Consider the following 72,089-nt stretch of genomic DNA (forward strand, 5'->3'; position numbering starts at 1 on the left):
TTTACCCTGTGCATTTCTCATTTAATTTCAATTTATGATCTGCGATTACAACTATAAATGAAGTATTTGTTGTCATTTATCGACGGGGATCAGCTGGACATGGCTCCCATGCATGTTCACCATCTGCTCCCTCCTGGAGTTAAAATGGCCCTGGAGGAAAGGTTGCTTTACAACAACAGGGGTATTGTGTCAGGTCACATGCAATGTATTATCAAAAGTACTGGTTCATGGTGACTGAACAAGACATTGTGTTTTTGTTACATACAGCCAGGAATTTGTATTAATGTCGAGGGATCAAATTCCATGAATTTTAAGTTGTCCACAAAAGTTTAAAACTGATGTAAGTGATCATTAATATAGGCTCCTTTGTGTTTTTGGAAAGAAAGACATGGATTTAGATGGTGCCTTTTATGAATTAAGAATATCCCAAAGGGCTTTGCAGTCAACAATTTTTTTTTCAAGTGTTGTGGTTGAATTATGCATCATAAGATTAGATTAGATTCCCTACAGCATGGAAACAGGCCCTTCGGCCCAACCAGTCTACACCGATCCTCTGAAGAATAACCCACCCAGACCCATTTCCCTCTGACTAATGCACCTAATACTATGGGCAATTTAGCATGGCCAATCCACCTGGCTTGCATATCTTTTGGACTGTGGGAGGAAACCCACACAGACAATGTGCAAACTCCACACAGTCAGTCACCTGAGGCGAGAATCAAACTGGGACCCTGGTGCTGTGAGGCAGCAATGCTAACCACTGAGCCACCTTGTCACCCTAGTGGAGATCATTCAGCCCATTTTGTCTTTGCCACCTTTTAGATACAGCTGTTAATTGAACCAGTTCCCTTGCTTTCCCACCCAATCCCCCCATAGCAAATGTAGTCCATGTTGTAGAGTAGGAACCCTGTATTTTGTCTGTTTCTCAATCATCCAGAGGACACAACATGATAGTAAGTGACATGTAGAATCATACAATACCAACAGTGGGGATACAGGCTATTTGACCCAACAAGTCCACACCGATGTAAATCTGTGCTCTGCATCAGCCAGTGAATTACACAATGCAGTCATGAGACAGGGTTGCAATGGGTAGCCCATGAGTATGCCAGTATAATTGACTATGTGGTGTTCTGGTTAACTAACCTATCCTTCCCAGCATCAACAATCTACAGCTTTTGTGGAGTGTCCAAGGTCATCCTTGCATTGTGGAGCAATATCTTCTCCATTAGAACTAATCCAATTCAACCAGATGCAGCTGTCTCAGTGTGTGCATTGGTTCACTGGGTCTCAGCTCTGCCATGTTGTCCAGTTGGACAGTTGTGTTAGCCAAGCTAGCAAGCTCTTTGATAATGATGGGAGCACAGCTAATTACAGCAGTTCTGTCTTGACAGACACTTGGATAGAAATCCACCTTGGGCATTTATTGCTCAGACTACTCTTCAATCAATACGTGATTTGACTTTGATCAAACTGAATATGGGCAAAGTGTACATCGAACAGTTGCCATGATGTCCTATTTCGCACAGCCCCACAATTCTCTTGCTCACATTTATCACCAACAATTAGTTGATATAATGGGTAGCAGTTGGCACCACTGATTGACTAGCAAGGTTAGATCTCATGGAATACAGGGAGAACTAGCCATTTGGATACAGAACTGGCTCAAAGGTAGAAGCCAGAGGGTGGTGGCGGAGAGTTGTTTTTCAGACTGGAGGCCTGTGACCAGTGGAGTGCCACAAGGATCGGTGCTGGGCCCACTACTTTCTATCATGTACATAAATGATTTGGATGCGAGCATAAGAGGTACAGTTAGTAAGTTTGCAGATGACACCAAAATTGGAGGTGTAGTAGACAGCGAAGAGGGTTACCTCAGATTACAACAGGATCTGGACCAGATGGGCCAATGGGCTGAGAAGTGTCAGATGGAGTCTAATTCTGATAAATGCAAGGTGCTGCATTTTGGGAAAGCAAATCTTAGCAGGATTTATACACTTAATGGTAAGGTCCTAGGGAGTGTTGCTGAAGAGAGACCTTGGAGTGCAGGTTCATAGCTCCTTGAGAGTGGAGTCACAGGTAGATAGGATAGTGAAGGTGGCGTTTGGTATGCTTTTCTTTATTGGTCAGAGTATTGAGTACAGGACATTGGTTAGGCCACTGTTGGAATATTGCGAGTAATTCTGGTCTCCCTATCGGAAAGGTGTTGTGAAACTTGAAAGGGTTCAGAAATGATTTACAAGGATGTTGCCAGGGTTGGAGGATCTGAGCTACAGGGAGAGGCTGAACAGGCTGGGGCTGTTTTCCCTGGAGCGTCGGAGGCTGAGGGGTGACCTTATAGAGGTTTGCAAAATTATGAGGGGCATGGGGGCATAAATAGACAAAGTCTTTTCCCTGGGGTCGGGGAGTCCAGAACTAGAGGGCATAGGTTTAGGGTGAGAGAGGAAAGATGTAAAAGAGACCTAAGGGGCAACTTTTTCACGCAGAGGATGGTACGTATATGGAATGAGCTGCCAGAGGATGTGATGGAGGCTGGCACAACTGCAACATTTAAGAGGCATTTGGATGAGTATATGAATAGGAAGGGTTTGGAGGGATATAGACCGGGTGCTGGCAGGTGGGACTAGATTGGGTTGGGATATCTGGTCGGCATGGACGGGTTGGACCGAAGGGTCTGTTTCGATGCTGTACATCTCTATGACTCTTTGATTCTATGACATGCCCTGCATCCCATTTCCCTGACAACATATTGCCAGTTCCAGTTGTGCAAAGGACAGAACAGAGTGAGGATGCTGTGGACACACTCTGTCCTGACTGTACACCTACACCACCCTCCCCAACTAAAACAGGGCCAAGAAGTGGAATCACATCTTAAACAGTTCGATACTCAGCTGCATTGATGGCTCTGGTCAAGGCATGGGCAGCGCTGTATCCGTACTTCACATCAGTCAGGGCACAGCGCAATAGTAGAGAAAGTGAGGACTGCAGATGCTGGAGATCAGACTCAGAAAGTGTGCTGGAAAAGCACAGCAGTTAGGCAGCATCCAAGGAGCAGGAGAGTCGATGTTTCGAGCATAAGCTCTTCATCAGGAATGTGCAATGGTGTCATGAGCCATGGACTCAGTGGGAACCCTTGTCCCCCAGTAACCAGCCTTGCAAGCCATCCTCAAATGCACCAGGTACATAAGAGTTCTCCAGTATGTCGGAATCCTGGACATATACCTCAGGAGGTAAGGACAACGTTCACATGATGTGAACAAACATCAAATGGGACTTTTTGCTGCTGATGAATTCCACATTATTGAGATCCAGCACTTTCAGTACAGTCAATGACACCCTGCATCTGGGAAATCCAGCTACGTCTCTGAATTTGACTGCACAGGCTATGGCACTGTCCTGGGGTCATTGGGAAAGAAAATGAACCACTCTGATTTCGCACAGATTCATCGGTCATAGCTGTGGGTGTACGACTGAGAGATCCCACACAGCTCACTGGTTGAACCCTGAAAGGAATCAGTAGCACAGAAGCTCAGAGTGACAGTCACTTTCACAGCCTGTGGAAGAGGGTGGTCTCGTACTGCTACAGTGCTCAGTTCCCACTCCAGCATCTGGCACAGTTCCATTATTATGCCCTGGAACATCTGAAGCCCATGTCGACACTGTGCCTCACTCATCCCTGGAAACAGAGTGGGAGTGAAAAATCTCTATTGCTCTTGCAGACTCACACATCTTGAGAGACCTTGCAACAGTAACCTCTGCCTGAGCTGGCCATGGTTCACCTGGATCTGCCTTCAACTTCATTAGTGACTCATGCCCCACCAGTGGGCAGGGAGCAGAACTCTCAGTGGAAATGAAACTACTTTGGAGTAGAAGGACATCTGAGAAGAGTCAATGGTATAATATCCTGCAGAAGAGGGCTGGTCATGATTTTCCCTACCTTCTGATAATACATCTCCATCATCCATCCAGTTCCAGGCTTAGCCTGTATAGCAACTTGGTGAAGATGCCACACTTTTTGAGTGAGCACCCAATATCATTGGAGAGGGAGCTCTGATATTGCTATCTATCCCAGACCGACATCCAACATTGAACTTTTCACTATTCAGTACAGAACATTTTTACGCTTACATGACAGATGATGAAGAAATATTTTGTATGTTTTTCCCCTTCAAACAGCTTTGGCATTTTGCAATGCCATTATTGCTGTCCTACCTTGCCTTCCAATGCTGTTCCACATCTCCCCCACCATTCACCTCATGTTATTCCCCATCAGCATCCTCATCCACACCACCGTAAGTGTCTTTGCTTTCCCCTGCTAGCCTTGACTCTCCCACTCCTTTTGGCAGTGAGTCCTTCCCTTCACCCACAGAGCCCCCTTAGACCCTCCTGAAGCATCAACGAATGATGCCGTGGGCTTCATTTGCTCCAGACATCTGGCCAACTTTAACTAGCAGCTCCGAGATGTCACTGACCAGGCTCCTGAGTGCAGTCCTTATAGCTCTCTGAATGACAGTGCCTGACAGCTCATGATGGTCCTACAGGACTGACTGCTGCCCACTCCCCGAAATGTACTGCGACAGATTCCAAGACTACGAATGTCCTGAGCCCCTGGAGTGTGTGCGGATTGTGCCCCTGACTGATTGACTGACTGGCCAATAGTGACCCCATCCTTGACTGAACTGAGAATCTTTTGGTTGAATAAATGGATCACATGTATACCAAGTAGACAGCTGGCAAAAACTATGGCTGTTGTGGTTTGCCATACATCAAGATGCCCCCAACCCCCTGCCTCCCCAGACAGTTTCCTACTTATAAGCATGACAAACTGTCTCTGTGCGTGTGTGTGTGCTCAAGAGTACCTCAATAGGGCAGTCCTGACAGCCTTTGGTCCAGGCTGACCACCCAGCAGTCTAACAGTAATGAAAATGACAAGGTACAGCAAGGGATGATGGTGCAAGCATGCAGGTAGGTGCTAAGTGATGGGATTTAATAAGAGCGAGCAAGCAGTCCTGAGATGCAGCCTGGTCCAACTGTTGAGCTGTATGCCTGCAAACGTTTCCTTGCTGCAGACATGCAAGGCTAGTTTCCAGTCTACCCTACAATGGAAGTGTGTGCCAGCTAGTGTCTCAGAGGGAGTTGCACTAATGGCTGTGGGTAGTAGGTAAGTGGTCATGGGTGAAGTTTGGGTGTGGATGATGCCTGTGAATCATGCCCTGAGATGCAGATTGGCTGTAACAGGTCTAGACAGGTTACATGCAGGGTGGAATTAGGGTGTTGAGCTCAATGATCAGCTATGATCATGTTAAATAAGGGAGCAGGTCGCCATGGTCAAATGACCTCCTACTTTTTATGCTCCTACATCAGCAACCTGGAGGCCCTTTGGAGCAAACAGGGATTAAAATCCACCAGGTACCCGCTCTGATTTCCATGTCATGTTTTCTCAATGTCTCGATTGTATGGTGCATTAGAGAAGATAGAAAGTTGAATATTAATGAGATGTCAGCAAGCAGTTCCACAAACAAGAATTTCCCTTCAATATGCAACTTTTTTTCATGAGGTTTTTCCCTCTAGACAGTCACGCCGAATGGTCTGTTTCAGTGCTGCTCAGAAAAATGTTGTGTATGTTGTCACTCATATAGGAAAGTGTGTGAAAGTTAACATGTTTGAACAATTTGTACCAGTCTGGAGTGAAAACTGAGAACAATGTTAATTATATAATCTGCAAAAAGTTGGGGGTTAGGGTTTTCTAAAATGGGCTGCATAGGTTTTTGAAGAGTTTTGCGTGATTATCTTCCTCCAGACTATTTTCCTGATGTAACACATATACAAAATGTAAATAAAATAAAGTGACCGAGTGAGAATGACCAGCTCATTGATGAGCTTTTTGATATGAAGGATTAAACAGTGCAGACTGCACAAAGGTTGTGGGTTCTCTGAGAGGGACCTTTTGTTCCAGGCGGAACTCGGATCGTGGGACCCAGCAACCCGGAAGCAGGCGGCGGCACAAGATGGCGGAGGTAGGAGGAGGCGGCGGATCGGAGGAAAGGCTTCTCGGGCTCTGCGACTGAGGGGGTTTGGGAGCTGGGGGCTGGCGATAGCGGTTCTGGGCGAGGCCGAGAAAGGGAGTGGGGAGGTGGCCGCGACCTGGTGCCCGCTCGGATGCCGGCGGCTCCCGTGGTTCCCCCGGGAAACCTGTCCGCCTTCACTGCCCCCCCACCACCACCCTTCACCCTTCCAGGAGGCGATTTGTTTATTTGTGTTTTGTCTGCCTGTCATAGGACAGGGCTGCTTACTTCACTCACCGATATATTCCGAGGGTTTTCTGGGAAAGGGACGGGGTGCTGGGGTTTGGGGGGAAGGGGAGGGGAGGGGACAGGAGAGACAGACAAAGGGCGAGGGAGGGGAAGAGGGTTTGGCGGAACAGAAAGGATCAGGTTGGGTGTGGAAGAAAGGGGGAAATGTCTGGTGGGGGGGACGAAAGTTTGGACATTGGGTGAGGTCGCAGAAGGGAGGGGCTGTGTGTTTCCAATCACATCCGTCATCACAACTTGAGCATTGAACTCTCTTCACCTACCCCCCCCCCCAAGCCTTTTGGCTGAGATATAAAACAGAGGCTGCCCCTTTCCAGTGGATATCCCAGATTCCATGGTCACATGTTCAAGAAGTGGAGAGCCCTGAACCCAGAAAGCCGGACAACAGTTGTCTCTCAGCTAGAATTCCTTGAAAGTAAACGTAGCTGTTTGTTACTTTTTTGCTTGTCCTTGGAAGCTTGCTGTGTGTAAATTGGCTGGTATCATTTTAAGAATTATCGAAATAACTTCACTTTGAAAGTGCTTCATTGACTGTGAAGTTGCACGAGTGGCTCAAGTTTGTGGAACGCACTCTTTTCCTTTTTGTTACGTAATTCTTTTATTACTATGGGCAAGGCCAGTATTCGTTGTCAGACCCTAATTGCTCTTGAGCTGAATGGCTTGCTGGGCCATTCAGTGGGCAGCTAAGAAAGAACTACATTGCTGTAGGTATGGGATCACCAGGCCAGATTGAGTGAGATTCGTCGATTTCCTTTTTTAAAGGACATTGATGAATGAGGTGCATTTTGACAACACTTCATGTTTATATTTGTTATCAGTCTGAAGATGAGCTTTCAATGGCAGATCTTTATTTTTTAAATTGAAGGTGAATTCCTCCGGTTGCCACTCTGTCTTCACTTGGAGCCTGGATTACTCATCTACTAACATTTGCGCTCTGCCAACCTTTTTCCCCCTTATTAATAACTTCCTTGTTTTGTATGCATTTATAAGGATGGAACATGTGTGAGGTCACTGAGTGTCATATCACAAGATTTTAGTTTTAAAAATAGGAGCACCAGAAGGAAAAGTAGACAAAAAGTTTTCCTCATGTTAATCAGCTTTATGAGGTTACAGTTGTTTCAACAGTCACTGGCAGCAGTGGATTCCAGATGCTGACATTTAATTCAGAGCTTTTTTAGGGAAAAAGCTTTACTTACATTTTGTTCCTGTTTTATATCCATGATATTTCTGGTCAAAAAATTGTTTTGTGCTGAAGATGCTGTACTTCATGTCAGAAAATGTGTTTATTAGATGTATTTATTTCTTTGAATTATTGAGACTCATTCAATCTTAACCCAAGTGGATTCCTGACTTTCTCTTTGGTTTTAGAGATGGATTCAGATGCCACTTGAACACTGACTGTTGGTCCAATGCATCCTCTTCTGAAGAGTGTTGCATTTCGCAACTGAATCAGATGTTATAATCTGCTCAAAGGGTGTGCAATTGTAATTGTCCAGTCCCTTCTGCATTTCTACATTTCCCCCCTCTCCCTCATTCCCAGCAGAATTCTGACCTTTTAACTGCCAGACGCACCAAACACTCAAGGCTGAGATTTGTTGGGCATTTGCATTCATTTGCTGGCCGCATGCCATCCTTCATATCTAGTCAGCAGTCATGGTATTGTTGCCTTCAGACATGACAGTTTTTGTAATGTGTTCATAGCACCATTCTTCATAGGTCCTCCTGTACTGTGAATACCAGCAATCATAGATTTAAAGTAACTCACCTAAAGATTACTTGGAACCTTGTGAAATATTTGGCCATAGCTCTGTAAGATTTTACAGTCTGCAACCACCAAGTCATGTTTTGGTGTTGATACCTTTGAGTGCATTCTATATTCACAGGAAATGGTCTGAACTCTTACTGTAGACTTAACTTTGTTGTTTGCTTAATTCTGTAATGTGATCATCTGTCCTTCTAAGCTGTCTGCACTCTTAGAGTGCTGCCATCCTGCACATTGCGTGTTTGGCACTTCAGTGATGGCACTTGGAATACCTGAGGCTGTCTGTTCTGCAATTCACTTCTATTCCTCTCCACCTACTTAAATCCCCTTCGTTGAAAACAACTCCTGAAACCTACCTCCTCAACAAAGCTTTTGGTTGTCAGTATTAATATCTCCATATGTGGATCAGTGCTAAATTTGATCGGACATTTCTGTGAAGCATCACAGGATATTTTGATGTGCTAAAACCTAAAGCTACTGGCTATTGTTAATTACCTGGGTAAGCTCTGTTACCTCTCCTTCAGTAGAACATAAAAATCTGGTGTCACTTTAAACCACCTGATTCCATATTTGACTCAACTTGGATTAATCAGAGAATTTCAAAAGAAAATATGATCTCCCTTTTCAAGTTCTGTTTTAATAATTCAATTGAATAAGTGGGGAACCTTGTTTTAAAGTCACGTGTGTCCTTTAAATCATTCTGATAACTTCTAATTTTTTTCCCTCCCTCTTTTGATGATATCTTGACTCGCTGTCAATCCTTACCTGCATTGTATGTTGCATTTGATGTCCGGTATCTTTTTCCCTCCAAGAAAGTAAAAGGACCTGTGGGCAAGCTGAGAATAGAGGGAGGGTATCAGGTCTATAACATCATCTATCTCTTCTTAGCTACAGTTCCTTTCATGGATGCCGCAGCTGAAGTGTGAGAGGGATCTGGTATCAAGCATGGTATTGAGTCGTCAGCAGGAAGTGAATCAGTCTCGTGTGTTTGTCAAACATTAAGAAATTGTTGAAGTTCCACTTTTGAAGGTTGTGATGTCACCTTGGTTGAGCTCCTGGCTTCTATCCACTGTTGACACTCGCTTGTTCAAATCAAACATGGTGTTGAGAAAATGGATAGCACCTGCTAATTTTCAGGAGTTCAAATTGTCACGCATGATAATTTTGAACGTACTTGAGTAGTCAAACCATTTTTATTGCAAACAAAAGTAGAAATCGCTGTAAAATATCAGCGGGACTGGCAACATCTGTGGAGAGAAATCAGCGTTAATGTTTCAGGTCCACTGACCCATCCTTAGAACAGTTCGGAGGAACATTGAGGAAGGTTCTATGGACCTGAAACGTTAACTCTGTTTCTCTCCACAGATGCTGCCAGATGTGCTGAGCTTTTCCAACAATTTCTGGTTTTGTTTCTGATGTCTAGCTCCACAGTTCTTTTGGATTTTAGTCCACTTTTATTGCAGTTTGAGGCAGTATTTTGTAGAGATGTTTTGTGCATTGTATGATAGAAACATAGTCATAGAGTCATAGAGATGTACAGCATGGAAACAGACCCTTCGGTCCAACTTGTCCGTGCCAATCAGATATCCAAACCCGATCTAGTCCCACCTGCCAGCACCTGGCCCATATCCCTCCAAACCCTTCCTATTCATATATCCATCCAGATGCATTTTTAAATGTTGCAATTGTACTAGCCTCCACCACTTCCTCTGGCAGCTCATTCCATTCACGTACCAAATGGCAAGTGAAAAAGTTGCCTTTTTAAATCTTTCCCCTCTCATCATAAACCTATGCCGTCTAGTTCTGGACTCCCCCCACCCCAGGGAAAAGACTTTGTCTATTTATCCTATCCATGCTCCTCATGATACTGTCACCCCTCAGCCTCCAACCCTCCAGGGAAAACAGCCCTAGCCTATTCCTATAGCTCAAATCCTCCAACCCTGGCAACATCCTTGTAAATCTTTTCTGAACCCTTTCAAGTTTCACAACATTGTTCCGATAGGAAGGACACCAGAATTGCACGCAATATTCCAACAGTGGTCTAACTAACGTCCTGTACAGCCGCAACATGACCTCCCAACTCATGTACTCAATACTCTGAACAATAAAGGAAAGTATACCAAACACTTTCACTATCCTATCTACCTGCAACTCTACTTTCAAGGAGCTATGAACCTGTACTCCAAGGTCTCTTTGTTCAGCAACACTGCCTGGGACCTTACCTTGACAGATCTCAAAATACTTCTCAAAAACGAGTACTTTGATAGTTGCTACTTTTCCAGTAAATGCAGCAGCCAGTTTATATTACTCCACAGTCCGAAGAAAAAGTAATTTTATGTTGCAGTTGAGGGATAGATAATGCCATGACGCAGTGAGTATTGTTTGGATTTTCTTGGAATAGTATTGAAGGATTTTTGTTTGGTTTACTGAACAAATTGGCAAAATGGAAAATGAAGTGCAAGACTGTTAATTCTGTTGTGAAGATGTCGGTGAACTATCCCTTTTAAGAAAGTTAAAAGCTAGCAGTGACCACAACAAGTGTTCTCAATAAGACACAATATAATGTGCTGTACTGACTGGAGTAGCTGGTTGCCTGGAAATGACAAAAAAAAAAATGCCCTGAAAAAATACCAATTTCCAATCAAGTTTGAACAGAGAATATTGACAATCATCATAAAAGCCGATGACATAATTCGATGCCATGGGGTATAAGACCGTGGAAAAATTGAACAGTTGGGAGGAGAACTGCTAAGTCTCAGCGGGTAAAAAACTGCCTGAAAAATAGCTCCTTTAAAAAGTACTTTTCAGTCACTAACCTGTGAAGCAGAATCCCTAAGAAGAAAAGAAGACACAGGAAGATCCAAATAGAACTGAAAGCTGTCTGGTTTTGAGATGTCTTGTTTTGTAAATCTTAATTGGGAGTTTTATCGGATTAATATTACAGAAAGAAAGGTAAAAGATAGGTTAGAGTAAGGACTTGTGTGTAGTTGCTAGTTGATTATTCTTTGTTATACTTTAAGAAATAAAGTTGCTAATTTTTACTTTAAATAGTTCTTGACCACTTGAATTTTTACACATTACTGCACGGGATAAATCTTTTCTGTGTTGCTGGTTTTAAATTAAGCAGCAGAGTTTACCTCATGTTGTAACAATTTCAATCGTGTCAAATTCACTTCATATTGCACTGGAGTGTTAGTTTTAGTTTATATGCTGAAGGTTGGTCATGGGGTTTGAGCCTGCAGCCTCTGGCTCAGACAGTAGTGTACTTTAATTGTTTTGGTATTCGTGAAACAGCATTTTGATCTTTTTCCCACTTTATAATGTGGTGTTCTCACTGAGGTACCTACACAATAGAAACGTCATCTCCGACAAGATAGCAGCTGCTGGCAGAAGCAAAGTTACAGGTTGTCTCACCTTTTAGACAGGGTGGCCAGGAGGAAATGAAATTGGTTCAAATTTGTAGGAATGGAAGCAATGAGAAATGGTTTAAACATATTCACAAAGATGAACTAGTTGTGATCAAGTTCGGAGGAGGATTCCGTCGCTTGTGTTAACCACTGCTTTAAACTGCAACATGTCATCTCTTTCAGAGATGATAACTTATAGAAGCTGCCCGTTTGCACTTCCACACGGTTTTGGATGTTCAGGATGTTCCTGAAAGTGTTTTTTTTACGAGGTTTCTTCACTTCCTTGCAATGTGATCAGCCTGGTTGCATTCATGAAAAGAAAATACCATGATTTCCCCCACTGAGGTATTGCAACAGATACAAGGTAATGTGCAAATGTAAGCAGATCATTCCTTCCCTGTTTAGCATTTCGTGGGAGCTGTTCCTTCTGCAGCACCCTAATCTATTCCTTAATTGCACCCAATACTTGTATTGTGAGCCTTCAGTGCAGCCGTACAGAAATGCAGATGAATTACTATCACCTGTAAGAACAGTTTAGGTCCCTGGATGATGGCAGGGTAGAGGTCACAATGGTGGGCGTTGTATTTCTAGTGCACACATGCGAAGCTACCATCCGAGGATAGGTTCTTTCCTCCGTGTTCAGAAGGTGAAATGCAGATCGTGTGAATACATTGCCATTCACCTCAGTTCAGTCTGCTGGTATGACCTTGAACTTCTGGTTACTCGCAATTTTAATTAGCCACCCAACACACTTCCTCCTTCTATGTTCCTTGTTTAAACCAAACTTGATGTATTCTTGAGCGAGACTTCATCTCATTATGGAACACTTGAAAATTGCAAATTCATTTTACAGTTCAAGTTACAGCTTGTAACCTCTGTTTTCGGGTTTCTATGAATTGCAGCTGTGTATGATTCAGCTATGCCTGTTTACATTTCCCAGACCCATCTTTTGTTTCTTTACTCGTCCCATAATCAAATCCCTTTGTGTTGAAACCTCAGCCCTGTTGTCACGTAATGTTCCTGGCATCAATCATGGACGTTTGCTTTATTGCTTTGAACCTCAACTCCTTTGCCTGGCTCTGAAATTTCTGAAAAAACATCAGTTCCTTTTTGCATAGATGCTGCCTGATCCCCTGTATATTCAATTGTTCTGTGGCTGTTCCAGAATTGTGCACCTCTGCCACTATGATATGAAACTGTCAAATGAGAAATCTTTTATGATGGTAGGCCTTCCTTCCAGTGTTGAGAGCAGAAAGTACTGCTACTGGGCCTAAATGTTCTATCTTTTGAAAATAACATCTAGGAAAGAAATATTTGCCTTGGCTTGGGCTCTTGGGATGTTGAATTTGGCAAAAGCAACATGTGGTGAAGCTGTGCAGATGAGAAGACCCCAGGCTTGATTCTTATCTGAACTCAATCAGAGGCAACAAATGGGATGGGATAGTCAGGAGTTGAAAGTACGCCAAGGATGTGATTCCTGATCACTAGCCAGTGACCATGCTGAAAAAGCCAGGGGTGGGGAGCCATCATCTGTGAGCTGTCTTCCTCCCTCCCCCCTCAATCTCTTCATGTTCCAATAGCTAGCTAACACATTGCTTTTGTTACCAGAGGCCACATCTGGGATTGGACCCCATCATCCTTGGGTGTGTTATTGGCAAGAAGAAAAAGGAATTGACTGGAAGGCTTCTAGTTTTGGTCTGTTGTTCTCATGCTAACTTTGTGCAACTGTGATAATGTGAATGTTTCATCAGAACATATTTTGTAATAACTTTCTTGTAACTGCACCCAACAATCCTGTCAAAACTGCGTCGTTGTTTAATTGGCTGCACAAGCCAGAATGAGGTCACTTTAAGCCTGCTTTCTTCCATGAATTCTTTTAGCCTTTTAGAGTGGTAATTTATCTGGCCAAACGTCTTCTCAGTTTTATATTTCCGAGAGGAGGTGATGGTCACGCAACTATTAATCCAGAGATCCAGGTCATGTTCTGGGAATGTGGGTTCAAATCCTGCGTCGGCAAATGTTGGAATTTCTGTAATTGAGAGTCTCACGATGACCACGAAACTGTTGGCGATTGTTGAAAATGTCCATCTGGTTCTTTGTCCTTTAAGGAAGGACATCTGCTGTTCTTAATTGGTCTGGCCGATGCATCACTCCAATATGGTTGATTCTGAACTGTCCTCTGGGGAATTAGGATTCGGCAATAAATGGTTGCCCACATCCCATGGATGATTAAAAATAAAGTCTGAAATGTAGGCAACCAATTGTCCTGTTTTTAAAAAAAAAATCATGAGTCCATGTACATTGACAATAGAATGTTTTACTTTACCTATCTGGTCAAATTGGGTTACCAATAGTATTTTTCCATGAGTCACCATGTACCTCATTCCCTTCATAGCTCTGCTGTGGAGTGTTCTCTCTTCCTGTGCCTACATTCCAGGCAGCTCTCTGGGGTGGTATTTTAACCAAATGGCCAAAGGTCAAATACCAAGTGTTGGAGAGGCTTAACAATTGCTTGTCAGTTATCAGTTAATCTGATAATGTTAAGCTTAGCAGCAAAATCTGATTAACATGTGTTTTCTCTTTGTTTTTCGATTGGCCGCCAGTCGGATTGGTTAGATGCCTGGGAGTGTCTGTGGCACCAAGCCAAAGATTGTGGCTCCAAGGTACCAGGCTTGATGTCTGGAAGATTGCAAGGGTCACTTTGGTGGGAAATCTGTAACTTGGTGTGTCGTCATTTTGTTCTGGAGTTGGGGCATGGGAAGGATAGGGAGCATAGCAGGTCACTAATTCACCTGCCAAAGGGAGAATTCTCCATTTGGAATCATCACTTTCCTTCGCTTAGGCAAGTGGTCTACTAATTCATGTCATGACAGAATTGCTCTGAATCTGACTTCTGTTACAACTCAAAGTGTGAGGTTAGGGTTGAATTTAAAATCTAAGGATTTTTGAAATCTCACTTGACCCGAAATTACCTGTGCTTTCTGCTCTTCCACCCTCAAATGTCAGCAACTGATTGCATTGTAGTTCTTCCTGGTGAGATAAGTGTTCTGTGCATTTGGCAGTGTAAGAAATGGGCCAAAGAAAGAAGCCTACATCATACCTTTTGAATATGTTTTGTTTAATCTTCATGCATATGTTTGGTGTTCATTTATTGCTGAAGGGTTAGGTATGAGTAGACAATATGTGACTTAATAGTTTTTCACTGATATCTGAATTGTCATTAAATGGGGTGATTTTGTTGCATTCAGATGATTATGTTGGTTTGGGAATCGTCTGCTTTAGATATACTTAGCTCCAGTTTGCCAATGTCTTGTGGCGACCATCTTATAATGTCCACATGATATTCTTTTGAAATTATTTGTCCTTTGATTTGAAGATAGTCAACATTATGTTCTGAACCCATGTGACGCAACAGTCGTCTTGTTAACAATTCATTTGCAACTGCATGATCAAACTGTATTCAACTGTGCATTATCTGCTGTACTTTTGATCTGTGTCTGAGAGATTCGTGTTGGATTGTGGTCCCAAGAATGTATGAATCCAGTGACACTTGGTTAAATGAATTGTTTGTGTCCCTAACTCTTGGAAATATTGATTTCCATGAAATCTTAATCACAGAAGTTTCTACTACTTCAGTTTTGTACTTTCTCTTTTACTTTGTTCAGAGATTCATACTTTTAATTGATACCTTTCTAAATTATTGCTTTGAAGAAGATGAGGAACTTTTTGAATAGCTGAGATTCCTGAAGCTTCATATTCCATTCTTTCAGAAAACATTCTAATTTGAGTAAATTTCACGTACAACACTTTTGCATTCAATGCAGAACTCCCTGTTTAGCCAGCGTGAGGCAAACATTGCTTCTGGAGGTTGAGCTCAATAGCAAGGAGGTAGCCTCCCTGAAGCTTTTAGTATTTCTATACTGTAAGTGGCCCTAGCGGGTCAGGTAAAAGGTCAGGAATTGTGACTGGATCTGTTAGTGTAAATTTCAGTCTCTTGGTTGCACTGACCTACACCTTCGTGAATTTAAAGCAATAACACAGCTGACCTTTGATTTTCTGAAGTGCAAGCGATCTCTGCAGAATTTGGAAGTCGGCTTGTGAAACTAACATGTGCCGCCTCTGGGTTCAGTGAACTTCATGTAACTGATAGAAAAATTATGGGCTGGAAATATCCCTTTGGTTCTGAGAATTGGTTGGTTTGCACCCTGTGTTCCAATTTCAAGTGGATACAAATTTGCCATCGTGAAGGGAATTTAGCACAGAAGTATCGATGTGATCAAATCAGAAATGGTGCAAAAGTGCATTTGCAAAGAATTTGGTTAAGGTGATTTTGGATTAGATTACTTACAGTGTGGAAACAGGCCTTTTGGGCCAACAAGTCCACACCGACCCGCCGAAGCGCAACCCACCCAGATCCATTCCCCTACATTTACCCCTGCACCTAACACTATGGGCAATTTAGCATGGCCAATTCACCTACTTGCACATTTTTGGACTGTGGGAGGAAACCGGAGCACCCGGAGAAAACCCACGCAGACACTGGGAGAATGTGCAAACTCCACACAGTTAGTCGCCTGAGTCAGGAATTGAACCCGGGTCTCTGGCGCTGTGAGGCAGCAGTGCTAACCACTGTGCCACCGTGCCGCCCATAATGATTTTGTGGGGCACTGCAAACTTGTATTCGTCTCTGGCAAGGCCGCAGTTGTGTGTGCCAATTGCCTGTGGGAAAAGGGCGTATTCTGGACTTCATGTGGTATTATCAGCTTGTGGACCACAGGAGTTCAGTTCTCTTGCCCTAAATGTCCATTGACTTCAAGTTCCAGTGGAACCTGCTGATCTTGCGTTGCACTATTATTTTCATAATGTAAGTTGGCAGGACTTGGTCATCATCAAACCCTGGACATAACTGAGTGTTCTGCAAGTAGCAAAGTTTAGATTTAATCTGCGTACAAAATGTACAAGGATGCAAATATTTCTTTGATGCGATGTATGAGTTTGTGGGGTCGGTTGGGCTGCATTTCATAGCAAGTTCAGCCTTCAATGATACCACATCCAAATGCTACAGAGTTCACTCTTGTTGTTAGCCTTTTTCTTGTATGAATTTTGAATAACTCGAGCAACATCAACCAACCTAGCCATTTCCTGTTTTCGTTGCGAGGCTATACATGTTGATTACTGTCGATGAATTGGAGGTGTCGCTGTTGGACCGGGTGTACCAAGTTAAAAATCACCCAACACCAGGTTATAGTTAACAGGTTTATTTGGAAGCACTAGTTTTCGGAGTGCTGCTCCTTCATCAGGTGGATGTGGAGATGAAGGAGCAGCACTCCGAAAACTAGTGCTTCCAAATAAACCTATTGGACTGTAATCTGGTGTTGGGTGATTTTCCAACTGATTACTATTGAGCTAGTCAAAATGTCCAGCTGACAAACTTGAGGATTGCTGGGAATGTGAATGTCTGTGAGACAAGATGTGTTATTTCTTTGTTTGTGTGATACCTAAAGAATGGTACCTGATTTTGTGAAAACACTACATCTCTGTTTTGGGGCTTAGTCATATTTTTGAAATGGCTTATTTTTATGGAGTTTACAGTCCTAATCTGTTGTTCCATAATTCTGTTTGCTGCTTTGTAGACCCACTGCTTGCAAGACCTGAGACAGAACACAGCATTGACATCTAAAGTCTTCATTCAGAGAGACTACTCCAGTGGGACCGTGTGCCAGTTTCAGACTAAATTCCCTTCGGAGTTGGAGAACAGGGTAAGCTGGAACCATAACTTTGTTTCAAGACACATTGATGTTTCACAATAGGTGCGGGCCACAGTAAAGCCCATAGCTTTTATTGTCTTATTTCTTGATCACTACTCTCCCATGAAATTTCTGTTATCTCTTTTGTTTCTATTGTGTTATGTCTTGTACCTTCCTTTTGTTCCTGTCATCTTGTGCTATAAATCTGTTTTAGCTTGGTTTTTGGAGAAAGTTATGCCGAAATAATGTTCTCATTCATGAATCTGTCTTTACTGGAACCCAAAACTTTTTCCATGGTGACTATTTTATATTCATCATGCTCTCTTGATGGTAAGCATTTTTCCCCTCTGCCTACTGTATGCAAAGGCTGTAAACCATTCTACTTGTATTTAGAAGAAAGGTAGTTGAAAGAATGTACTAAAATAGAGGTTGCAAAAACTGTAGGTATTTCAATCTGGGAGATGGTGTGTCCTGTGTGGTGCCAAATATTGTTGTTTTACTCTATAAAGACAATTAAACCAATAGGTTTGGTATGCAGTTGAAATGTGCTGTAGTATGACTTTGACTACTGAATGAAAAACTGGTCATGTATTTTGCAGGAAAAATTAATTTCCTGTGGACTAACCGTGCTGCTTTAATGACAGAACTAAATCATGTCCATGCACTGGAAGAGGGAGGCTAGCAAAACCTGGCAGAGATACATCTATGCTGAAAATGTGTTGCTGGAAAAGCGCAGCAGGTCAGGCAGCATCCAGGGAACAGGAGAATCGACGTTTCAGGCATAAGCCCTTCCTCAGAGATACATCTATGTCACAGCTGAGGATTGTAGTTAGCAGTAGTGTTTGCACTGTCCCACTCATCTCCACAGTTTGTATCTTGGTTAATTGTAAGAATAGAAATTGCTGGAAATACTTAACAGGTTGAGCAGCATCTACTGAGAAAAAAACGATAGCATTTCGGTGTGTGAAGTTTTGTCAGAATTCCTGCTGAGTTTCATGTTTTCAGTTCCAATTTTGTATTTGCCTTTTTCTTCATTCAGATGTTTCACTTGTGTGGAAACAGGAATATTTTTCGTAGCTGCATGAAATACTATTTGGGGAAACTGATCCCTCTCTGGGTAGGATCATTCTTAGCATACCTTGCTTTCTGTTAATAGTAAAACCAAATGGCAATATTTGGTGCTGTTTCCTTCTGCCAGCTCCTAAACATAATAGTTACGCCACAAAGTACAATTTAGACAATTCCAGGCTCTCATATACTCACTCTTTAGTTCCCACAGGCTACAGAGGTGAGTGTGGACACAGTAGGTTCAGGATAGCTCTCAACTCTTAGCACAGTCTCACTATAGCAAACTGAATAGATAATTTAGGAAGTAGTGGGGGGAAAATTTAGAATGAATAGTGCTTGTTCAGGGTCAATATTTTTGGTTCAGGGTCATCAGTGCCTTGGTTCCCTGTGTTTATAATGCTGAATTGATTTTTCTATTCTGCTTTATAAGGTCTGACACTGGATGGTGAAATCTGCTTTGATAATATTGACAGAATGAGCTGGCATATTAGTACCAATTAGTGTGCTAGTGGTGCTTTCTATGGCTGCCTCACTTGGTTCTCTGGTCACAGATGTGGGGCTAGTTGTGAGTCTGCAATGTGAGCTTTTTCCCAAATGCTGGTAATCATGTACTCTTGTAGAAGTGAGAATTACATGCGCGCACACACAATGCTTCCTGTATCATATAAAAAATCGGCTGTACTTGGGTGATTTTTCCTGATTATATTCTTCGTGATAGATTTGGCAATAAGGGTTTTGGTTCTGGTTTTACTTGGGAGGTAAATTCTGAGGGGGAAGCCTGTGAACTCCACTTCATCTGCATCAGTTCCCAGCCTGTTACGGAGCAGAGCTTGAATAAAAGTTGCCTTTATCATATTGCGTGTGATCTTTCATGTAAACACTGTCATCTCCACAGATTGATCGGCAGCAATTTGAAGAAACCATCAGGGTACTAAACAACCTTTATGCAGAGGCTGAGAAGGTTGGCGGACAGTCCTATGTGGAGGGCTGTTTGGCATGCTTGACTGCGTACACCATTTTCTTGTGCATGGAGACACATTACGAGAAGGTGAGTAGATTTTCTGCACAGCTCCACAAAACGATAAGACTGCTTCCAGCAAATTACAGTACTTTATTACTCCAATTTATATGGCACTAATGGAGTTGTAATCCAGAACCTTTTTTTTTACACTCCAGCATCCAATAATGGTTGTAGTACGTACTGGAAATGTCAGTGATCCTTAAAATGTTGGATGCAATGATGGATACTGGAAAGAGAGGCAAACAATCTCAAAGACTTGAATTCTCTCATATTTGATCCAGTTATAAGGTTTGATTTGATGTATTATTGTCGCATGTACGAAGAGATAGTGTAAAGTATTGTTTTGTGTGCTGACCAGACGAGTTGTACTGTACAGGGTTAAACAATAGAATGTGGAATATAGTGTTAACGGCTGCGGAGGAAGTGCAGCGAAAGATGAACTCCAATAGAGGAGAGATCCATTCTTAAGTCTATTAAGTGTGGAAGAGATGTTCAGACTTTTCTATGTTCTGCTCAGTGGAAGAGAGTTTAACTGGTGTACGAGTGGTGTTCTTCTTTACTGAGGCAGTGGAAAGTGTAGACACAGACAGTGGAAGGAAGGTTAGTTTGCATGATGAATTGGGCAGCAAATATAAATCTAATTTCTTGCGAACATGGGCAGAGCAGTTATCATATCAAGCTGCAATGCATCTTGATGGTAAAAAATGGTAAGAGTCCTGGGTCAGGATAGATGGTTTGTGAAATTAACTCATTGGAACTTGAAGCTCTTGACCACCTCCACCTCAACATCATCTATACAGACAGGAGTATGTCCTCCACTCTGCTTCCTGTAGTCGATGACCAGCTCCTTAGTTTTCCTAACATTGAGGTAGAGATTGGTGTCTTGTCAAAATGCTACTAAGCCATCTTTCTCTTTCGTGTACTCTGTCTCATCATTGTTTGAAATATAATTGCATGTGTTCTTGATGTCATGGATTGTGTTTTTAATTTATTCAGTATATTCATCAAAATATTTTAATTCTGCACTTGAAAATATTTAGGTTGCATTGTGCATGTATCAAGTCCACTTGCCACATGGCATTGATTGTAGAGGTTGTAAGGTCAGATGATAAGATATGTATCATGCCTGGAATGCAGAGTGACCAGTATTTTTTAAATGATTGAATAAGCAGCTTATCAAAGCAGTGTTCCTGTCAGAAAACTGCTCTATCAGGTCTACATTTTTTCAAAACCTACTGTTTACACGAGAGGCGGTTGTGTAATATTACCACCTTATCATTAATTGGGTTGACTGAAAACTGGGTCACTTCCAACTTGTGTTTTTCAAAATAAATTTGATAAGGTGTAAGTATATGTTGAATTTATTTGCACTTATGAAAAGAGAACAAAAAATAGAGATTACATTTGGTTGCAGACCAAAACAATAGCTAGTCTGATCGCTGCAGATTCTGCCTAATCTGCTGCAGGTTTTCTCTCCTTGCAATATAGTTCTAGTGTTTGTGTTTTCTACCATCTGTTGTTCACAGACCCTTCTGGTTGTGCTCCAGGACAGTGGCTTGTTTGTTGTGTTAACTTCACATGGTGTGGATCAGCGGTATTAAAATAGCTGGATGGGCAAGCTGTTTAAGAACTTCTGGGCACGCTTTGTTGCATCAGTTTGTTGGATGGTCTGTGACTGTGGTCAGGGCCTTGAACAAAGCCTTTGCATGCAGTTTTCAAGTGCGTTCAGTGGTTGAAATATTCTATTCTTGTATGTGAAACCGGCTCACATTCTAGTGCTCAAAAAAAACCCTCTTGTCCCTCAGTTTACTGGTTATCATGCAAGTTTTTTTTTTCCCCAGAAAATGTAATGTTAGTTACTGAAGAATTTCTTTTTATAATGGGAAATCTATGGAAATTGTGTTTTTCTAAAATTTCTGGTTCATTATATATTTCTGGTTCATCAAATAAGTTTTCCACTGTTGGAAAATTATTGGGAACGCTGCAGCTCTTGACTGATGGTACTCATCTCTATTATGTGAAATGATATGCAGGATCTTAATAGGAGATGCAGATTCCCTTTATCAGCTGGTGAGTGTGTACAGGGCATAATCTTCTAAGAGAATATTGCAAATTGATTTTGAAAAATGGTCCAGCTTCTACCATTTTAAAGGTAGTTCAGTGGTTAGCACTGCTGCTTCATAGCGCCAGGGAGCCAGGTTTGGTTTCACCCTTGGGTGACTGTCTGTGTGAAGTTTGCATTTTCTCCCTGTGTCTGTGTGGATTTCCTTCCACAGTGCAAAGATGTGCAGTTAGGTGGATTGGACATGCTAAATTGTCAATAGTGTCCAGGAATATGCAGGTGAGGTAGATTAGCAATGGGAAGTACAGGGTTACAGGGATGGGTGTGGGTCTGGGTGGGATGCGTATCGGAGGGTTGGTGAGGACATGATGGACCGATTGGCCTGCTTTCACTCCAGGGTTTCTGCAATTTTACTTCACTTTTTTGACTCATCTAGGATATGGAGGAGAGTTGAAAGAAATTGATACTGTTGCTTTTCTATCATTTGCTGTCCATAACTTCGTCATCAGTGAAGAGATAATAAACTTTAAACGTTTGCTGTGAATGCTTGGTCCATTAGCCCCACCTTTGTATCCATCATGTCTAAAATAAATGGGTTAAATTAGTTGATTTGTGTAGTCCTTTATATTTTGTGTTTGATGATTAGAACTGGACCACAAAAGAAAATCATTATTTTTTTTGAGCAAATGACCGGACAGAGAATGTGTGACAGGATTTGTATTAAGCAGTTTTCTTTCTTCCTTCACCTGATGCTGACCTCTGCTGGGAACCCAATTCTAGTTTTTGTATTTTCCCAATCCTGAACAATTTGAGAGAAGATCACTCCTGATTGTTTTAGTCTTTAGTTCCCAATGCTTTTGCTATTGCCTTCTCAAGGGACTTGAAGATGAGCAACAGTTACTATCTTGACAGCGAAACCCACATTTCATGAAAGAATTTAAAAAAATGTAAGTAGTTGCAGTTGTGTTGCATGGTCACTTTTGTTTGGTCATTCATTATGCTTGCAGAGATCTATGTCCAGAATTGATTTATTCACATAGGTCCTGTAATATGTTATCACCACTTTCGATTTTGACTGCAGGTGTTGAAAAAGATTGCCAAATACATCCAGGAACAGAATGAGAAGACTTATGCTCCACGAGGCCTCGTTATAGTCGATCCAATTGAAAGAGGATTGAGAGTTGTATCCTTTTTGCTTTCTCTGGTTTTGCATCTCCTGTTTTTCAATCCATCTTCTTAGCTGCTTTGCATGCTGCCCATCTTCTTCACGTAGCCGTATATGAAGAGACTTCAAGACTTTATAATATTTTTGTGGAGGTGTTGGACTGGAGTGGGCAAAGTTAAAAATCTCCCAACACTAGGTTATAGTTCATCAGGTTTATTTGGAAGTACCAGCTTTTGGAGCGCTGTTCCTTCTTCAGCTAGCTGTGGAACAGAATGATAAGACAGAATTTAAAGCAAAAGATCAGTGTCACGCAACGGATATGATATATTGAACAAACCTAGATTGCTGCTAAGTCTCCCATCTTTAGAATGGGTTCCAGGTTTCAGTTCATTATTATGTAAATCCCAGAACTACTTTTAAGTCATATTCTCAAGATAACTTAAGGTTTTATAAAAAATAAAAGTGACCTCTCAGCTCAGACAATGCATCAAAGACATGAGGTTAGGGTCTGTCTGTATCTCAATGTTGAGTCGGACTGGTTCTATTTCTAAAGTAGGAATTTATAAAATGTTACATGGATAGACTGACTGTGTGGAGTTTGCACGTTCTCTCCGTGTCTGCGTGGGTTTCCTCCGGGTGCTCCGGTTTCCTCCCACAGTCCAAAGATGTGCAGGTCAGGTGAACGGGCAATTTAGCATGGCCCATAGTGTTAGGTAAGGGGTAAATATAGGGGTATGGGTGGGTTACGCTTCGGCGGGTTGGTGTGGACTTGTTGGGCCGAAGGGCCTGTATCCACACTGTAATGTAATCTAATCTCATCTAAAATCAAAGGACAGACTTGTGTGTTTTTTGACCAAAATAGAATGTGCAATTACAATTCTGCAAATGCAAATTTACCCCAGAGACTTATACGTGATTGAGGGAACAGCGCTGTAAAAGCTATACAGAACAACCTCAATTATCTGAAATAGACGGGCGGGGAGTATTTTCTTCAGAAAACTGAGAGTTTGATCACGGATTGTTCAGGTAATGGATAGCATTTTTACAGGACCCTAAGATCTTGTTCAGATAATTGGGGTTTTACTGTACTTCCAAATAAACCTGTTAGACTTTAACCTGGTGTTGTGTGATTTTTAGCTTCATAATATTGTGACAAAGCTGCCTCCAGCATGTTGTGAACTCAAACATATCGCCTCTCCTGCTGTAATTTTAACTTCAGTTCAAGCATTCTACTCCGTCTTGAACGTGATCTGGAGAAAGTTGAAAGTTTTCTTCTGAAAATCATCTCTAGAATTTTGTGAATACAGAATGTATCTGGTTTTGTTATTTCAGCAGTTCAAAAGTCATGTTAATTGCTCCAAATCTTATTTTCCCCAGTTGAACCCCTGTGCATTAGTTATTGTTTTCTTTAGAGAGCAGATGAACACCCTGCTTGATCCACCTTGCTATTGTGGAGTGCGCTGTCTGCCCAGCTTAAATAGTCTTCGGTTAACGACCAGTCATCTAATGATCAAATTTTAGCCTTTTAAGACTGAGATGTGAAAAATATGTTCACTCAGTGTTGTGAATCTTTGAAAATATATTGCAGTATATTCAAAATGGGAATTGTCCCAAATTTGTAATCATTGGGAAAGTGGAATTGAGGTGTTAGTTTAGTTACTGAATGTTAAAGGTTTGAGGGACTGATCCTGTTTCTTGTGGACATTATAAGGTGCTTTTGTTCTTGTCTTGGATTTTCTTTCTTTATCTTTTCTGGGATGTGGGCATTGATTTCATGTCTGACAATTGTTGCCCCTTCCAAATTGTCCTTGAACTGAATGGTCTGCTTGGCCACTCACTTGCTGCGGCCCTGGCATCACAGGGTAAGAATGACAGCTTTCCTTCCCCGAAGGATGTGTGAGAACCAAGTGGAGTTCAACTCCTGTCACTGGTGGTTCTGTGATCACTCTCACTGAGAAGATTTAAATTCCACCAGCACCATGACCACAAAGAATGACCCCGGGTCTCTGCATTACTAGCCCAACCATTGACACTCATTTGCCACATCCTGCATTGTAGAACAGCAGTTTGAAGGTTTTGGAGAATATAAAGAAACTGCTTCTGTATCTTCCTTACTTTCTTGGTTTCACTAAGCTCAGCCTTCGGTAAACTCTTTTTTTTATTTGTACCCTTCAATGACCTACATGCCAAGGTATAAAGTGTCTCTCTGAAAGGAGTCAACTTCATCTTATGTTTGTCAAGTTCATTGAAGTGACAAAGCACGGCTGTAAAAATTTGGCACGTATTGAAGCAATTGTATGTGAAAATCCCTGGCTACTCTGTTTTTAACCACTGTTGAAGTTTTTTGTGAAAGATTAATTTGGGAATCTAAGTCGATTACTTTGTTGGCACCCTGTAAATAATAAGTTATCAAATTCCTTTCAATGTGCCTGAATACAATGACCTATTTATAAGTTAAAGCTCAGTCAGAGACCACCTGCTACAATGACAAGCAGTCTTGGTGTGATAAGTGGTCAGAAACCTCTCTAAGCATTTGTCTGGTTTGATCACTTGAACTGTGAGAGTCCTTCTGGTAAATGTGATGGAAAAACGATCAACCTTAATTATAAAATTAGCAAAATTTGTGCTACATGTATGTGTACTCATGATAATAAGTGGAAAATAAACTGTAGTCTTGTGTGAACGTTGACTTCCTGTCTGGGAGTTTCATGAAGCCCTGCTTTGATTGAGCGAGTGGTAAAGCATAGCTGTCTGCAATTGCTCTTCTGAACTGAATTTAAGCCCTCTTGAGGTTTCTGAATCAATAGTTAGACAGAGTCACATCATTAAGTACCACAGGAGATCTCAGCAGGTTGCCTGTATTCCATGATCTGCAATGTCATTGGGTGATTCCTGATTAAAATGTAAGTTTTGTGCTAAGCCCCCCCCATGGTTCCTGATTTTTACCATGTATTGTTTATCGAACACTGTTGTCCATCCTGTTGATGGATATTAATTCAGAGTGGCACTCGTCTTTCATGGATGCGGGTGTATTCGTGCAATGCTGGCTGTCTGGGACTCAGCCTGAGTTAAAAATGATCATGTAGTTCAGTGACAGGTCTCACTGCTATAGCTGTCAGATGAAACGTCGTGCAAGAAATTTAGACCCCACTGGGATTCAGGAATACCGAATTGTACTTGACTCAAAGTAATGTTTTAAAACTCTGCCAGGAAATCCTACAACTCTGAAGAAAGCAGAAAAGCTGTTATGAAATTCAGTTGTCTATTTTGGTGCTGACAATCTTAATGAAAACAATCAGTCATTTTCTCAGAGCTTGTGTCATCTGTGTCATGTTATCATTATAGTAAAAAGAAGCACAGAGATGAGCACTTTTATGCTGATGTATGATCTCCATGTTTAGATTGTAGACAATTGCCTCTTCGGTATGTGAATGGACTGCCTTTGTGTTTCTTTTGTGTAGTACAGTGTTAGAGGGATGGAATTCACTGTTTTTTTTGTCACACAGTGAGTTTTAGGGAAGAGTTCCTCAGGCACAAGCAGTGTGACTTGTTTTGGCCTCCATCTGAAGAGTAGCATTGTTTTTAAAATTGTACCTTTGCTTCATTCATGTTCCAAAGGTAACTTTAAAAACCTGAGAACATAACAAAAAATTAACCTGATTTTTTTTTTAATTCCTTGGTTGGAAAGTATTCACGCACTGCAATGAAACTACTTATTAACTTATTGCTCCTTTCCTGAAGATGGATTTTCTCTCTTGAGACCCCTTTCTTTCGATATGGAGTAAGGGCGTGGGTAGAAATTAAGGCATGAAACCAAAGGAACGGTTGAAGAGAGGTTTCTGAGTGAGGGAGGGGTCCAGTTGGCCAATGGCATCACTCTTTGTTTTCTGAGTTGCAGGGTCTTTGCGAGGTTGTAGATAAGAGCTTCCCATTCACTAACTTTGAAAAGCAAATTGCTGCCCCCTGTGCTCAACTCACAAAAAAACACTCTCTTGTGGGGATGATTACTGAAACTCTGGACTTCTGTGAAGTTGCTAGCAAGTCTTCTGGATGTTTGTCAAACAACCATTTTTTGTCCTGTGTGTTAACGTAAGACTGTTAAGTCTGATTGTCTTCAGAAAGTTCGTACACATTTACTTCATCTGCTGCAGTGAAGCCTCTGTTGTGATCAGCCCAGTGGACCTTGTGTAAGCTCTGTAGTTCAGGAATGTTCGATTCTCAGACTTATCCTCTGAGAATCTAGGTTAGTTTTTTTTTGTAAATGGCAGATTTTTATAAGTGGTTTTAAATATTGTTGGTGAAATGGACTTGTTGCATTTACTATGGTTAGTTACCTCTGCAGCCCCTGCTGGTCTTGTTGAGATATGCCAATTACTTATGGCAATGTGCCTGTAACTACAGGGATTTTAATTTCAATTTTCTTGGACTTGAATTAGACACGGTTAGAAAAGTGACTGAAGCAATTGGATCATTTTGTGGTTTAGATTCAAATGTTTGCCTTATGCTGTCAGAATATGAAAATGTGTTGTATGTGCGTGTGTATGTCACACAGATGTTAGCACAGGATGATTGATGCTTGGGACACATTCAACACACTGTATTTATTTAATATTTAACTAAAATACCACAGCAATTTCATGGTCTCTGCTCTTTCACTTGGTGTGTTTTGAGTTATGGGCGTGTACAGCACAATGGATACAGGAGGAATGAGAAACTAGCTGAAAAGCTGGGCAGTTTGCAAGAAGAACCTCTTGAGGGTAATGGGCTGATGTAATTGATGGTGGCATTTTATTGATGTAGGTGCATTTCATAAAAATGGGAGAGCTTTGCACCTCAGGCACTCCGGTCTCAAGTTTGCTTGAATTGTGATCAGCTGTCAATGGAAGTGGAAAAAAGTACCCTTCCTTCAAGTTGCTTTGTTTAGATTGTTAGCCATGGCTTGGTAGGTCACAGTCTTGCTTGAGTTAGAAGATTGTTTAATCCCAATCCAAGGATTTGGGAATTTCGATGCTGCATTGTCAGAGGTGTCAGTTTTCAGAAGGGTGGTCCCGTATGTTCTCTCTTCAAAACTAAACAAAATGAAATGAACCCATTTAAAAGGTCCTTCCTGGTGTCCAGGCCTAAGTTCATCCCTACAATAGCAGCTAGAAAAGAAATGATCTGGTCATTAATACAATGTTATTTTGGGACTTGATTTGGTGCAAATTGACTGGTGTGTTTCTGACATTACAAAAGTTTTAAGAACTTAAAAAAATATGGTTGTGAAATGTTTGAGGTTGTGAAAAGAGTACCATCTAAATGCCTGTGTTGTTCTTGAATTTGATGTGTTGTCGAAGGCTTTACATGCCATTCTTTTGTCACTTTAATTGTATCATTAGGAACCCAGTTTCGTCCCTGTATTCTGGTTGATAGTCAGGTAACTAATGCGGAAAGGCTGAATGGAGAAGAGAATTTCACACTTGGGTAAGGTTTTTTTTATTGGAATAAGTTCATCTGATTTTTCTTCATGTGTTGTCTCCCTTAGAGTCCTAAGGTCATGTTGGAGATTTTGATTAGGTTGCTTCTGTGCACACCGTATGTAAAATCAACCAGAATTGGTGTCACATTTGACCCTTCAGCTCATTACACTGCTGCAAAATCTGTACCGTTCCAAGATGCAAAACTTAATGCTCAAAATTTTAATGACTGCATATCGTTGCAAGTTGTGTACATGGTGAGCTAAATCCCTTGACTTGTGCACAATTTCTGATGTCTCACCAATTAAGAAAATTGTTGACCTTGCGTTTATTGATTGAAAAATCTTGCCATTTTTCTCAGATGCCATTGTTTCATCCACTCAGTTAGTCTGCCTGTTTTCCATTGTGACCTAATGCTTTTATCAGCATAACTTAGAGGCAACTGTCTGCAGACTTTAAGAAGTGATGATATATCCATTGCATTAGTTTTGTTCTGCATCTGGAGTTAATTGTGTTTGCACAGGTTTGGAGAGGGATAGTACATGTTTCTTGCTAGAAGCTTAAGTTTACGGTATCTCCTTACCTGAAACTGCCTAATTTTGTGCCCGTTGACTTCATATATTTGCTCTTAGTCATGCTCATTTTAAAGCAGATTTGTGAGCACCTGTGGAGTGACACCAGAATTCAAGTTTTACCTTGTGGAAAGTGATCGGTTTGAAATATGATCTCTCTTTTCTCGCTCTGTCTCTCCTCCTCGCTCTCTCTGTGCTGTCATAACTTCTGAGTGTTTATACCAATTTTCTAGCATTCTGTGTTTAGTTGTGTGTTTTTTAGCTTTATTTCTATCTGCAGTGAAGAGCACAGGATTTTGTCAGTTACTTTGGCCTAACCACATGGGTTACCCGCTATTTGCAGCTGTCAGTAAGAAGCATACAAATGCAAAACTGCTTAGGAAATCAGACTCGACTTGGGGCACTTTCTCTTAATCGGTACATTCTACAGCCAACTAAGCAGTTGGATATTTACGAATCAGTCTTTTCACAGAGGTTATGACACACCACTGGAACATATAGGAGTTGAACCCAGTCTTCCTGGTTCAGAGCAAGGGAGACTACCACCGTGCTACAAGAGCTCTCAAAGCATTCTGCATCTGGTATTCCCAGGCAGTCTCATATTTACTGGCTTTTTTAAGTTTGTGAAAAAAGCCTAATTGAATCAATTATAATTTTCTGGGTAAAGTTTTGTTGATATCCAAATTTTGTTTTTGAATGTCTGTTGGCCTTCAGTATTTGAAAAATGCTTGATAATCTGAAGAATCGCTCTCTGCAGGAAATGTCCATGGTCACAGTTACACTAATTTATGTGGAGTGCATTTATTTGTTAGCATTTCACTTTTGCCAACCTGTTGAGGTACTGAATGAATTGGCAGGTAGTTCACCTTGTATCTGCAGTCCTTGATGCTTCATTCAAATGGCTTTTCTGTTTGGATCAATGGGGAATTCCATTGTCTAAGACTTGAGTCCTCACCCAGCATCCTCAAGTGGTCATTGTCATTGTTAGGGCCCTTGGATGTTTTTTGTGTGCTTGCTGAGAAAGTATTGAAACTGCACCTAATCATTGATGAGGCACTGAATTGCTGATTTGTATCATAAACACTTAATTGGTGCACATAACTTCTGAGAACGGAGAATGGATTGCAGCCGTTCTTCAAATCAATTATCCTTATCATTTATGTTTTAAGGAGGTAGCAAGCAATTTGTCGTCTTTTGAGGTCTGTGGTTAGGACAAGTAGAAAAGCTAGAATTATGGTCTGAACCAGGGCTAGCATATACTGATTAAATGACAAAAGTTCATTCATATCTTTACCAACAAATTGTCACGTGTTTATGTATTTACACAAATGTCTGTAAAGGAAATGTGTTACACCATGTCAGAGATGCTTTGGATTGCATGTTTTGTACTTAACTCTGATTCGACAGATTGAGATCTCCATTTATGAAGACAGAAATTTCAGCAGTGGAAGATGAAGTGCAGAGAAGCTAAGGTATGAACTTGCTGGACTGTGGTCACATCTCTGTCTGAAGCAGCAACACATAGGATACTAATTTCTCATTCAAGATCCCTGAAGCTCCATGACCATGGAACATTGCCAACATCATACTTGATCATGAAATGACAGGTTGGAGTATCTCTCCCACAGATTTTTGAAAAGCCACTTGATATAGTATAGAAGCGATACAAAACAAAATCAGTTTCGTTTTCACCTGTTGTCAAGTTCCATTTATCTTGATTGTTATAAATTGTTCAGGCTGGTAATTAGGGGAAGAAAAGCAAGAGTCTTCAGTGTACAACAGTGCAAAGAAAAATTCAAGTACTTAAAATGTGCTTCAATGAGATGAGATTTCACACTAGCTTCGATTGAGAATTAAATTTAAATGTGCAGAATTGAATGCCAACATTTTTGAATTGGTCTAGTTTTCATCAGCATTTACTTTAAGATTTGGACATAGAATGTGTGCCCTGTTTGAAATCTGAATGACCAGAAATTTGGATTTCTATACCCAAACCACTTTTGTGTTTAATAAAGTGATAGATACAAGCAGTATTTGCCTATTGTCTCTCAACCTCAGTTTTTCTATGGGCAAGAAAACACATGGTTGTCCTTGTTCTTTGTGTTTACTCATGTTTCTGCTTCCTTCTCCCCAGTGTTCAACCTTAGCCCCAGAATCAGAAGGGCATACCCTGCTGCTGGCAGTGTCATTTTTATGACCCCTGAATGACACAGCTTAGATGTTTGTGTTGTGGTGCTGTGAAATCAGTCACTGATCACATTTTGGAATCTCAAAGGCCAATCTTACTGTGTGAGATGCCAGGCTTGTAGCCCATCAGCTTGTGCTGGGTTGGTGATTGTGTCTTGGAATTATAAAGTTTATTTTAAACAAGAATCGAAGTTGCTGGAAAAGCTAAGCTGGTCTAGCAGCATCTATGAAGTGAAATCAGAGTTAACGTTTCGGGTCTGAGGAAGGGTCACCGGACCCGAAACGTTAACTCTGATTTCTCTTCACAGATGCTGCTGGATCTGCCGAGCTATTCCAGCAACTTCAGTTCGAGTTTCTGATTTAGAGCATCTGCAGTTTATAAGGTTAATTTTAAGCCTGGTGAAATCCTGTTACAGCTCCATTCTCCAAGATTATTAGTTCACGTGCCTTGGGGAACTTTGTGTCCCACTGTCAGGAGCACTACTTGGCCGTGTGTTTAGGTTGAAGCTGGGCTTGAGGGAAACTGTATAGCCTGAAGCTTGGAAGTAGGATTGAATGTTGATGCAGACCTTTTCCACGAAAGGATTTGATGTAGGGTGATAAGATGAGGGATTGAGGGAAGAGACATGGAGTACAAAAGTGTTTTATGGAAAAGACTTTTAGAGATGCATCAAATGTACTTTAGCCCTATTCGCACATAGGCAGAGAAAGTGATTAGCACACCTGCAGAACATGAATTCCTTTGCGTGCTGCTTTTAAATTTGTTTTAAGTTGCAGCTGGCTCCACAATATTTTCTTCTTGTGTTGCAATGACTCAGTTTAACACCACTAATTCTGTCTAATCTGTTTTCAGTGTGATTGTATTTAAGTCTGCTGTTCGAGGTTTTTCTTAACATTCAGCCCACTCACTGTTTCATTGTTTGATTTGGAAGTGTATTCACAAGGACTTTAGTCTGCCTCACCAAGTGCTGATATATCCTTCCGATAGTTTGGCTCAGCAGCACAGTGAGATTTGTAAATGTGATTAAGTAATTACATTTATACAGGTTATGAAAAGGTGGCTCCTTGTTTTACGGAGCACTGCTTTATGGGTTTGTGCATTGCGCTTTGAACAAGTTATGATTTGTGCCTGCATTTCGCAGAAACTTGGACTTCGTTTCACAGGGTAATTACAGATGAGTAAGGCCCTTCATTGCTTTGCTATTCCATTCAGAAAAATGTATGGATATTTATTTTGTTTCATCAAATACACAACACAGAGAAGAGGCCACTTTGCCCAACAGTTCCTGTGAGCATTGACGCTCTACCCTACCCAGAAGGATATTGCAGCTATTGATCATGTGTTTTGGGATTAAATCTGTTGGAAAAAGGAATAAAATGACTGGTGCAACTGGTGATTGTCAGCCATCGGTATAAGTGTTCCGTTTGAATCACCAAAATGGCCAACTACTTCAATTTTTCTTGTACTGTCTTGAATACACAAACTTACACCATGCTTTTTAAATGGACTTAATCTGTTTTTAGAAAGCAAAACTCCCTCCAAAATGAAGTGGCAACACTGGTTAGCATCTAAACTGTATCCTGAATTACAAATGCTCTCCTTTTACTCCGAAACAGACATCATCATGCAACACAATCCAACAAAGTGTGCAGAGATGATCTTTTGCTTATAATAAATGATGGGATGAAAACTCATAGCCCACTCTGTTTCTTGTTGACAAAGTCCGATTACTGACAGCGAGAGACAGATGGGGAGGATCTTTGGCTTGGATGAAAATCAAGCTGGACCTAAGATTTGGAAACTCGTCACAGTTCAACTTTGTCATGTTTCCAAGTCTGAGAGGAGGGTTCTGGGATTTTCTTCCTTTATGCTTACCTAGTTTTCTGAAAACACAAATCAAGTCCAGAAAGGATTGCTAAACAACCATCAACACAAAAATCCCCATAATCTGTTCAAAAGACAGCTTTTGCAGAAATTAAGTTCAGTCAAATCATCTCTTGCCTCCTAAAAAGATTTGTTTTTATTTTTCCAAAGTAGTTTTATTTTATGTAATCAGCAGGTAGATCATAGCACACATTTAGCTGTTGACTTCATTACCAAGAAATAGTGATTTAAAGATCTTTCTTTAATCCAAAGTGTCCAAACAGTTCAGTTTCTTCCACTTATTAATCTAGTCCATGCATATGTACTCCTCACCATGGACCAGAATTGTATTATGATGTTTAGGCAAATTCTAATAAATTTCATTTTATTTTGTTTATTTACAGTGGGACCAAGGCTGTAAAGGATACAGGCGAATTCTGCTGGGTATCATTTCTGTACCAAACACGTACCCTACCTCGTCTCTGGACTATCATTCCACAAACTCTTGAGGACCTTGGTGCCACTTTAAACATTGGATGTTTTGTAATCTGCTGTATCCTCAAATAATGTATGCTATGTGAGGGGTAGGTGGGGGTAAGCAACTAACTATTGTGATCAAATTAGTATTTTCTTTCTGAAATGTTTTCTTCAAAAAAATCAAAAGAATTTCTAAATTAACATCACTAGAAGACCACAAGAAAGAGTTGAAGGAAATGTTTAGAGGTATATGGTCATGATACTCTCTGGGAGCATTAAGTTAATCGCTGTCAGAAGCCTTGGATATTTTTCCAGGATGAATTGAAGATGCTTTTGTTTCTTGCTGTGTTGGGACAAGTGGATGTGCCAGCACAATACATTTAGCCCTAAGAGTACTGGAGATTTTTGATGCCTAAATCAAAACTCTCATTTGGTTTACCTGATGTTTAATTCCACCAAGCTATGTCTAATTGGCTTGATAGACAGTGTCACTGCCATGTATATCATGCTGTCAAATCTAGGAAGTCTCAGGATATCTGGGGAGTCTCGGCTGAGGCATCAGTAGGGGCAGAAAGCAGTATCCAATTATAGTTGGTTTGGATTCCTGGATCTCTGTCCCTGATGGACCTGCTTGTCCAAGTTTTGGATCAGATCAGGTTAATTTGAGAGATGATGAAAGCCTTGCAACATTTAGCAACTGAGCTCAGTGATCCTATAGTTGAGCGTGAGGTGAAGCCTGCTGAGAAGTGCACGGAACAGACTGAAGACAGCAGCAAGTGAAAGAAGGTGCCTTATACAATTGGGGAAAAAAGAAAATTTGGGTTACTTCAGGATATTTGTAACAGTATGTTGTTAAGTAGAAGTAGAAACTGGTAAGGAGCATGCTTTAAAACAGCGAAGACAATAAAAGTGTTCAAGCGGCACCCCAACTACAAATATAAAATGTTCAGCAATATCTTCAGTCACCAAACTCGTGTTGGCACAGACCCCAGTTGTGGTTTCTTTAGTGATGCATGCAATTCAGATTTTTAAAATAAAACATTCTAGGAGTGTTCTTAATATAAGACTCCATGTTGGCAAATGCTAGCGACACCACAAGGGGCTATTGCATTACATGATTAGGTTGGCTGATATGGGTGTAGTGCTAGGAAAGTATGAGTTTACAGAGAAATAAATGCTTTACTGACTATTTTCGAACTTTACTGTGTCTATGAAATGAAAAGTTGAAAGCTTTCTTGCAGAAACGGACACTTTGGCAACTCGAATTTTACTTTGCTGAGCAAGATATTTTGCTCCCCTTGTCACTGTTCACCTCCCTACCACCATCGATCATGTTCATGGCCAGCAGCAATTTGCAAGATCATCACAAAGTGGAGTTTTGCTGACCAAGGGCAGTCACAGAACCACACAGATGCATTTCAAAAATTTGAGAAAGGAGAATTCAGTACTCTTAGTGGTTAATAACTTCGCCATGCACTGTCATTATGTGTAGCTTTTGGCTACTTGGGCTTATTTCCCAGGGTTCCCTTGTGGCTTTGTAAGATTAGCTAATTTACATGTTAGTGTCCTTGTGTTTCTCTTGCAATAAAATAATGTAGTATGTGACAATTTCAACAACTTCTAAATCTACTGAGTTTATAAACATTTGATATTAATGACTTTTTTTTAAACAGTCATTTAGGTTTTTCAGAGAATGTAAGAAGTGAGAAAATGTGAGTTGTGCTTTGTCACAAACCGAACTGTTCTGCGTTGTGCAGACTGTTCTGAGCAGTTTTGCTGCTTGTTAGTGCATCTAAAGAAAAATACAAAGCCTGACCTTGATCCCGGGCAAATAATTTGAACAGAATCTGAGACAATTTGCTGTCAATCATGTCTGACACTAAATCTGACCTTGTATGACCTCAGGAGCGCAAAAGGGAAGAGGTTTGAGTTGTGCAGTGGAGTAGAACGAACAAAATGTTGACCTTTGCGGTTGCAAAAACCTGCATTTCAATCCAGCTCAGACAGGCAGACTGGAGGTCTCTTCAGGGTGACTGTGAAGGGGAAGCTAGTTTGGTTGAGGGGGGATGGTGTGGATCTTGTTCCCAATGGACACATGTCCACAGTACAAAACTGGCTGTAATTTGACTGGCACTAATTGGGCAATCTCGCTCTGAGAGGCCACAGGCAGGGTCAGCAGAAATCAACAGGAGATTTTTGTTTAAAATTCTACAGGACTTTTCAATTTAACTCCCCATTGGTGTGTACTCTCTTTCACGTTGCTTATTTTCAAAAATGTTATATAACCGAGTGAAAGAGCCAAAGCAGCCATTACTCACTGTGTTAATTATTTTTCCCACTAAATAATGATCTGGATTCAGTTTTGACATTTTTTTGACTTTGTTTGAGCTTTTCATAGCAATCATCAAATGCCTGGGAAGTTATGAATTATTTGTCCCAACCCTAACATGTTTTGACTCTGGAAATAGACTTTTGTTAATAGTATCAGGTTTTGTTATTTCATAAAATGGTTTAACTTCTTACACTACTAGTGTTGGCTGGTGGAAAATTTGATCTTTGACAAAGTCTTGTCTTAGTGGCGGCCCAAAGGAGAGCGGAGGTGATGTAGGAAGTAGAAATCTCTGCACTACTTTGAGGATGATGGGACTTGGTTTGTGGCTAGTGTGTCAGAATGTTTTCATTACCTCAGCTTGGGAACTTGGGAAAATATATCTGGAAGACTAACTTTCCTCTCCATAACTGATATCCCTTATGCTTTTACACCTTCTTTATTACAAAAGAAAGTTCACCTGAAAATAGAGTACAAACATCATGGCCGAATTGATGGCTCATTTGTATTTAGCTTGTTTATCTTGATACATCAATTTTTGAAAGATGGTATTCCATGGGAGTTGAAGGCTGCGTGTCTTTGGACACTTGTTTTAAGTCTTTGGGAGCATTTTCAGAAATGCACAATCAAATAATGTGAAGCTTAGTTTTTGCATTTCTGACATGCTTTGGTCTATTTGTGAAAACCAAATGGTGTAGGTGCCAGTGATAATATTGAATGTTGTGCAACAGGAACCATTACAAGTTAGGGTGTTAATGTGTATCTACATTTAAAATTTACTACCCTCGAGTCATGGCTCTTCAATTAAAGAAAAGGCAAACTGCCTGTCTTTTAGGGAACCCAGAAGAATTCAAGCAGCTTGCATCTCATTCCATAAGTGACAGCAGCAAGCAGCAGAGATATTAAAACTGCATGCAGGATTTAATATGTCTGACGGGTCTGAAACCATACTGGCTTTGAAGAAGTCCAGAAATAGTTAACTTCACAAATATTTTTTCTGATCTTGTGGTGGGCTGGAAATTGAAACACATCTGACTTTAAACCTTTGTTCTGATTTCTGACTTCCTATGTTTGAGGATGTTAGCACTGTCTAGAATCTGTTGGGCTGCTCCTTATGGGGGAAAGGGCAATAAATTATTGCTTAGTCCTTTTTTTGAGAAGTGGACCTTTTTTTTTTTTAAAGCTTGCTGTCTTGTCCTGTTCGTGGGGCACACCTGAAACTTGTTTCCCAAGGAGGGGAGGTGACAATTTCAGTTCCAGAAATAGGCCACTGCCAACTTGTGCTTCAGTTCAAGTGTAATCTTCACTTATGTTAACGTGGTAAGTTGACAGTACTTCAATTTGAGTTGCACAACCAAGCCAGATGTGCCGGTTGCAGATTTTTATATCCATCAAGTGTACTAGTTGATGGGACTAATTCCTAGGAGCTTTTAATGGAAACCAATGTAAAATAGGGGAGCAATTTTCTTGAGTGCAGGTTCGATTTGAAGCCCTGTTTCTAGGATGGTGGTACTGTTATAGAGGCAAGCTAAACAAGAGAGGAAGCTTTGTGGGTTTTGAAAGAAAGATTAGTGGACACCTATTTAACAGAAACAAGGAAGCAAAATCATACTTATTTATACAACATAATCCGTACGGATACCCCTTCAGCTGGCATTGAATTTGATACTGATGTGGAATAACTATAGTGTATGAAAATGCTCTGTCAAATCTTAGACACTTATTCAATGACTTGGGTAAAATTAGTGCAGCACCTTCTGAAACCTACCATTATTCGAAGAATCTCTCTTTATATTGTGTGCTGTCTCTCAAATGTTTTGGACCTATTTTATTACTGTATGCTGGAGTCAAACAAGCTGTTTTTAAAACCTGTCCTTTGATACAAATTCATGTGCTTGTTAATATTGTTTTTTTGTTTTCTATCTTTATTGATTAAAAGAAATAAAAAAGCTTCAACAAAAAGAATGCTTCTTGTCACTTTCGCTGTTTTCCACAATTTTTTTTTTTATTTGGGGTTGGTGGTGAGGAAGATTACAACAAAAGCTCATTGCGTTTCCTTCAAACATTGCTTAGTTTCAAACTGGTAGTGGAGGGGTTTTGCATCTTCAGTTTCTTTTGAGACATGTTTGCCTCAGTGTTCAGGTCAATAATAAAGACAGTATGGTACAAAGCAAAGGACATAGAATGGCAACTGACTGTATTGCAGGCTATGCACCGAGGAGTTTGTGTGTTAATTTCAATTCAATGTATACTTAATGTGCACATCAATTTGCATCCTTTTAAATTTTACCATATAGGGATGCTGCCTAACATTGGGTAGATCGAGTGACCTAAAACAAATGCCGAAATATTGGTTTAACCTTGCATTTTGTGAATTTCATAACCACATACACTTGTTGGATCTTGAATGACTTATTAAATATTTGTTTCAGGTTGGTGTTATACCATTTTTCACAGCTTGTGCCTCCTGTTTTGTTTTTCATGAACTTGGGCCAGATGCATATATTTTCAATCTCACAAGATATAAGCAGCAAGAGTGTGTACCAAGATTTGCGCAGCAAAAATATTGTACTAATTGTGGACATTTGATAATTTGTTTCATTTGGCAACTTCTGAAATGCCAATTGTGCCTCTGCCTGAAAATGGGGAATGTCTGTATGGAGCAGCAACTTTTCAGTTGTTATCTGTGGTTGATGCTTTCACTCATTCTTTGGAGTCAGCAGTTTCAGCCCTACCTCAGACTTAGTCATAGAGATGTACAGCATGGAAACAGACTGTTTGGTCCAACCCATCCATGCCGACCAGATATCCCAATCCAATCTAGTCCCACCTGCCAGCACCTGGCCCATATCCCTCCAAACCCTTCCTATTCATATACCCATCCAAATGCCTTTTAAATATTGCAATTGTACCAGCCTCCACCACATCCTCTGGCAGCTCATTCCATACACATACCACCCTTTGTGTGAAAAGGTTGCCCCTTAGATCTCTTCTATATCTTTCCCCTCTCACCCTAAGCCTTTGCCCTCCATTCTGGACTCCCCGACCGCAGGGAAAAGACTTTGCCTATTTACCCTATCCATGCCCCTCATAATTTTGTAAACCTCTATAAAGTCACGGTGGCACAGTGGTTAGCACTGCTGCCTCACAGCGCCGGAGACCCGGGTTCAATTCCCACCTTAGGCGACTGACTGTGTGGAGTTTGCACGTTCTCCCCGTGTCTGCGTGGGTTTCCGCCGGGTGCTCCAGTTTCCTCCCACAGTCCAAAGATGTGCAGGGTCAGGTGAATTGGCCCCCGTAGTGTTAGGTAAGGAGTAAATGTAGGGTTATGCGTGGGTTGCGCTTCGGCGGGTCGGTGTGGACATGTTGGGCCGAAGGGCCTGTTTCCACACTGTAATGTAATGTAATCTAATCTAATCAAAATCACCCCTCAGCTTCTCGTGTTCCAGGGAAAACAGCTCCAGCCTGTTCAGCCTCTACACAAGCTCAAATCCTCCAACCCTGGCAACATCTTTGTAAATCTTTTCTGAACCTTTCAAGTTTCACAACATCTTTCTGATAGGAAGGAGACCAGAATTGCATGCAATATTCCAACAATGTCCTATACAGTCGGAACATGAGCTCCCGACTCCTGTATTCAATACTCTGACCAATAAAGGAAAGCATACCAAACATCACCTTCACTATCCTATCTACCTGCGACTCCACTTCCAAGGAGCTATGAACCTGTACTCCAAGGGCTCTTTGTTCAGCAACACTCTCACCAGGACCTTGCCATTAAGTGCATAAGTCTTGCTAAGGTTTGCTTTCCCAAAATGCAGCACCTCTCATTTATCTGAATTAAACTCCATCTGCCAATTCTCAGCCCATTAGCCCATCTGATCAAGATCCTGTTGTGATCGGAGGTTACCTTCTTCACTGTCCACCACACCTCCAATTTTGGTGTCATCTGCAAACTACCTCTTATGCTCGCATCCAAATCATTTATGTAAATGATGAAAAGTAGTGGACCCAGCACCAATCCTTGTGACACTCCACTGGTCACAGACCTCCAGTCTGAAAAACAATCCTCACCACCCTCTGTCTCCTTTGAGCCAGTTCAGTATCCAAATGGCTAGTTCTCTTTATTCTGTGAGAACCAGTCTCCCATGGGGAACCTTGTCGAACGCCTTATAGATCATATAGATCACATCTAATGCTCTGCCCTCATCAATCCTCTTTGTTACTCATTCAAAAAATTCAATCAAGTTTGTGAGACATGATTTCCCACACACAAAGCCATATTGACTATCTCTAATCAGTCCTTGCCCTTCCAAATACATGTGTATATTATCTGGGCTGGCACTGCACTTAAGTGGTGTTGCACTGTCATATGTACCATTTCCTCTCCCTTGCCTGCTTAAAAGATGCCATGGTAGTATTTGAAGAACAGTTGTCTCGGGAGTCCTAACCAATGTATATCACTCGAGTACCAAGACTGCAACAACAATTTTTATTCTTCCTTTTTACTGTTGTAATGGATCTTCTCCAATTGAGTCATCACTAAGCAAACGCAGAGTTATTATGACAGAAAACTTGAAAAGAGTAGTTTTACGTAGAAAGACGTGGCCGTTTACAGGCAAATCGCTGTGTGTTAGGGCATTAATGGCCAATGGTATAACTTCCAAGAGCTCCAAAAGACAATGCTGAAGAAATCTAAATTGGACAGCTGCTTGTATCTTAAACACTGCAAACAAGGAAGCTTCAATCTTGAGACGGCTGCAGGGAAACAAGTTGAGCATTTCAAATCTCAGGCATGACAAACTTATGGTGAATTGACTTTTGTATAAATTAGGAAATGAGCAGTGTGTTATAGATCAACTCAAACTCAATTTTATGGGAAATTCAAAGCAGATGAGTATACATTGCAGCCATGAATTCTCACAATGGAAATATCAGTGTGATTTTTGGGGCCAGGTGAGCTGACATCGTGCAGCTGGTTAAAAATCATTTTGATATTAAAAAAGTTATGAAAAATATGATTCAGCTTCATAAGGACATCAGGGAATGATGGAATTGCTGAATGGGAACCCATATTTATGGCCAGCATAAAGACGAGCTTTGCTCTCGATTTCAAGCAAGTTGCTGCTTTAGTGTTATGTTTGTCGAGAGGTCTGACAACTAGTGTTCATCTAATGTACTACATTTTGTGCTGCATGTTTTGGCTGTTCTATTCCCTACACTAATTGGTGGACATCAAAGGTAATTGCTTGTGTTTCGGAAGTTGTAAAATGTTTGGAAATCCACGAAATCTTGGGGAATTTATTAATTTTCTTGTGTGTTGCGATTTTCCTACCAATGTTGCGCATAATTTGAACGAAGCGGGAGGGACTATGAAGCAAAAATGGTATCGCACCAGAAAGAAGCTATGCGTCCACAATTCCATCAACCTGCGATTTTGTTGTGTGACTTGTACGGAACTTTTCTGTATGGTCACAGCTTTTATTCTGAAGCAGCTAAAAGAAGCCATAATTGATGGATAAGCGCGCTTTTGTACATGAGCTTACATGTACGGGAGTTCAAATAATATCCTCAAATACCTGTAATTTGGAAGTGAAAGGGAGATAGGGAGGAAAACAAGGCACTGGGATTACTGGTGAGTGACTAGTACCTGACGGAGTAGTTAACTAGCTACAGAAACAGTCCATGCATTGTTTATATGTTTACAAAATTCCCTTGACTGTTGAAAAGTGCTATGAGACTGGAAAACAACAAATATAATTCCTATATTTAGGGAATGAGGGAGACAAAATATTTAGTGAAAGGCCAGTTCCCTTCATTTCTACTTGAAGATGTGCAAGAATATTATTAAGGAGCTTGTGGCAGGTGACTTAGAAAATCTTAGTGTGATCAGGAACAGCTAACATGGTTTTGTTAAAAGGAAATTGTTTGACTTAAGTTACCAGTGTATTTGAAGCAGTATAATCATAGAATTCCTGTCATGTGGAAGCAGCCCATTCGAGTCCACACTCACCCTCTGCAGACCTTTCCACCCAGGCCCACCCCACTTCCCTATAATTCCCATAGCTAATCCACCTCACCTGCACATCCCTGGATAAATTGGGCAACTTAGTGTAGCCAATCCACCAAGCCCACACGTCTTTGAACTGTGGGAGGCAACAAGAGCACCTGGAGGAACCCACGCAGACGTGGGGAGAGTGTGTAAACTCCACAGAGACTCTAACCCAAGGCTGGAATTGAACCTGGGTACCTGATGCTGTGAGGCAGCAGTACTTACCACTGAGCTACTGTGCCACTGTACAGTACAGTAACCTGTAATGTGCACCAAGGGTCACCGATGTGTGTGGTGTTTTTAAATTTCCAAAGGATGTGTGCAATATGACATATCAAACATAAGAGATAGTGGTGCAGGGGATAACTTAGTTTTGTGATTAAAGGATTGGTTGGTAAACACAAAATAGAAAGCACAGAATAAATTTTGTGGCTCACGTTTGGGTTGGTAAGCTGTAAACAGTGGAATGCCCCTGGGATCATTGCTGAGGTATCAACTTTTTACATTCAACAGAAATAACTTTGGGCAAACAGACTGAACATGTTGATAGTAAATTTGCCGATTACAGGAAATCTAGATGGCAAGTTTAAAGAGTCTTTCACATTTGATTGAGGCTTTAGATAAGTAAGTCAACAAAATACAGAACAAAGAAAGTTACAGTACAGGAACAGGCCCTTTGGCCCTCCATGTCTGTGCCAATCCAGATCCTCTATCTAATCCTAATCTACTCAACTTCTCTTCATAGCTAGCATCCTCTATACCAGGCAACATCCTGGTAAACCTCCTCTGCATCCCCTCCAAAGCATCCACATCCTTTCGGTAATGTGGCAACCAGAATTCTGTGCAGTGTTCCAAATGCGGCCGAAGCAAAGTCCTATGCAACTGTAATGTGCCCTGCCAATTCTTGGCAGAAGAGGGTACTGCAGATGCTGGAGATTAGAGTCAAGCTTAGAGTGGTGCTGGAAAAGCACAGCAGGTCAGGCAGCATCCGAGGAGCAAGAAAATCGATGTTCCGGGCAAAAACCCTTCATTGGGCCTTTGCCTGAAACGTTGACTTTCCTGCTCCTCGGATGTTGCCTGACCTGCTGTGTTTTCCAGCACCACTCTAATCTTGATTGCCAACTCTTGTACTCAATGCCCTGTCCAATGAGGTTAAGCATGCTATATGCCTGCTTGACCACTTTATTAACCTGCATTGCCATCTTCAGATAACAATGGACCTGAACACCCAGATCTCTCTGTACGTCAATTTTCCCCAGCAATTTTCCATTTGCTTTATAGTTCGCTCTTAGATTGGATCTTCCAAAATGCATCACCTCACATTTGCCTGGATTGGACTCCATCTGCTATTTCTCTGCCCATCTGTCCAATCTATCTATATTCTGCTTTATTCTCTGACATTCTCCTTCACTATCTGCTACTCCACCAATCTTGGTGTCATCTGCAAACTTGCTAATCAGGCAACTGATAACTTCCTCCAAATCATTTATTTATATATATATATAATATATTTTTATATTTATATATTATATATATATATATTATATATATCACAAACAACAGTGGTCCCAGCATGGATTCCTGTGGAACAACACTGGTCACAGGTCTCCATTTTGAGAAATTCCCTTCCACTACTCTCGGTCTCCTATAGCACCGCCAGTTCTCTATCCATCTATCTATAACACCCTGGACGCCATGTGACTTCACCTTCTTCATCAGCCTACCATGGGGAACCATGTCAAACACCTTACTAAAGTCTATGTACATGACATATACAGCCCTTCCCCCATCAATCAATTTTGTCACCACCTCAAATAATTCTAAAGGGTTGTAAGACGTGACCTTCCCTGCAGAAAACCATGCTGACCATTACTGATTAGCTCTTGTTCTTCTAAATTGGAATAGATCTTATCCCTCAGTATCTTCTCCAACAGCTTCCCTACCACTGATGTCAGGCTCATTGGTCTATAATTACCTGGAGTATCCCTGCTACCTTTCTTAACAAGAGGATAAAATTAGCAATTCTCTAGTCCTCTGGGACATCATCTGTGTTCAAGGATGCTGCAAAGGTATCTGTCAAAGCCCCAGCTATTTCCTCTCTTGTTGCCCTCAGTAGCCTGTGGTTGATTCCCATCTGGACCTGGGGACTTGTCTACATTAATGCCTTTAGAATACCCAGAACTTCTTCCCTCCTTATGCCAACTTGACTGAAAGATCTATCCCTAACCTCAACATCCATCATGTCCCTCTCCTCTGTGAATACCAATGCAAAATACTCACTAAGAATCTCACCCATTTTCTCTGACTCCATGCATAACTTGCCCCCTTTCTCTAGTTACCCTCTTGCTCCTTATATATGGAAAAAAAGGGCTTTGGGATTTTCCTTAAACCTGTTTACTAAAGATATCTCATGACCTTTTTTAGCCCTTCTTAATTCCTCGTTTCAGCTTGGTCCTACATTCCCAATGTTGTTCTGAAGCTTTGTCTGTCTTCAGTAGCCATTTGTATGCATAGGCAGATGAAGTTTGATGTGGGAAAGTGTAAACTTGTGCCCAAAAGAAATACCTTTTCCTTTAGTAGCACAACATTACAAAATTTAGCTGTATACTGATCACAAAGCATTTGTCTGTGGATTCAACAAATGTATCAGAAAACAAAGCAAATTCTTCCGCTTTCTTGCAAGGGGCATGGAATATAGCAGTCGGGAAGTTTTGCTACAACTCTATACATGGTGTTGCTGAGACCAAAGCTGAAGTCCTTGATGCAGTTTTCATCTTCTTCTGTGGAAAAAGGATGTAATAACACAGACAGCAGTAGACAGTGTCATTGAAGATTTTTGTGAGTTAGATTCTTGACTAATGCGGGAGTGAAAGGAGAAGGCCAAATGTTGAGGTGAGGCCACAACCACACAGCTATGATCTTAGCAAGTGGCAGAGCAGAGGCAAGGGGCCAAATGGCCTATTCATGATCATAAATCACAGATTTGCATGGCTTCTTTGTTTTGAGATCCTAATTGAATAACCGCTCCATGGTGGTGTGGCAGCAGCTTGCAGCAGCCTCTCTCGACCTAGGGCTATTTAATTTCAGTTTTCTAAGGCACAGAAGGAACAGGAACAGGAAACAATGTTTGCAGATACTGTTAGAGTCTGCAAACACTGCTGCAGTGCACAATCCGGCCAAAAATGAACCTGAATGGAGAGCCGTTGAAGGGGTTACGCGATCTTGGCTTGCTGCGGAGACCAGGACTCCAGTCCTCTGCTTTGCCTGATGCTGGTAGCCTGGGTGTTTAGCCATCCAGAAGTGCTGTGTGAGAAAGTGGAAGCACGGTAAGTGGGCAGGACTTCATGCTTGGCCAAAAACAAACTCATCTAGCCAGATCTTCATCTATTCTGCCCTCCAATGTCTGCTACCTGGGCAACAAGTTGGACTGAATCCAACTGCGGCAGGTATCTCAGCGTGAGTTTAGAGACTGCTGCGTCCCTGTCTTCATGGGAACCTGGCTTAGTGACAGAGTTCCAGACACCGCCATCCAGCTAGATGGGCTCGCCTTTTTTCACGCCAGCAGAAAAGCAGCTCTGTGCAGTAAAACTCGAGGTGGGGGTCTGCGTAGTGCAAGGACTCTGTGCAAGTCTCCAGTTACTGCTCATCACTGGTGGAGTTTGTGACTGTTAGATGCAAACCAGTTTATTTGCTACTGGAATTCACCACTGTCCTTAAAGTCGTAGTGTAAATTCCTCTCAATGCTAATGCTCAGGAGACACTCTGTGAACTGTATGGGGCTATTAGTAGACTGCAAAATGCACACCCTGATGGACTGTTTATTGTTGCTGGAGATTTTAACCATGCTAATCTCAAGTCGGTGCTCCCTAAATTCCATCAGCATGTGGACTTTGTGATGAGAGGGCGAGCACGCTGAATCTTGTTTATACAAATATCCCAATGCATACAGGGCAGAGTCTTTGCCCCATCTCGGCTCCTCAGATCACATCTCTGTTATGCTAATCCCAGCAAACAGACCATTCATCAGATGTGTCAATCTGGTTCTGAAGCAGGTGAAAACCTGGCCGGCAGGAACCATTTCTGCTCTTCAAGACTGTTTTGAGCGCACTGATTAGCACGAGTTCAGGGAAACCGTAACTAATGGTGACTCCATCAACTTGGTGTCGGTGATTTGCGACATTAACAAGTGTATTGGTGACGGTGCTGTGTCCAAGACCATCACTTCTCGCCCCAACCAGAAGCCGTGGATGACTGCGAAGGTGCGCACACTGCTGAGGACCTGTGATTCCATCTTCAGAGCTGATGACAAGGCAGCTCTAACAACAGCAAGGGCCAACCTGACCCAGGCCATCAAAGCGGCAAAGGCATGCACACACATACACAGAATACGCAGCCTTCTTCAGGACAGCAGTGATATGCGGAGCATGTGGAAGGGCATTCAGGCCAACAGCAACCACAAAATAGCATCGCCTGCTCATGCTGGTGATGCCTCCCTTCCGGATAATGCATGGTTTGAGGCACAAAACGATGTGGCAGCGAAGAAGTCCAACCCCTGCTCCCCCCCCCACCCCCCACCTTCTCCCCGCAATGACCAGGTGCTGTGTCTTGTCACAGCTGGCATGAGGAAAACCCTACGCAAAGTCAACCCACGTAAGGCTGCTGGACCAGATAACATCCCTGGCAGAATGCTCAGAGGATGCTCTGACATGCTGGCAGATGTTCTCCAGGACATTTTTAACATGTCTCTGAGCTGCACCATAGTTTCAACGTGCTATAAGGCCACTGCCATCATCCCCATCCCAAAGAAGTCTTCAGTGTTCTGCCTCAACGACTGCCGCCCTGTTGTGTTAACACCCATCTTCATGAAGTGTTTTAAGATGCTCGTGATGAGGCATATTAAGATGTTGCTGCCCCCCACTCCTCCACTGGACATGCTGCAGTTCGCGTATCATCCCAGCCACTCAACAGATGATGCCACCTCCACCACCCTCCATTTGGCCCTCACCTACCTGAAGAAGAAGGACACTTAGGTCAGGTCACTATTCATAGACTTCAGTTCTGCATTTAACACTATCAGTCCTCGGCACCTGACTGGAAAGCTGAGCCTGCTGGGCTTGAATACCTCCTTTTGTAACTGGATCCTGGACTTCCTGACTGGGAGACCTCAGTCAGTCTGGATTGGGAACAGCATCTCCAACATCACCACACTGTGCATGGGTGCCCCTCAGGGCTGTGTGCTCAGTCCACTGCTGTTCATCCTGCTGACACACAATGATGCAGCGATACACAGTTCAAATCATATTATTAAGTTTGCTAATTACACGACAGTAGTGGGTCTCATTAGCAGGAATGATGAGTTAGCATACAGAGAGAGGTGCAGCAGGTAATGGATGGTGCAGAGCCAACAACCTGTCTCTGAATGTGGACAAAACAAAAGAGATGGTTGTTGACTTTAGGACGGCATGGAGCAATCACTCTCTGCTGGACATCGTGAAAATTGTGAAGAGCACAAAATTTCTTGGTGTCCACCAGGTGGGGAATCTCACCTGGTCCCTCAACACCGGCTCCATAGTCAAGAAAGCCCAGCAGCATCTCTACTTTCTGCGTAGGTTGAGGAAAGCCCACTTGCCATACCCCCATCCTCACCTCATTCCACGGAGCAGCTGCATCACTGTTTGCTTCGGAAATTGCACTGTCTCAGATCCTAAGACCCTACAGCGGATAGTGAGGACAGCTGAGAAGATCATCAGGCTCTCTCTTCTCTCCATTACACACATTTACACTACACATTGCATCCGCAAGCCTAATGTCCGAAGTGGCATTAGCATCTTGATCTCCACAAAGTATTCAAAGGTTTATTTGAAGAATCACATTGTTCAAAAGAAAATGCCCATTTCTTTGAAGGAAATCTCCCAATAACACTTTATTATGGGTTTGGGGTAGAATTTTTTGCTTCAAATTTGTTCAAAGAATGTGGTCATAGCCTGAGCTCTCAAGTTAGTGTTGCAGTTTCTTACGTTATCATGTCTGTTTTCATTTCCTACTCAAAAGAAAGAAGACCTTGCATTTATACAGCATCTCACAGCAGTTCAGGATGACGCAAAGTCCTTTACAGCTAACGAAAAGCTTTTGATGTGAGGTCAATTTCTGGACAGCAGAACATACAGCAACTGATTTAGAAACAACAATGTCCCATGAACATTAATGGAGTTAGAACCAAATAATCTTTTCTGTAATTATGTTGTTTGAGGAATCAATAGGGGGAAAGAACTTGGGGATAACTACCTTGCTCTTCTTGGAATTAATACCATGGGATCATTCATATTCAGTTAAGAGGACAGATATGGTTAGGAAAAAGCACCTCTGACAGTGCAGCTCTCCCCCAGCAGTGTCAGCCTGCAATCAAGTTTATCCTGATGCAGACATTTAGCCACAAAGGAGAAATGCATAATGTATCTCTCACAAAATCAACCAATGGCTGCTGTCTCATTCTAAGTTTCTTGGGCATTAATGATATTTCCCACTTGGAGCATTTATTAAAATGCCCAATTGATCTTCAAGTGGGGCATTGCTTCAGAAGCAAATTAAAACCAGACCTAAATTTTCACAAGGCACATCATTTATCAACTGAATTTACTGAAGCAATTCATACTTGCAACTTAAATAATAAAAGTACTCACAAAATGAGTCAATCTTTACAAAGTTGTGTAATTAGGAGCAATGATGTATAAAATTACTTCAGCTTGTTTGTTCAGCACGCTAAACATCTGGCCTGCCAATTCCCTTATTAGCCTCCAGTTCTGAACAATATGCTTGTTAACTCATCACTTGTTATCAGCATGGGCTCCTCTGTTTCTTGAGTTCATCACCCAAGAAATCTGGGGCTGTCTGCCAGGCTGGTCCCAATACAAAGAAAGCCTGCCAAATACCATGTGCATGGTTTCATTTGTTCTGATGTTACAGTACATGCTAATCCAGCCAATCCTCATGAATTGGCAGACTGCTGTATTGGACCCTTTTCCACAAAGGAATGAGGTGGTAACATGTGGAGTCTTCAGTAAGCCACACCAGCATGTTCATTGTTTTTGACTCATCAATGACCTTCAGAATCATCAGTTCACAAATCTTCTACATAGTAGTAATTCTGTCTTATCACTTGGGATTGATGCCGTCATGGTGATTAGAATGCAGCTCTTGATGTATGTTACCAAAGGCACCAAATTCCTCGAGGGAAACTGCTGATGTGTAAACTTTGAGCACCCAAGGGCATGATATGTTGGAAACATTTAGGGATGACTGCTCTTGAATCTCCTTGTCCTGTAACCAGACAACATGATTATTTTCTTCTAAGGACTAATACAGTAACAAAACATAACATTGAGTTGTGGTGCCACAGTAGCCTTCACAAAGCAAATGAGAACATTTAATCTCTCAGAGATTGCCTTTCCAAGAGGGAGATTTGTGGTAAAGTTAAGACATGAAATTGTGCCTCCACTCACAGCCCAAGCTCCCAGAATTCCCTCCCTAGCCCTTTGCACCTCTCTTTGCTTTAAAAACCCTTTGCTCTCACCAAACTTTTAGTGCCTTAGTTTCAGATTTTGTCTGCTAGCATTCCTGTGCAATAGCTTTAACAGGGATAAGAGGCTGGAGTCTTTAGTTTCAGTTGCAAGATTTGAAACTTTGGTAATCTTTCTACCCTCCTACCTTTATTGTCTTTCTAGTACAACTTTGCATCCCAGTGCTCTATTATTATGATTCTCTTAAGACCACTGTTTTAATTACAGAGCCCAACATTCTTCGTATTTCAGTGCGTTCCTGCCCAGTTTTGCCCATACAGTACTGCCCTCTCTCAACACTCTAAGCACCTACCTTTGGTAGTGGCAGCTCGGTGTTGGTTTCTGGTGAACGAGGTTTAAAATTCTAATGCTTGTTATCCCCCAGCAGAATCTTCACTGTGGATCTTGTCTCCTATCTCAGTCCATCTTCCCTTCCTGCACGGAGTACTTTCAGCTTGCGCCGAGCAATCCTGGTATGAGATTTAAAAATGTGAAAAATTCAAATCAAAGTAACATCGACCGAGGACCAGCAGCGAGCAAGATTATTGTCATTCTCGACCTGACTCTTGGACTCTCCGGCGCCCTCGGTTTCTGCAGAGCTCGCAATCCATTTTGGGATGACCACACGGACAGAAAAGAATTTGTCTGGTGTTAATCACTTTGCTTCCTTGTCCATTGTGTTGGAGACATTTGAAACACCAACCCCAGCTTTTACCTGAGCGCGTCCAAAAAGATGAAAAAGTTGCAGTTTGCTGTGACACGTTCTGACTAATTACCATCGACCATTTATTGCCTTCCAAGGTTTACTCCTTAATAAAACACAGATGACTTGCGTTGACCGCAGAAATGTGGGGAATTCGCTGCCGTCCCATTGTGTTTCCAAGACGCCGTGCTCTCTGCAAAGTTTAAACGGAGAGTGAGATCCATCAGTGTTCAGTGCGAGCCAGCAATGCCAGAGGTGAAAGTTTCACCTCAGCATGCCTCATATGAGCAGTCACTAAAGTGGCGACTGAATCTTTACAAGATGCCCCTATTTAAAAATAATGTCTTTCTGTTGGAGGAAGGGGGACTTTGTTGGACAGAGCATTCTGCGGGGAATTAAGGCCACATGTTAAATGTTGCCCGATAATGCCAGCATTGCACTCCGTTCTGGGCCAGAGTTCCACTCTGTTGAGAGATGATTTTTTAAAAAACTCATTCACAGGATGAGGGCATCACAACATTTATTGCCCATCCCCAATTGCCCAGAGGGCAGTTAAGAGTCAACTACATTGTGTGGGTCTGGAGTCACATGTAGTCCAGACCAGGTAAGGATGGCATATTTCTTTGCCGAAAGGACAGGATTGAATCAGATAGGTTTTCCTTGTCAATAGACAATGGATTTGTGGTCATCATAGAGTCATAGAGATGTACAGCATGGAAACAGACCCTTTGGTCCAACTCATCCATGCTGATCAGATATCCTAACCCAATCTCGTCCCACCTGCCAGCACCCAGCCCGTATCCCCCTAAACCCTTCCTATTCACATACTCATCCAGATGCCTTTTAAATATTGCAATTAAACCAGCCTCCACCACCTCCTCAGGCAGCTCATTCCATACATGCACCACCCTCTGCATGAAAACTTGCCCCTTAGGTCCCTTTTATACCTTCTCCCTCTCACCCTAAACCTATGCCCTCTAGTTCTGGAATCCCCCACCCCAGGGAAAATACTTTGTCTATTTATCATATCCATGCCCTTCATGATTTTAAAAACCTCTGTAACGTCACCCCTCAGCCTCCAACGCTCCAGGGAAAACAGCCCCAGCGTATTCAGCCTCTCCCTAGAGCTCAAATCTCCAACCCTGGCAATATCCTTGTAAATTTTTCTGAACCATTTCAAGTTTCACAACAGCCTTCCTATAGGAAGGAGACCAGAATTGCACGCAGTATTCCAACAGTGGCCTAACCAATGTCCTGTGCAGCCACAACATGACCTCCCAGCTCCGGTACTCAATACTCTGATACTCTCTAGGACCTTACCATTAAGTATTTAAGTCCTATTAAGATTTGCTTTCCCAAAACGCAGCACCTCACATTTATCTAAATTAAACTAAATCTGCCACTCCTCAGCCATTGGCCCATCTGATCAAGATCCCGGTGTAATCTGAAGTAACCTTCTTTGCTGTCCACTACACCTCCAATTTTAGTGTCATCTGCAAACTTACTAACTATATCTCTTATGCTCACATCCAAATCATCTATATAAATGACAAAAATTAGTGGACCCAGCATCAATTCTTTTGGCACTCCACTGGTCACATGCCTCCAGTCTGAAAAACAACCCTCACCACCACCCTCTGTCTTCTACCTTTGAGCTAGTTTTGTATCCAAGCGGCAAGTTGTCCCTGTGTTCCATGAGATCTAACCTTGCCAACCAGTTTCCCATGGGGAACCTTGTCAAACGCCTTACTGAAGTCCATATACATCACGTCTACTGCTCTGCCCTCATCAATCTTCTTTGTTAATTCTTCAAAACTCAATCAAGTTTGTGAGACATGATTTCCCACAAAGCCATGTTGACTATCCCTAATCAGTGATAGACAGGTCACCACAGATCTGATGGGCTAAAGGGCCTCTTTGTCAGTGCTATATGACCCCTGTACCCTACCGAAGTGCACAAAGTTATTAGAGATATGGACAGGTATATCAGAGAAACGTCTCCACTTAATGGAGGGGTCAAGACTATTTAACAGGTTAGGGAGTTTCTGAAACTTACTGCTTGAAAGGATGATTGATGTGAAAACCCTCAATATATTTAGGAAGTATTTGGATGAGCTCTTGGTATGTCCTCGCATACAAGGCTGTGAAGTGGGATTAGAATAGATATTTGCTTGATGATCCAACACGATGGGCCAAACAGCCTCTTTCCCTGGTGCAAAAATGCTGACTCCAGGTCTTTGAACAGTGTTGGAAAGATTCACCATCTTTCAAATTTGTAGCAGGTATTTCATCTTTTGACAGTGTGGAATGATATATCTGTGGAGGTCTGTGAAAATTAGCCACAGTATTCCTCAGGCACCCAGGAAGATGAAGCCTCAAAGTTGATATGAGAAACTGCCCAGCAAAGAGGCAATTCCTGAGCTTGTTTTTCTCTTCTGAAGGGAAAACAAATGATCTGAGACGGTAAAGACAACTCCTGAAGGAGTTCATTTTTTGGATGTTCTGATAAAGAATGAGTTAGGATGATGGGATATAATTTTAACAATAGTGGGGATCCAGAGAGGAAGGTTCACGTGATGAAATTTGCATTCAAACAGTTCCTAGATCCCAGGAGCTCTGCAGTACCTGTGTGCACAGAGCACACTTACCCTCATCATGGGGACAAATAATTTGCACCCAGCAAGGTCCCACAAACGGCAGTTAATCTCACTTGTACTGACATTATTGAGGCAGTTCTTCAGGACATTCCCACCTCTTCTCTGAGTACCACCAGAAAATGTTCTATTTTTGTCCAGTTCAACAAGGAGGGACCTCAGTTTAACACATTGGACTTAAGTGGGCATGTCCTTCAGATCAGCACTTTCTTAATCATGAGGAGTGGGCGTTTGCCCTTCTCACTGCGGCCACTGCCAAAATTAAAAGTTGAGGTTTCACACCAACAATTATGATGATTACTTTACCAGAGAAACAGGAAGGATTGAAACTGAGATTAATCTTCAACTGTGATTGAACTGACACAATGCACAGACACAATTAATGTCACATCAAGAGGATAAGACACTGATGATTAAATGTGCCTGCAATCTAAAACTGATTTGAAACTTGACATTGTTGCTGTCTGAATGCAATGAAGTCACCATGACACAAGAACACGCTTGTGAATCATGCTATTGTCTGAGATCTAACGCATTGAGCGGAAAACAAAATGACAAGGCCAGCAGCAGTCATTTTTAATCACAAGCGGAGAACTTTGAAAACCCATCATATCCTGATTGCTGCCTTCCAGATAAAGCAAGTCAAAGATAGCATTTAGCATTCAAGTATGATTAATGGCAGCAATGGACAGCATTGAGTTATTGTTGGAAAAATATCAGGAATGTAAAGACACAAAAAACTTCATTACAGCGAGAACACATTCTGGGATTCTGGACAGGATAAACAATAGATGCTTTTACTGCTGAATCTTTTCTTTATTTGTTCATGCGATGTGGACATTGCTGGCTGGGTCAGCATTTATTGCTGTCCGGAGGATCATTGAGAGTCAACCACATTGTTGTGGGTCTGGGAACATGTGGAGGGCAGACAACATGTGGACAAAAGATTTCCTTGCCTCAAGGACAACATTGAATCAAATGAGTTTTTCTGACAATGGTTACATGGCGACCACTTTAATTTGCTATGGTGGGCTTGAACCCATGCTCCCGAAAGGTTAGTCTGAAATTCTGGACAACGAGTCCATTGATTTTGGCTCCCATTGAATCGTAGTCTAGAACCATAAGTTCTTTTGCTGATTGGAGTTTGTAACTCTTCTGCTGAAAGAGAGATAGAGTGCATTTCCACTCTATGAATCTGAAATAAAAACACAAGTTAGTCATTAGATCCTTTGAGCCCACTCTGCCATTTGATAAGATTGTGACTGATGTGGTTGTGACCTCAATACTAGTTTCCTGCTTCCACCTTTATCACTCAAATCCCTTGTTAGTCAAGAATCCCTCCTCTGCTGCCTTGAAAATACTTAATGATGCCACTTTCACAGTTCTGTGAGGAAGAGATTTGTACTGAATTCCTCCTCTCTGTCTGAAATGCAAGCTCCCTAATTTTTGAACTGTGTTCCCTAATTCAAAACCCTTTCAGAATTCACCCTGTCAAGTCCATTAAGGATTATATATGTTTCACTAAGACCACTCTCATCCTTCCAAACTCCAATGGGTACAGCCACAGTTGTTCCTCATAAGACAACCCCTCAATCTCAGGTATCATTTGAATGAACATTTTCTAACCTGTTTCTGATGGAATATTCATCTTTTTGATTTAAAAAGATCAAAATTTCTAACACAGCATATCCAGATATGCAACACCTGTGCACTGATAAGGCTCGGTGTAGATACTTCCAGGCATGCTGTTTAACCTGAACCAGTATTATATTGCGACCTTTCAATGGAGATGGTCAGTTGAAATCCCATGTGGCTGTTGACACGGAAGCAATCTATCGAATGACACTAGTCGGAGAAAAGGGCAATTGCCCTTGTGTACTGGTCAGTGTTTAACCATTCAACCAATACCAAATTAACTGGCCATTTACATCACCTCATCGCGCACACATTTGCTGTTCAGTTTGCAAATATGTATTCCAAGTACATTTCATATTAATGTAAAAAATATTTGCTGGGTTCAAGATATTGTAGGTCAGTCAGCACCTGAAAACAAAACAACTTAAAACATTGCTTTGAAATGTTTTGGGGGGGTATAGTTAGGAACCTTGGGGGCTTGATTCTCAGTTAACAGACAAAAATTCAGGACCTTCGTGCACTCAGCAAACCTGGCCTCCTGTTTATAAAAAGAGAGACAGGATAAATTACTCAAGGTTGAAATTGGAGGCAGACATCACAGACTTTATTTGAACACTACTGTCATTGAGCATGATTGAGTTTTAGGTTTCAGTAGGATTGCTGATCAAAACTTGGAAAACTCCAAGACAGTGGAAGAAAATGAAAAGTGCAGAATCTCACAGGTCGAGACGAAAATCCACTGTGTGTCTAAATTATAATGGGAGTAGAAAGTATTTGCATCATCTCGGTTTCAATGGTGTTGTTGTGACCCTTCTAGCAAAAAAAATGATTTGTCAAAAGTGGCTCAGAAGTCTCATGAGATGCAAATTCTCAAATCCTTGGTCATTGTTCCTCAGAGAACTTTCCCTCTTGTTTCACTCAAACCTCTGAGATGACTGGGCAGCACAGTGGTTCTGTGGTTAGCACTTCTACATCACAGCAGCAGGTACCTGGGTTCGATTCCAGCCTCAGGCGACTGTCTGTGTGGAGTTTGCATGTTCTCTTTGTGTCTGCGTGGGTTTTCTCTGGGTGTTCCAGTTTCCTCCCACTATCCAAAGATGTGCAGGTTAGGATGGATTGGGAATGCTATATTACTTATAGTGTCCAGGAATGTGCAGGCTAGATAGAGTAGCCAAGGAAATTGCAGGATGGTAGGGGATCTGTCTGGGTGGGATGCTTTTCAAAGGGTCAGTGTGGACTTGATGGGCTGAATGACCTGTTTCCACACTGTAGGAATTCTATGATAGTCTATAATCTATGCACCAGAGAAAGTGGGATTTAAGTGTTGCTGTCATTCCATCTGTGTATGGACCGATGGGCTGTGGTGAGGGCAGCATGGGGGGAGGAAATGGTGATGGTGGGGAGGTTCTTGAAGGTGGTTTGATATTTCATCCAAGAAGGAGGTGCAGTGTTGCATAGAAGTATCAGCCACAACTTTCTCCGATGTGTGCCACTTTGTGTGTCTGAATGATTCTGTCACAAGGTAGGGATTTCATGATATTAGTGACCATGATATGTGACCAAGCGATGATAGTTTGAGATGAGGAATTGTTTCTTATAAAATAAGGTTCAGTCCTCTGGAAGCTTGAGTAGCCTAACCAAACTGGTGTCATGTCGAATGAAGAAGATTGTCTTAAAGTAGAACAGGACATGATTGGATGGGCTGATGTGCCAAGGAGTGGCAGAAGGAGTTTAACTTAGATAAATGTGAGGTGCTGCATTTTGATGAGGCAAATCAGGGCGGGACCTATATCCTTAATGGTCAGGTCCTGGGGAGTGTTGCTGAACAGAGAGACCTTGGACTACAGGTTCATAGTTCGTTAAAAGTGAAGTCACGGGTAGTTGGAGTGGTGAAGAAGTCTTTTGCAGTGCTTGCCTTCATTGATCAGTGCATTGAGTTATAGGAGTTGGGAGATCATGTTGCGATATTGGTTAGGCCACGTTTGGAATACTGTGTTCAATTCTGGTCTTCCTGCTAAAGGTTTTGAAAACTTGAAAGGGTTCAGAAAAGATTTACAAGGATATTGCCAGGGCTGGAGGATTTGACCTACAAAGAGAGGCTGAATAGGCTGGGACTGGTTTGCCTGAAGCATCAGAGGTTGACGAGTGACCTTATAAAGGTCTATAAAATCATGAGGGGCATGGATTGGCTGAAGAGACAAGATTTTTTCCCTAGTATGAGGAGTCCAAAACTAGCGGGCATAGGTTTAAGATGAGAGGCGAAGGATATAAAAGAGACCTGAAGGACAACGTTTTTACACAGAGGGTGGTGCGCATATGGAATCAGCTGCCAGAGGAAGTGGTGGGGGCTGGTACAATTACAACAGTTGAAAGGCATCTGGATGGGTATATGAATAGGAAGGGTTTAGAGGGACATGGACTAAGTGCTGGCAAATGGGACTCAATTAGTTGGGATATCTGATCAGCATGGATGAGTTGGACCAAAGGGTCTGTTTCTGTGCTATTTAACTCCATGACTCTATGACTGTATGGACTGCAGCAGTTCAAGAAGGCAGCTGTCCACCACCTTCTCAAAGTCAACTCCAATAGGCAATAAATGCTTGCTGCCCACAAGACCATGAATTATGAACTTTAAAAATCGGAATAAAAGATATTACCAGGTTCTGAACACAGCTCACACACTTCCCCCTTTCAGTAGCTGAACAAACAGTCACTGTTGGTCATGCTTCACCATGTAATAGTTTAGTATAATGAGCAGAGTATCTCTGCACATTGTGTGACTGTAATCTTTCACTATAAATTCTGTGTCTTATGATCCTGTTTCACAGTTACCCGATGAAGGAGCAGCACTCTGGAAGCTAGTGCTTCTGAATAAACCTGTTGGATTATAAACCTGGTGTTGTGTGATTTTTAACTTTGTCTAGTTCAGTCCAACACTGGCTCCTCCACATCTCCGCACATTGACCAATTCAAGAAATTGAGGCTTCTGTGATGGAAGTTTCCAAACATGAATCAAAGAGCCACAAAGTACCACTGAAAGATTGAAAAATGCATGAATCAAGATGGAGCTGACAGATGTGTTCCCTCCAGCTGGATGTCCTTACATTGCATTCACTGTTCAATAAGCAGCACTGGTAATGGGTTTTGTCCGTCATCTGCTGGTCATGCCAGGCATCTTGTAGGTAAAGACTTCAGGACAAGCAAAGTCCTTTGCAATTTGATAAGCACTGGTTTCCAGTGTTGGTGTGCATAGGTGCTACGTCATTCATGTCCCAGCAAGTGACTAGGATGACCTGAAGCAACAGTGGGACACTAAATGTTCGGACTGGTGGAGGATCTACACTGTTTCTTAGCATTTTGCTTGCAATGCAGAGTCACACAAGCAGCATAGGTTCAATGCCCCTATTGGCTGAGGTGACTGTTAAGCTCCTACCTTCTCAACCTCTCCCCTCTTCTGAGACACAGAAATCCTCATCTTAAATTCACCACCAGTCTCTTCCATGAGTCAGCAGCCCTGCTTTTCAAGGGAGATCAATTTTGATTGTATTGAATGAACACAAAGAACTCTGGATGCTGGAAATCTGAAATAAAAATAGACAATGTTGAAGAATCTCAGCAGATCTGGCAGCATCTGTAGGGAGAGAAATAGAGTTAATATTCCAAGTCCTTGGACATGAATGACGACCGGCCCATCCTTTAGTCCTTTGCTTGAACAATCTTTATCCTTGGTTTCACCGTGACTGTGAGGAGAAAGTGAGGACTGGAGGTGCTGGAGATCAGAGCTGAAAATGTGTTGCTGGAAAAGCGCAGCAGGTCAGTCAGCATCCAAGGAGCAGGAGAATCGATGTTTCGGGCATGAGCCTTCTTTTCCTGAAGAAGGGCTCATGCCCGAAACGTCGATTCTCCTGCTCCTTGGATGCTGCCTGACCTGCTGCACTTTTCCAGCAACACATTTTCAGCTCTTCTCCGTGACTGTGCCTGGGCAGAATTTGGTCTCATTGCTGGTGGAATTTGTTCTGCTTTTGATTAGTGCACCACATTGCCATATAGACAGAGGAAATGCAGACTTCCTGGAGGCACAATGCATGTGATATGATGGACATGATGGGTTGGTTCTTTTGAACAGTGTGGATAAAACTATCATAAGGGCAATTAATTTTGCATGGTGTGTATGTTCACGTTTTCATGGAGATCATGGACAGGGTCGGGAAAGCAGTCTGGAAAGGTGGACGGTGTGAATAAGAGGGTGGATTTAGAAGGGAGGTGTTAAAGGCACGGTCACAGTCAATGATAAGTGAGGATGCCATTGCAGTTGTGTGTTTATTCCAATCAATTATGATTAGCATTGACTCTTAAAGATTCATCCAGGATGGCTGCTCACTGTTGTTTTCAACAGGATATCATGGAGAGATGGGACCCGCAGCAGATGACAAAATAGAAATGTAGGAAAGAAGATCAGGCCCTTTGAGCTTGTTCCACTGTTCAACACTGACATGTGATCATTTTGAATGTAGGAGCAGGCTCAAACTGCTCAACGTCCTGTTCCTACACTTTGTATGTGTCTGCTTTTCAATCTAATCATAGTTGATCATCCAACTTAGTTATCTATTCCTGCTTTCACTCCAAGCCCTTTCAGTCATTTAAGTAGTCTATCCAAATTCTTTTTGAAAACATTCAATATTTTGACATCAATTGCTCTCTGTGTTTGAGAATTCCACAGGCTTGCGACTCTCTGGGTGAAAAGAATTCTCCTCATCTCGGTCTTATATTATCTGCTTTATATCCTGAAACTGTAATACCTGGTTGTGGACTTCCCAGTTATCACGAACATCCCTCCTTCATTTACCTTGTCCAGTCCTGTTAGAATTCTACAGGTTTCTATGAGATCCTCCCTCATTCTGCTAAACTTTAGTGAATCCTAACTGATCCAGTCTCTCTTCATACATCAGTCCAGCCATTTCAAGAATCGGCTTTCGTGATGAACCTTTGTTACACTCGCTTCATAGACAGAACATCCTTCCTCAGAGAAGGAGTCGAAAACTGAAACAATACTCCTGGTGTAGTTTCACCAAGACCCTGTACACTTGCAGTTGATGTCCCTGATGCTGCATTTGATTCCACTCATTATGGACGCCAACATACCAATTGCCTTCTTCACTGCCTGCCACATCTGTTCACTGAAATTTGATGACTGGTGTAAAAGGATACACTCGCAATTGCTTTTATCAACTGATTGCCATTCAGAAAATAGTCTGCCTTCTTATTTTTGCTACCAAAGTGGATAACTGCACATTTATCCACATTACACTTAATCTGGCATGCCTTTGCTCACTCACTTAACTTGTCCAAATCGCACTGAAGCATCTCTGCATTCTCCTCACAATTCATCCTCCCACACACCTTTATGTTATCTGCAAGCTTGAGGTTATTACAATTAGTTCCCAGATCTAAGTCATTAATATATATTGTGAATAGCTGGGGTCTGAGCATCAATCCCTCTGGTACCCCACATGCCATTTGAAAAAAGATCCATTTATCCTCCTCTTGGTTTTCCACCTGCCAGCCAGGTCTCTAACCATGTCAGTACAGCACCCCAATTGTCATGCACTTTTAATTTTACATGCTGATATTTTATGTGGGACCTAATTGAAAACCTTCTGGAAGTCCAAGTAAACCATATCTACTGGCTCCCTCTTATCAACATGACTTGTTACCTCCTTGACAAATTCCAGTTGATTTGTCAAGCATGATTCATCTTTCCTAAATTGATGCTGACTGTGTCTGATTCTTTTGCTGTTTTCCAAGTGCTTTGCTATTCAACCTTTTATAATGGACTCCAGCATTTTCTCTCCTACTCAGGCTAACCAGTTTATAATTCTCTGCTTTATCTCTATCTCCGTTTAAACAGAGGGCTTACATTGGCTTATGTCCAATCCATAAGAATTGTTCCAGTGTCAAGAGAATCTTGGAAGATGACTGCCAAGGTATCTCGCATTTCTGAACCTCTTTCTTAAATATTCTGGGATGTCGACTATTGAAACCTGAGGATTTAATGGTCTTTAATCCTGTCAATTTCCCTACCAGTAATAATTTTGTTTAGTTTCTCCCTATAACTAGACAGGGAGAACATTCCCCACCCCCCTACCCCATTTTTGGGACATTATTTGTGAAGAGTGATCCTTATGTATTTAATTATCCTGTTACCGCTTTGTTTCTCATTATACCTTTCCCTGTTTCTGACTGCAAGGGATGTATATTTGTCTTCAACAATCTTTTCCTTTTCATGTACCTATAGGAGCTTTTACAATCAGTTTGTATATTCTTCACAAGCTTACTGTCAGAGCCTGGTTCCCCCTCTTCATCAATCCTTTAGTTCTCCTTCGTTAAAATCTTAACTGCTCCAAATTTTCAGATCTACTGCTGTCTGGATGGAGGAACTGGCCATACAAAACCATGAATGTGTGCCTTCATGTTATCAATCACAGTTTCAAGGTGGAAACACATTAAGTGGGCAATAAGGAAAAGAAAATGAAGAATACATTGTTGTCTGGGGAGGTGTGGTAGTGGATGGCAATTAATAGAGGGTGAGAAACATTTCCTCTTACACATGAGAAGATAACAACACAGGTCAATGCAACCCAGTAGAAGTCCATATAAACACTTAGATCAAATTAATGGCGTAAAGACCACCTGAAAATGCAGCATTTGTCTCTGTCTGAGTTTGGCAGATGTAAAGACAGACTGAATTGGAAAAGTAACTCCTTTGCTATCTCATTAATAGGATGATCCATCCACATCAATTGTGATGAAGCTGCTCCTTCAAAAACGTTATGCTGTTTGTCCTTGACTTTTTTTTTCAGAGCGGTTGTAAACACCACAGACTCCAAACGTCTGGGTTTGACAGTTTTAGGGCCAATTTGTTTCTCATAACAGATACTGCCTCAGGCTTTCAAGTAAAAACTACACTTGTACAATGAAAGGGAAGTGGCCAGTTCGCCCAGCTCAGCTTTTCTCTGGTTTGGTTTGGTTTTCAGTAATAGTGTGGAAAAAGCTGCTGGACCCAAAGAAGCAGGTCCAGGCTGGTACTCTCTCTCTGACTGTAAGAACCTGTGTTTGATTTTACCTTTTGTTCCAAGAGGTGTTTATGGAAATTGTTGCAAGTATTTGGAACAGCATAATTAAGTTGGAATGATCTGTTGGGTTTTTGGAGAGGCTAAGTTATTCAGTATTCAGTTTTCTTTTGTTTGTGTTTCATTTGGTAACTTTGTGAATAAATTCTTTTTTGTTTAAAACTAAGTGGTTTTTAACAGCTGCATCACTCCTGCAATATCTGCAGTACACCTGCTGAAATCAACTAGCGAAATTAGGGTCTGGGCTACTTTCTTGAAATGTTTTGAAGGGACTGGCCTAGTCCATAACGCAATGAATTGTAAAAGAGAAGAAAGATTACCATCATTTCATTCCTCTCAAGAAACAGAGGCCAAGGGTGGTCAGTGCTTCTTGGGTAAAAAACAGCTTTGACCTTGTCTTGATCACACGCACTAACTACCATCCATGGAGTCTCATTTAGAGGAACTAACATTAGGTTTTGTTTGAGATGCTTGTAGAGTATTATACTGTTGGAAGTGATGACTTTCAGAAGCAATGTTCAACCAATGCTCTAGATATTCTTTCTAGTTGATGTAAAGTTGCCTTCTCAGTCTGTCAAACGAGAGCAGCAGAACTATCGCTCGAGCCTTGGCCAATATTTATCGCTGAAATATCTCAACCAAGGTCACTCTCTGGGGGTGGTCTATGCTCGCAGCTGCCCTCGTGTGGATAATGGTGGTTTAGCAGATTGATTCACAATAAGTGGAATTCTGTTTACGTACGGTATCTTTGAAACCACTTGCCACCAAATGTCTGTAAATCCACTTCGTAGCCGTCATTTTATAGTTTTGCAGTATTTTCTGATTTTAATATAATTAGTTTTTATTCACACTTCTTTCAGTTTTTAACAAAAGAAACTCCAGCATCTGGATCTGACCATCAGTTGCAGAGGCAGTTCGTGCTCACAGCCGCCCTCATGTGGACCATGTTAGTATGGCAAATTGGGTTCACACGAAGTGGAATTCTATTGAACGACCTGTAAATTCATTTTGGTTTGATTTTATTTACTTATTCTCTGATTGTATTTACAAAATACAGTGAAAAGTGTTGACCAGTGTCACCACTCTCTGGCGCTATCTTAAAACACAGAAAAATAAACCAAAACATACACTATAGAGGTGGAAAAATGAATAAAGTGTCCAACTTTTCTTGTTAAGCGCTCAGTCATGGCCAGGCACAAGCACCTTTTGCCATGCTGCCACCTCAGGAATTAAAATTGCCTACTTTTTTGTGCCAATTGGCCTCCATCAATGCTGTCATCACTCTGAGACCTTGCTATAGCTTGCTAAAGCAGCCACCCCAATGCTGCTGGACCCTGAATCAACCCAAATTCAACACCACTCCCACCATGAGTCTGCTTTGGGCTCACTTGCCAATGAGCCGCTGCTGATGCCAGAAGGTTTTAGACTGGGCCCAAACATATCTGCTCCGTGTCTTCCATGTATCTGTGCTGGGAACAGACGTCACTGGGAACCTAAACTCGCCTCCGCAGCAGCAGCCATGAGTCAGCACTTGGGGCTGTCTCAACTGTGCAGAAGCCAGTGGGAACCCAAACTCACTTCGCTCACTACCACGTGTTTGTGCTGTTGGGCCCAGTCATGCCATCACACCACCAATGCCATCATCACAATGGAGCTTTTCACCAACAGGTAAATAAAATAAAATAGAACAGCAGAAAAAAACAAGAGAGGACTGAAAACAGAAAAGAAATGAAAAGTGGACAGCATAGATGAGCCCTGGGCTCAGAAGCCCTACTCCACTGCCATCCTACCAGAAGATTAACCAGTAATGTTTGAAAGCCCATTTTAATAGATGTACAACATCTGCAGAATTTTCTAATGTCAATATGATTCGGTTGCAATCAAACCTTGCTTATTCTGGGGTTTAGACGCAAGTGGGTGTGACTTGTTTAAGATGTTCTTGACAAGGTGGACGTGGAAATGATATTTCCCCTTGTAGTCGGTATAGAAGAAGGGGTAGCATTTTAAAATTAGGAATTCAGCTTTTACGTCAGAAATGAAGGGCTTGGCAGGGACAGTGTTTGTGTCCCTGCCTCTGAGCCAGAAAATCTCTGCATTCACATCACATCTAAACAGGTTGATTAAAATAGTTACTATTCTATACTAGATGATTGGAATCTTTTTCCTTAGATGGTTGTTTGGCTTTAGCACACTCCATCTCAGAAGGCAATAGAGGTGGTGCCATTGAATATGTTTTAAGACACAGGTAGATAGATTATTATTTGGAAGGGAAATCAATGTTTAGTTGGAGTAAGCTATTAATATGGAATTGGAGTTTAGATTAGAGCGGTGCTTGAAAAGCACAGCAGTTCAGGCAGCTCCTCGGATGCTGCCTGAACTGCTGTGCTTTTCCAGCACCACTCTAATCTAAACTCTGGTTTCCAGCATCTGCAGTCATTGTTTTTACCTTATATGGAATTGGAGACAACCTCAGCTGATGGACTGAATGGCCTACTCCTGCATATATCCTATGCTGGGTCATGGTCTTTTTGAATGGTGGAGCAGGCTGGACCTGACCATCAGTTGCTGAGATGGCCCATGCTCATAGGTTCCCTCGTGTGGACAATGCTGGTATAGCAGCTTGATTTACAGGTGTGTGGTTCAGTGATGCATCATTCAAACTACAGAACAAAATCGATTATCCGAACATCAATTAGCCGAATCTTGGATTATCTGAACAAGATCTCAAGGTCCCATTAAAAACAGCATTAGGCAACTCAGCATTCAGTTATCAGTTAAATGGCATTATGATGTGTATTGCCCATATATCCAAGGCATGTTTGTTAACTGGCACTCAGATGACATCTTCTTTATGATCAGATCAGTTATCAGTTAAATAGCATTACGGCATGTATTGCCGGATAACCGAGACATGTTCGGATAACTGGCACTCATAAATTAATGCTTGTTTATGATTAATTCAGTTATCTGAACAATCAGTTATCCGAACAAAATACTCCCTAACCTTCTTGTTCAGAAAATCGGGGTTGCTCTGTACTTCCACCAAATGTCAGAAATATTCCTTCATAGATTTCATCTTACAGTCTTGTAGAGTTTTTTTGATGTGAATATCGCACACTTTTATTAACTTTCAGCACAGGAAACCTGGAGATAGTGAGGAAATTTCCAGCATCTGGATCTGGCCATCAGATGCTGAGGTAGTCTGTGCTCACGGCTGCCCTCGTGTGGACTGTGGTAGTTTAGCAGATTGATTCACAAAAGTGGAGTTTTGTTTAACTCCTATGTATTTGAAACCACTTGCCAGCAAACGTCTGGAAAACGCTTTCATAGATTTAATTTTATTTAATTGCAGTATTTTTTTATTTCAATATGATCGTAACTTTATCAGTTTTTCGCATCTTTAGCATCAATACTCTTCAACATCTGAATCCGGCCATCAGTTGCTGAGACGGAAAACAAAAAGTGCTGGAGATCACAGCGGCTCAGGCAGCATCCATGGAGAGAAAACACGCCAACATTTCGAGTTGAGAGCAATTTTTGTTTTCAGTACAGATTCCAGCATCTGCAGTAATTTGCTCCTCATTGCTGAGGCGGTCTGTGCTCACAGCTGCCCTCGTGTGGACTATGATGGTTTAGCATACTCATTCATGAACTTTGGGTTTTGTTGAACTTCGGTGTATTTGAAACCAGTTGCCATCAAATCTGTGGAAACCCATTTCAGAGACTTCATTTTGTTGCATTTCAGTTTTAAAAATTTCAATATAATTAATTTTTAACCACGCGTTTATTAATTTTCAGCATTTACAGCATCAATAACTTGCGGAGGTGCTCTCAGCTCATGGATGCCCTCGTGTGGACAATATTGGTTTAGCAGATTGATTCATTTGGAAGTGGCGTTCTGCTCACTGGAGATAGAACTGCAGATGCTAGAGAGACAGAGTCGATCAACAATTGAGCTGAAAAAAGCACAGCAGGTCAAGCAGCATCAGAGGAGAAGGAAAGTCGATGTTTCAGATCGGAATCTTTCATCAGTTCTGTTTAATTACTATTAAAGCCACCTCACATTACTCTCTTCAAACTGCTGAAATTGCTGAAATCACCTGCCCACAGTTGTTACACCTAGAGTCTTGGACCTTGTGTAATATCCCAGATTACGATTAAATTTATGATCCTAAATTGTCACCAGAACAGCAAAGTCCCACAGGTAATCATTACTCTTGTACACTGGGGAAGAAATCAGAGTTAACTGTTAAACATGGAAGCATTATAGAGTCATAGAGATGTACAGCACGGAAACAGACCCTTCGGTCCAACCCATCCATGCCGACCAGATATCCCAACTCAATCTAGTCCCACCTGCCAACACCCGGCCTATACTATGTAAAGGAAACAGTGTTAACCTGTAAAGAGATAATAAAGACCCAGTTAATCGATAAACATTATTGTATAAGCTATATGCAGGATAACCCTAGCTCTTTGTTAAATATGATTCATTAACCATGGGAGAATAAAGACAAAAGAGAATAAACATTTTTGAAACAAAGGGTTCATAAATCTGTAATGTAAATGCAGGTCTGGCTGCATCTGTGGGGAGAAAAATGATGTTTATGTGATCAGTAATCAGCACTGGGTCAGTTCAAAATGTCATGACTCAGTTGCAAGTGAGGGGTTTGATGCAGGGAGATAGTAGAGGACAGGAGAGATTCAATGACCGTGAGTTAATGGCCTTGACACAGACAGGGATGAGGGATTTTGAATCCTTTATATTCGCAAAGCTTTAGGGACCTGGATATAGGTTTGATCGCTGAGCTGGAAGGTTCATTTTCAGATGTTTTGTCACCATACTCGGTAACCTCATCAGTGAGCCTCTGGTGAAGCACTAGTGTTATGTTTCACTTTCTATTTATGTGGTTAGGTCTCCTTGGATTGGTGATGTCATTTCCTGTTCTTTTTCTCATAAGGTGGGAGATGGGATGCAAATCAATGTGTTTGTTGATAGAGATCTGGTTGGAATGCCATGCTTCTAGGAATTCTTGTGTGTGTCTCTGTTTGGTTTGTCCTAGGATGGATGTGTTGTTTCAGTCAAAGTGTGTCCTTCCTCATCTGTATGTAAGGATAGTAGTGAGAATGGGTCATGTGTTTTTGTGGCTAGCTGATGTTCATGTATCCTGATAGTTAGTTTTCTGTCTGTTTGCCCTATGTACTGTTTATTATAGTTCTTGCAAGGTATTTTGTAATGATGTTCATTTTGCTTGTTGTCTGTATATGATCTTTTAAGTTCATTAGCTGCTGTTTTAGTATGTTGGTGGGTTTTTGGGTTACCATGATGCCAAGAAGTCTGAGTAGTCTGGCAGTCATTTCTGACATGTCTTTGATGTAGGGGAGAGTGGCTCAGGTTTCTAGACAAGTGTTGTCTGCTTCTTTGGGTTTGCTGCTGAGAAATCGACGGACTGTGTTCTTTGGATTCTCATTCTTTTCAAATACGCTGTATAGATGATTTCCCTCTGCTCTTCATAGTTCCTCTGTGCTGCAGTGTGTAGTGGCTCATTGAAATAATGTTCTAAAGCAGCTGCGTTTGTGGGTATTGGGATGATTGCTTCTGTAGTTCAGTGTTTGGTCTGTATGTGTCGTTTTCCTGTAGATGTTGGTTTGAAGTTCCCCAATGACTGTTTGCTCCACTGTGACATCGAGGAATGGCAGTTGGTTGTGGTTTTCCTTCTGTTTTGTGAATTTAATGCCAGTAAGGATATTATTGATGGTCTTGAAGGGTTCCTCTAATTGTTTTGGTTTAGTGATGACAAAGGTGTCATCCATGGAGTGGACCCAAAGTTTGGCTTGGATGTTTGGCAGAGCTGTTTGGTTGAGCCTCTGCATTACTGCCTCTGCCACAAACCCTGATATTGGAGATGTCATGTATGTTCCATTGGTTTGTCTGCAGGTTATGGTTAGGATTAGGGTTTTTGGACTGGCTGTACCTTCCACCTTTTCCTTTCTCAAATTCCCAGAAAGCTGGAATAGCCTTTATCTCTGTGGTATGCATTGCTGTGACCCTCAGTTCCTTTTCTCCTTGTGTAGCATCTCACTTTTCCTGCCCCATTTACCAGTCATGTAAAATCTTTAGCACACACTGAGCTACCTTCTCTAACTTCCTCTTTCAGCCGACTTCTTATCCCTGGGTGTTTACAATCTTCAATTCAACTCATCCTTCTCCTTCTGCTTTGAGATTGCTGCCCTCCTTCATTCTCTGGCTCTCTCTGTAGGGAAAGTCTCCTCCACATATTCAACTCTTTTTATCTACTGTGGTCTCCTTAATGCCACAGTAACTATCCCGGATAAAGCAGTTTCTGTGAATTTGAGATCCCTCACCACATTTTCCCCTTCCTCATTCCCAACTGCATTCCTTTCTGTGTTTGCCCTGGAAAGGTAACCCTGGCCGAAGTTTTCAAGTCTTGCTCTTGCATCTTCAAGTTCACAGTGATCTAGCTTCAGCCCTATAATTCATCATGACATTTCTATAGACTGTTTCACTAAATCAAATCATTATCTTTGCTGCCCTCATGTTCAGTGAAACTAACACTTGTCCTCACTTTCTTATTCCCCTGTAACAATCATTGGTGAACACATAGTGAGTTTGACTGCAGAGAAATCTTCAATATGTCTTCAAATGAACATTTAGGTAACCTCTCCTGGTGTGAGAATGTTAGGTTTGTATTAAGCAACAGAGCAATTACATCAGTATCAAGTTGAGATGTACCTGGCTGTCATCTACTGTTGTACAAACTAATTGAATCCATATCAATGCAAGGGAATTGTATCAAAGGATGACATTTTAAGTCTTTGCTGTTGAAAATTTGGGGAGGAGCACTAGACTTGACTGTTCAGGTGGTGACAAGTTGAACACTGTTACAACTGACTGCAGTGAAATTTCTCAAAATGCTGCAGATTCTGACTGTAGGTGGTGGAAAGAGTGAATGTGGAGCCAGTCACGATGGCTGCTTTTTCCTGAATGGTTTCAAACTTCTTGAACCCATTCCCGGCATCTGTTCAGGCAACTAGGGACTTCTCCTTCTCACTCTTGACTCATGCCATTTAGATGGCGGGCAGGCTTCGGTGAGTTATGTGTCTCAAAATTCTTCAACCTTTGACATTCTTAAGTGCTCACAACATTTAAATATGATTTGATGTGATTAATAATTGTCACATGTGCCATGATGCAGTGAAAAGCATTGTGTGCTATCCAGGCAAATCAGACTTTACATGGACACATCGAGATACGAGAACAGAATGCAGGATGTGAAGTGTTACCGCTGCAGGTATGCAAGTATATGGCTTCTATAATGTAATACAAAAGATGGGGGAAAATGTAGCACTGAGGAAAACCAGCCGGTGAACAAGTGAGTGATGTTTTAAAATGACAGTCATAATTAATTTGACCTGGAAAAGGAGACGTTTTTCATGGCATGGGTCTGATATAATGACGTGACCTTGACTTTTGACAGAAAGGTGTGGTTTTGCAAATGGTGAGAGTTTGGCATTAATGCAGTGAACAAGTTGTACTGGGTGGAAAAGTGTAACTCCAAATGGAAAAGCTGGTGACTTTGCATCCATCAAGTGCGAATCAAGTGAGATTCTGCCAGCAGGCAACTAATTATAACAATCGTGGCTGTACAGGTTACTCAAGAAGGAAGAAACAAGGTGAGTGTTTGCCTCTTGACAATGAGAATGGGAAGTTCATCAGGAAATTCTGAATGAAGCGAACAAATAGTTGGCCAGTCTATATACAGAATACAAAAAAAAACTTCCAATAATAACAGTTGGTCAGGAGGTAGAAGAGAGAAGGGAACTCAATTGACAGGGAAGCAAAGTCATGAGACTATGGGCTGACAAATCCTAGGCTCCTGATGAACTTCAGTCTGCAGTCTTAAAAGGAGTGTAGAATGAGTAATGGATGCATTGGAGTTCATTTTCCACAAATCGCTAGGTTATGGGCAGGCAGGTTCTATCGGGTTAGCACTATCAAGTTGTTCTCCTGAGGAAGGAAGGAAGGGGAGACAGAAATTGAAATCTGTAGAGAAAGGTGTAAATGATCCCGAGGGAGGTGAGAGATGGAGATGAATAAAATCTGAAGGTAATTGGAAAAGTCAGTATGTTTTGTCACAAGAGAAAATACCTGTCACCAACCTTTCAAATTTCTGTCTTGAAGCCTTAGCTTTTTACAAATTATTTCAGTGACTATGATGCAGGGAGTGAAGATAAAGTATGGAAGTAGAATTTTTAGGGGATGATGGAGATTGCTGATGGATAGAGAAAAAACATCACCACAGGAAATGACATCACCAACACGAGGAAACCGAAACACATAAATAGAACATGGGTCACTGACACCAGTGTTATGTCAGAGGGTCACTGATAATGAAACGTCTGAAAATGAACCTGGTCAAGCTCAGTCTTTGACATTTCAAACCCGGTGTAAATTTTCATATAAAATTTGAAAGATGATACGCAGACAGGAAATGTTACGTATGAGCCAACAGGCTCCCTCCTGGAATCCAGCTTGAATGACTTAGAGAGGAGAGGCTGGTGGGAGAGAGGAGGGAGGTTGTGCGTTTGGATTCCTCAATGAGCTTTTTAAACAGGCTACAGCAGGGTCCCTGTTTGGGCTCAGCGAGGATGTAAAGTATAACATCTGAATGTTGAGTAAGCACGGGAGGCTGAGTCGCTGAAATGATGTATGCTCGCTTACCTACAATCCAACCCAGTCAGTGACAGGTTCAAGGCTAGAGGGAAAGGAGGCTGGTGGGAGTCATCATGGGGTTAGAATTAAGGAGGGCTAGAGAGTACAGGATGGTAAGTAGAGCAAGGCGTGGGAGACCTGCATGCATTGGGGAGTGCCGTGGATTATGTTTCAGGAGGGGATCCTCTGCTGGGGGGAGAGAAAGAAGTCTTACTAAAACTTTTTACCCCGACAAAGAGGGTCACTTGCTTCTTTCTCTCCCCCTGCACACAATACTCAAAATACATCTTTTGTGTCAACATTAAATGCGGGGCCTTCAACTTGTTGGAGACTGAGGTGGGAAGTTTCACCTACGAATTTCTCTGCTCGATTCAGGGCTGGCTAAAAGGCTGAACGGGGGATTCAAGCTCACAACCTCGTCTCTCCAATAGCCTCCCACCATTGACCCAGAGCTCCTGCTCTCTGTTATTCATACCAGCTCCATACTGGCTAATAGTTTTAGATTAGATTAGATTACAGTGTGGAAACAGGCCCTTCGGCCCAACAAGTCCACACCGACCCGCCGAAGCGAAACCCATCCATACCCCTACATTTACCCATTACCTAACACTACGGGCAATTTAGCATGGCCAATTCACCTAACCCTGCACATCTTTTGGATGGTGGGAGGAAACCGGAGCACCCGGAGGAAACCCACGCAGACACGGGGAGAATGTGCAAACTCCACACAGTCAGTCGCCTGAGGCGGGAATTGAACCCAGGTCTCTGGCGCTGTGAGGCAGCAGTGCTAACCACTGTGCCACCGTGCCGCCCACAAACACAGCATCTTTCAAACTGCAGCCTTTATCTAAATCCACCATGAAAATTAAATATAAAGCTTTAACTGTTGGAGCTCGGAAGTATTGCTCGATTTAAAACTTTGAAATTCATTGCCATTCTTGTGAACCATAAAAGTAAGGGTGGGATGTGAATTATCTCCCTTCCAACATCAAGAGCCAATACTTGCACAACACGTCACTCACTCTGACAAGATGCAGACTCTGTCCCCCTGTCTCCTGAGTTGACATCCCCAACTCCATGCGTCATCTTGTCAATGAGAACCCCCTTCTTCATCGGAACCACACAGCAAAGAGTTTCTCATGAGGCCGCTCCTTCAATCCTCTCGGGCCCTCACAATGACTGAGTTGGCATTTCCGTCTGAAGCGAATCAAACAGGAGCCACAGGGAACCACACAGCCGATACTGTTGGATCCTGCCTGATTTCTTTATGTATTCCCATCTCCCCCTCTTTTCCTGCTGAGAATTGAGCTCTGCTGAGCGAGACTGAACGCAGAACTTCCTTGACTTTAGAGTGCCCTCCTAATCACACCATGCACTCCATCAAACTCTCTACAGTGCTCTTGGTCCAGCAATGGTTACCTTGGCACTTATCATACACATATAATCCTTATATTTGACAGCAGAACGAAGAAGATGGGCTAGCAATGAGCACAATTCCTGAGGAAATCAGATGATCAAAGTGGGGGGAAGCAATGGGTTCACAGCAACCTTTATTCCAGCAGTGCTACTCGAGTCAATGACGTTCAATGTTAGCATTTGGCGAGTAATGTCATGTATCTGGAGGAAATGGAGAAACAAACAGTTTCTCATGTCTGATGGCTTTATAATTTGGCAAGTCCACCCCTGTTCCTGAGACAAGTGCATCCCACTGAGGAGAACAAGATTCCAATGTATTCAGGCATGTCCCTCTGATGATTGTTTAGATCCATATATCTGGCTGAGATGTGAAAGTGGATGCTTACAGGGTGACACATGCTCTAGAAACTCTTGTACATTGGCAATGTGTAGTTGGGATCCGTTATCTTCAAGCTTCTGACTGTCAGAAACATTCCAATCAGTAAACCAAAGGTAAATTCCATCTGAAAGATTGGGCAGAAATGATTCATCAAAACTTTAAAGAGAGAGGAGTTCGGAGGAAAAAAAGTGTTCTTTTTAAAATTCAGTCTGGCACATAGAATCCCTACAGTGTGGAAACAGGTCCTTCGGCCCAACAAGTCCATACTGTCCCTCCAAAGAGTAACCCACCCAGATCCATTCCCCTACTACTCTACATTTACCCTAACTAATGCACTTAACCTACATATCCCTGAATACTATGGGCAGTTTAGCATGGCCAATTCACCTAATTGGTACATCTTTG

General features: G+C 41.8%; 1 protein-coding gene across 1 annotated transcript; it reads left to right on the plus strand.

The window, feature by feature from the left end:
• The first annotated feature begins 5,989 nt into the window (after positions 1–5,989).
• golga7 (golgin A7) lies at positions 5,990–37,390 on the plus strand. The gene is made up of 6 exons (XM_043681484.2): positions 5,990–6,014; positions 17,111–17,236; positions 19,188–19,340; positions 22,457–22,558; positions 29,976–30,040; positions 33,024–37,390. The coding sequence occupies exons 1-5, from the start codon at positions 6,006–6,008 to the stop codon at positions 30,021–30,023; spliced, it is 438 nt and encodes a 145-aa protein (XP_043537419.1). The 5' UTR covers positions 5,990–6,005; the 3' UTR covers positions 30,024–30,040; positions 33,024–37,390.
• The last annotated feature ends 34,699 nt before the right edge of the window (positions 37,391–72,089 follow it).

The sequence above is a fragment of the Chiloscyllium plagiosum genome, unplaced genomic scaffold, assembly GCF_037043375.1.
Source record: "Chiloscyllium plagiosum isolate Xiang-an unplaced genomic scaffold, Cpla_swu_hap1 HiC_scaffold_48, whole genome shotgun sequence".
In the NCBI taxonomy this organism is placed as follows: domain Eukaryota; kingdom Metazoa; phylum Chordata; class Chondrichthyes; order Orectolobiformes; family Hemiscylliidae; genus Chiloscyllium; species Chiloscyllium plagiosum.

Excerpts from the sequence above, each read along its gene's own strand:
- golga7 (XM_043681484.2), top strand. Across the intron at positions 19,341-22,456 it reads TGGAGACACATTACGAGAAG|GTGTTGAAAAAGATTGCCAA; the intron begins GTGAGTAGATTT and ends TTTTGACTGCAG. Across the intron at positions 22,559-29,975 it reads TTGAAAGAGGATTGAGAGTT|ATTGAGATCTCCATTTATGA; the intron begins GTATCCTTTTTG and ends CTGATTCGACAG.